Raw genomic sequence first — 72,089 nt, forward strand, 5'->3', positions numbered from 1 at the left:
TCTAATAGGTTCGAGTAGAAATATTAGTCCAAAGAAGCATGTATTATGGACTCTGGTGCATGTATCATTCCCCCACTCCTCAAAAGGATTCGTCCTCGAATCTGAAAATCCAAAACAAAGAGAATTAGATATGTTGAAAGGAAAACTTGTGAAACATTTACCAGGATCAATGTGATGTCTCTTTATGCGTTTTAGTCGAGGTTTCTTCTTTGTAGGAACTGATTTCTTGTAGTCTTGAAATCCTCTTTTGCATACAAGTCTTGTAATCTGATGTTTTGGTTGAAACTCAACATGGCGCTGACCACTGTTGGCTTTCTGTATGATTGCTTCAGATAATTTCTCCATGGTTTTATTCGTGTGTGGCGAGAATGAGTGTTTAAAAACCATGTCAACTGGTTTGTTAAAGTAATCCCTTAAGTCTCCTAAGTGTGGTTCATGAATTAAAAATTATCGGGAGGAGATTTGTGGACTGTAGAACCTGTTTAGTTGACAAGGAAACTCATATACAAGATAAAGCTCATTAAAAGCACTTTTAAAAGTATGGGTAGAAATATCAGAAATATCCGAGTTATTGTGATATACATCTTTGATATGTTCAATTCTCAGAATAGTAGTATGCGTTTTATAGGTAAGAGTATACCTTTGTGGTAGTGCATCGTCTATTGTGTTTTGCTTACATCGGTCTGTTATGCACTTAAAGGAGTTGTGTTTAGTTTGGATGACAACTTCACGAGCCTTACCTTGTAAAAAGGAGAAGAAGTACTTTACAATATCATTAAAATGAGTAATAAAATACTTACCTATGGACTCTAGTAAATGGTGGCACTTCATTGATATGGCATAGTGATTAGGGCTTTCAGGTGGTAACCCGTCAGGAGGGTCACCTAGCACTATTCGACAACTCTTACTGATGGAAGATGGTGTGGGCCAGTCTCGTGTTGTTTTTACTTTCTCATCATTTACATGGATTCCTAATGCACGAACTATAAAGCCTGTGGAGTTGCTCTAATCCTGTTTCGTCATTAAGATGACATCACGACTAAGGCTTTCCTGGATGTAGCCTTTTCGTAACAAATCTAACTCTTTGGTTTCTTCGATATTGTATGTTTGACGGGGTATGATGGAACCTTGAATTAGATTGGTTTGGTGTTGTTTTCCTCTTTCCGGTGATAATTTGTTAGGTGGATCACCTAACTCTTCTCGAAAATCCTGTAACAAAGTTGAAAACACACTAGGCAAATCCTTGTTAATGTTAGAAATCGAAACAATTGATTCCCTAAAGTGAACAAGAATGGAAGGCTGTTTGTAAAGAAGGTTCTCTCTCAATTCTTTTGTGCTCACACATAGATTTTGAGTCATTCTTTTCTTCTCACAATTAGGTTCACTCACCACCCATGGGTCATTATTCTTTTGGCTTTTGTAACTAGTGACCTCTTTTGATTTTGCCTCTTTATCAACTTTTTCTTTTTTTCTTTCCCTACCTCCTCATAAATTATCATTTGATCTTTAGGGACTGGAAGTGTGTCATTCTTTGCTGGTCGTTCTTTCTCCTTGTCAGGTTTGTCATCTCTTGGCTTTTTCAGAGAATATGGAGTAGAAGATGAGGAAGGATTTGAAGGATTACCTTGGTAAGAGGATGAAGTACCTTGGTAATGTTCATTGAATCGAGATCTCCTTTGGATTTGTGCTTCGATTGTCATTGCTTTCTTTAGTGCGTCTTCAAGGTTTTCATACCCTTGTAGATCAAGAAGATCAATGATGTTTGAGTTTAAGACGACGATGAATCTTGACACGGTGACCTCTTCTTTTTCGGTTATGTTAGCCCTATTGAGTAAGGACTGTATCTCCTTATAGTAATCTTCAACTGAACTTCTACCTTGTCGAAGTCAGTCTAGTCGTAGTTTAACTTCTCGTGTATAATGTGTCGGTAGGAATTGCTTTCTCATGGTTTGTTTAAGGTCGGTCCAAGAAGTGATTGCTGGAATTTGGAAGTTCTGGATCTTTTTCCTTGTTTGCATCCACCAAGTTCGAGCATATCCTTCGAATTGTGTGGTGATGAGGTGAACTTGTTTAGCTTGGGGGCAGTCATGGTATGCGAACATGAGATCAACTTTTCCTTCCCATTCGATGTACCTGTCTGGATCATTGTCTCCTTTGAAAGACGGGATCGTGAACTTTGGTTTTGCAAAGAGTTTGGGTGCTTGAAAACGTGGTTGTTCTCGCCAGGGTACCAAAAGTTCAGCATTGTTTGGTATGAGATTCTGGTTTGGTAGATCCAATTGTGGTTTTTGTCTTTCTCTCACGATTTCATCAAATCTTTCAACTTGAGTCGTGAGTCGGGTAAGTGTAGCTAAGATAGCCGTAAGTGTCTTGTTGTTATTTTCGCCCATCCTGAAATCATAACACTCAAAAGAAAATTTTAAAGTAAAATAAAAATAAAAGAAAATAAATTTAACAAAGCAAGAAACCTCAGAAGTCACTCCAAGAAAGTAACACAACGAGAGGCAAGTAAGCCGATCTTGTACTCTTTAAAAGTCACTTTACCAAGTAGTCTTTCACAGTTCGTATCGGAGTTTGATTACTAGCAAAGGCGATAAGAAAAACCTAAAAGTTCTAAGAGGCCAAACAAAGGTTAGACTCCAAGAGAAAGAGCATGCAAAGAAGGAAGAAGTATGCAAACTCTTTAGTCCTACTAACACAAGGAAGATAATGTGTTAGATAATGCAAAAGAACAATAACAGGGAAAAAACAAAAGAACATAAAGTACTAAGAGTCAAAGAAAAAAAGGACCAAACCAGAAAACCTAGAAAACGCTGGATCAATTTGAGAAACGTTTTTGAGGGTGTTACCGGTATCCAAAAATTCTGGAAAAATTCTTGAATGTATTTTGATGCGTCAAGAAACCACCTGTAAAATTTCAGAACCAAATACCTTCAGTAGTATCCAGTAGACTCTGTTGAACGGTGAGTCATCAAACAATCTGTTTTTCTTGATCGCTTTGTTCGAAGTTGTTCTTGATCTCCAAAAATTCTGATTTTTTGTGTGAATGATCTCCAATATATGGAGTTTCAATCTGGAAATTTTTACCACAAAATTCTTCCTGTAGAATTTTCAAGAAATTCGACAATATTCTAGACTGAATCTGCCGATAAAACTTGAATGATGTATTTGAAGGATCTAATGAACTCTGATCGAAGTGAATTTTGGACTGGAGATTAAACTTAAGACGAATATGATATCTAGATAAAATCAGCCCTAAATACCTTTGTTTGCATTTTTTTTTTGAAATTTTGGCTTTTTTTTTTTGAAAAAAAATAGCAAAGTAACAAGAAGGATTTGAATCTAAATTAAAATTAAATAAAAAAGAACCTGAAACGATGAATCTTTTCTGGACTAGCTTCGTTGGAGTACCTTGACGGTTTTGTGTGCAAGAACAAGCAAGATTGCTTGCTTCTTTCCAAGAATCGGCCCAAATCTGATACTAATTGATAGGGAAGCGTGGCGGATTGATGAACGTTGCTCTTGTTGAAGAATCAAACCTAGAAAATATCTAGACTCGATGAATGGCAATAAGAGATGAATGGGGAAGGTGGCGGTAATAGATAGGGTTCTTTAGGGTTTTTTTTTGGTGCTGGAAACAAGATAAGAAACAAGATAAAGAAAAGATAAATGAATTGGAAATAAAATAAGATAACCAAGAAATCAAAAGATCTCCCTTATGAAGGTGAACGGTAAAGATGATTGATGACGTGGATGGATATGTGGACAATCGATGGATAATGTCCTATCGAGCCCTCCTAGTCGCAATGAAAAGGCAAACACGATAATATGGCTCTAATCAACCCTCCTAGTCGCGATGAAAAGGTAAATTGGAGTGTGAAGATTAATCTCCCTCACAAGAACTTGAAAGAACTCAAGAAGAAGAAGCTTCGAAGGCACAAGGCAATCAACACTTGCAAAAACAAACTCTCGTTGTATTATTAATCAAAGAAATCTTCAATTACAAAGTTGAATGAAGCCTCCTTTATATAGGGGTTGAGTTCTAAATGTCCTAAATAACTAATGAATAAAATAATAATAAACTAAACATGTCTTAACTCTAATTCCTAATAAAATAATAATAACTAAAGATAATATTTTAACCCAACCTTAATTCCTAATAAAATAATAAATCTAATCCTAAAAGATAATTCATCATCCTATATTAAATTATATCACAGATAATCAATATAAATATTGAAAATTCGTAATATTTACAAAATCCCGTATTAATCCCGTTTAGGATTTCCTGCATGCACTGTATTCAGTAAAATGGTCATATCTTGAGTTCCCGATATCGGATTGATGCGATTCAAGAACCGTTGGAAAGATAAGAGACAAACGGTCGTTTATTCAGAGAAATATTGACCAAAAACGATCAGGATCCCATTCAAAAAGTCATCTTAAGCCTGCTTTGGTTCTGATTTTCTTTTCCAAAGCTTGGACGAGTGGATCATTAGGAAGAGTTATTACTTTTTCCTTTGATGTGAGCCTTGTGATGCATGTATCATTCTGTAAGAATATTTTTTAACTTTTCAAAACTCTCTTGACATTCTTGAGTCCAAGCAAATTTTACTTCCTTTTTCAACAGTTTAGTTAGGGGTAATGCTATGATCGAAAAGTTTTTAACGAACCTTCAATAATAACCAGCTAACCCCAAAAAACTTCTAACTTCTGATACATTCTTTGGAACTTCCCACTCCAAAATAGCTTTAATATTTTGGGGATCCACTCGAACTCCTTCTGCAGAAATTATATGTCCAAGGAATGTCACTTCATTCAACCAAAATTCACACTTAGAAAATTTAGCATAAAGCTTCTTGTCTCGTAAAATCTGTAAAACAATCTGTAAGTGTGAACTATGCTCTTCTTCTGACTTTGAATATATTAAAATATCATCAATAAACACCACAGAAAACTGATCCAAATAAGGTTGGAATATCCTGTTCATTAGATCCATAAAAGCAGCTGGTGCATTCGTAACTCCAAACGGCATCATGATAAACTCATAATGACCATATCTTGTTCTAAACTCCGTTTTTGAAATGTCTTTCTCTTGAATCTTTAATTGATGATAACCCGAACGTAGATCAACTTTTGAGAACACTAAAGCTTCCTTTAATTGATCAAATAAATCGTCAATTCGGGGAAGTGAATACTTGTTCTTGATGGTCACTTTATTGAGCTGTCTGTAATCGATACAAAGACGCATTGATCCATCTTTCTTTTTAACAAATATAACAGGAGCTCCCCAAGGTGATACACTTGGTCTAATAAACCCTTTGTCTAGTAACTCCTGTAATTGAATCTTTAATTCTTGCAACTCTTTTGGAGCCATCATGTATGGTGCCATTGCAATGGGCGTTGTTCCCGGTATTATCTCAATATGGAATTCTACCTCTCTGTCCGGAGGTAAACCTGGCAACTCTGCAGGAAATACATCGGGAAATTCTCTGACTATAGGAATTCCTTTAATCCCTTTCTCCTTGGTTCTAACATCCAGTACATTAGCAATGAACCCTTGACATCCTTGTAGCAATAACTTCTTCGCCGACATTACTGAAATTACATTTGCCAATGGATTCCATCCTTCACTAAATACCACCACATCTACCCCTTATGGACTTCTCAGTGTTACTCTTTTCAATCTACAATCGACATTAGTGTAATAACGATATAACCAATCCATTCCAGTATCACTTCAAATTCGTCGAAAGGTAATTTCATCAGATTAGCAGGAAATTCAATTCCCTGAATCCGTATGGGACACCCTCGGCTCACCAAATTTATCCGAGCACTGTACCCTAATGGGTTTGTCACTATCACCTCATTTCTAGTAGTTTCTAACGGAATGTTCAATTCTTTCACTAACTTACTAGTAATGTATGAATATGCAGACCCCGTATCAATCAATACAATTACACATTTATCAAACAATAGAAAGGTACCTGTTATAATATCTGGGTCATCACAATCCTCATTGGTCTTGAGGTTGTACACTCGAGCAGTGGAGTGTATCTCCTGTTGAGCAGAGGATTTTGATTGGCTTCTTCCTCTGCCTCTACCTCTTCCTCTCTGGCCTGCAGAAATAGATCTCTCTGGCTGTGTAGCTTCACTGGTTAACATTGGACAATCCCGAACAAAATGCCCAGCGTCCCCACATCTAAAGCAAACTCTAGAAATCATCCGACATATCCCTGAATGATTCTTTCCACAATATGAGCATTGTCTGGCTTGACTCTGATTAGATCTCCCAGCTCCAGATCCAACTGACTGAGTTTGTCTACCTCTTATCTGATTTGATCCTCTAGCGGAGGATGCCACTGACTCTGATCTAACTTGGGGTCGAAAACCAGCATCTCTGCCCATTTTTGATGGTGTGGAACTCGAAGAAGCACCCATTCTTTTGACTGTCTAAGCTCTCAAATTTTCAAACCTCTCGTTCTGAGCTCTTTCCAGAGCCTTGGAACGGTTGACTACCTCTTGAAACGAGGATAAATTCAAGACAATTAACATTTCCTTCAACCGAGGACGTAACCCCTCTACAAACCACTCACAAGTATCCTTCTCCGTAGGAACTAGCTCGGCAGCAAAGCGACTCAACTTATTGAATTCACACTCATACTCATATACAGTGTGATTCCATTGCTTCAGATTCCATTGCTTCAGATTCATGAACACTTGCTTCATTTTACGAACAAATTGATCTACGATGTACTTATGTTTGAATTCTTCTAAAAATAATGACCAAGTTACTTGGGCGTTAGACATCCTCAATGTAACATTAGTCCACCAGATCCTTGTTTGTCCTCTCAACAAGGAAATTACTCCATCCAGCTTCTCAGCATCGGAAAAATGAAGTCCCGTAAGCATGACCTTCACGTCATTAAGCCAAAGGTCCGCAGTAACAGGACCTTCATCGGCTTCCCCTCTAAACTCTGGAGCTCCTATTCCCTTCAACTCTTTCGCAATATTCATTTTTTGAGTTGAAGTAATAGGAGGTTGGAAACGCGTCAATACCATGTCTAACGTTCTAAAGAATATATCTTGATCATTTACAGGCATTCCAGATGATGTCTGTTCTTCACTTTGCCTGGCCAGGGCAGGTGAATTACTACTTTCAGCGGGTCTATCATCTCCCGCTTCATTCCTAGAACTACCTCGTCCAGACATCTATAAAAATACAACCATATAGTTCTCTTAGCAAAACAACATACTTACTATTCCATCATATCAGAAGTTTCCACTATTTTGTTGGTATGTATACATTATCAGACACTCTAGACTCCGGTTTATGCCGAGAATCGACTAAACTGTAGCTCTAATACCATTAAATGTAACACCCCTAACTCATATTCGACCCGAATACAAGTCCGAGATGTCACATTGACTTTTCAAACTTTGATTCTTAAAGAAAAATCCTGGGAATTTAAAACTTTCATTAAAACAAAATACTTTAATTTACATAAAAGAGACCACTTAATACAAAATCGATCAGAGCATTCGTAATTAACCACTTATTACATACCAACACTTTATACACAACAAAATACCTACTTTTTCAATTACTTCTGATCTGATTTCTTAGTAATGTTGATGTCCGTGCCACTGCTATTCTGAATCTTCTTATTTCTTGGTACCTACGTGTAAATCACTTACACGCTAAGTCATAGACTTAGTGAGGCAATAAATGAATATGCACAATATCTTCATGAATATGCATTCTTATCATTTTCTTCATGACATTTCAACATGCATGTATCTACTATACAATAACATATATAATCATATCATACATGTACAAAACTTACCTTCTTGTACCACTTTCACTTTACTTTGTATTTCAATTGCCCATGTATATTATTGAGAATAGAGGTATGTGAGTGTATTGAGGTTGTGCACTAATGATGTCACCACAGCTTGTATCAATTCCCTCATGGGGCACCAAACCTTAGTTCAGTATTCATCCCGAAGAACTGTCATATATGTCCCGTAGGACCACTACATCCCGAAGGACTACGTCCCGAAGGACTATTATACCCTCGACTCTTGGCATGTCAATTACACCTATAGCTCTCATATTGTATACTATGGGCATTATTCTTATATTTTATATGTTCATGTACTCATGTCATTTCTCTTGTGATCATGTAGCTCATGTCATCTCTCTTGTGATCATGTAGCTCATGTCATCTTCTCATATCACATATCACATATCACATATCATATCACATGTGTATTTGAATCTATTCATATATATACATCATTTATCCAATCACATGAACATATATATGCCTTATGCATGTATTACAATAATTATCATGTATGCATGTTCACAACTATTGTACTATGAAAATCAATATAGGAATTAAACTTATCACAAGTCTTATTCCATTATAATATACATATAGTATGCACTCACCTTAGTTTTGCTTTGATTCGATTCTAATCCTTTGACCGTTCCGGAATAAACTTTCTTTTAGTATCTACATAATCACACATGGATATATATCAGTATTATAGCTAATATACTCTAATGGTTCACTCTTTAGATTATAATAATGTCAATTTCCTCTTTTAATGAAGGTATGCATCGATGCACTACTTGTGCATCGGTGCATAAAATGCATTCGATGTTTTATTATTAATGGGATGCATCGATGCATGCCTTATGCATCGATGCACTAATTGCATTCAATCTTTTTATTTTAAAAGAGTGCACCAATTTATACTCATTTATTTCATCTTAAACCTTTAAATCCTATCATTCATATGTAATTCAAGAATTACATTAATAAATCAACATGTTTGAATTCCACTTCTAACACTTCGTATATCTTAACTAGATTGATGACAAGTCAAATTTAACTTTCAATTCTAGTTATGAACTCTATTCCAAGATTTCATTTAAGAACTTCAAATCTTAAATCTCTCCTAACTCAATCATCCTTTGATGTTAAGATAACTTAAGCTTTCCTTAAGCTTAGTTATCATCTAATAATCAAAACCCAATATTAAATTTAACAAGAAACTCAATAATCAGAAATCTTACCTTTGCTTTGGTTCACACGCACAAGGAAGAAAGAAGAAGAAGACAACTCTGGAAGTCTTCGGTGTTTTCTCCCCTTCCACCCACGTGTATTCTTATATACATACTTATCCCTTCTTTAATTATTTTTCCTTGCAATTACTCTATTGTCCTTTCATTCATTCTTCCTTTCAATTTCATCCTACACAATAATTTACATATAAATCTTTACTTCATTCATTTTATTTTAACCATAAAATTCTAAAACTTTACAATTTAGTCACTAACCCGGTATTGAGGATATTACATCATTAGTGCACAACCTCAATAGACTCATATATCTATAGTTCTCACAGTGTACATGGGCTAATCAAGAGATAATAACAAATACACTATATGTGATATGTATGTTTGTTAATGTTAAGTGTGTTACAGAAATCTCATGATGATACGTTTGCTAATTGGTATAGTTATAGATGTGGTATATGATGTGTATGCATGGTGGGTAAAGGTTCATGTGATCAAAGAAATTAATGATAATGATAAGATTTATAATAAAGATAAAGAATTAATATGCATATGTTTGTAGTTATGTTTGATACATAATGCATTCCATAGTTTATGAAGTTTACATGAAGTATGCATAATAGCAATTAGAAATGATATGTTATAGTAAATTTAATTATGCCTCACTAAGTCATAGACTTAGCGTGTTATTGTTTCACACGTAGGTTACAGAAGCGATAAGAGAATCTAAGAGGAGCAAGACAGGTCAGCATCTTCCTTACAACGTTTTAGATCAGAAAGGAAATGTTTGATATGTATTTGATTCTTTTAGATATAGTTGGCATGTAATATAAATGATTTGAATAGTATATGCTCTGATAAGTTTGTAAACTTTTATGATGAAATATTATGAAGTTTCCTTTAACGGGAAATTTTCATTATTTTGAACAAGTAAAGGTTTTAAAAGTTGATGTGACACCTCAAACTCGGATCTGGGTCAGATACGGGTTGGGGTGTTACATTTAATTGTATCAGAGCTAAGATTTAGCAGATTATAGGCTTAAACAGAAGTCAAATGAGTTTTAAAAATGTGTACATGCTAACATATAGTGAAATATTCCGATCTGATAGTGTAAGGAGTGTGTTGTCTTGCTAATAGAATTGGATTTCTAAGTTATAATAGAAGTATGATTATGATAATTTCGAAATAAAGTGAAAGGTGATATTCCTGATTGTTATAGCTATTCACCTGCCCTAACCAGGCAGGATGAAGAGCGGACACCTCAGGAAGTGCCTCATAAATCAAAGGTTGATTTCAGAAGTTGAAATCATATTAGAATAATGATAGAAGGTTTTCCCAGTTTTGAATCAGAAAAGTGATATGAAATATTCTTATTATTCCTTGGATAAGATAGAATATGGTGAACAAGTGTCACTATAAGAAAGTTAAAAGATCTAATGATATGGTTAGAGTTTGTAGAAGAGTTCAAAAATAAATGTATCAATGACAAGCGTATAAGATATATATAAAGCCAAAGCTTTTTAGTTTGAAATGAAGGGATATTATTGTGTATAAGCAAAAGTGTGGATATGATAAGGATTACAATTAAGATGGAAAGAGTTAGCGTTGGCTAACCAGAGCATATGATAAAAATGTACCAGAATTATAAGATTATAAGATATTGTCAAGTTAAGATAAATAAATATAAAGTGGATCTGGATACAAACTAAGGATTGATATGAATAGTTTAAGAATGGGTATATTGATGATCAGTTTATAAGACAAAGGAAGTCAGAATGTTGAGTTTGAACAACAAAAATTACAGGATGTATGAGAATAGAGGTGAATTTGATAAGTTAAGTAAATTAATTTAGAAATAATTTCGATTGGAAAGGATGTATATGTTTGGTTGACTAGGGCTTGTGCCCTAGATTGAACATATGTTATTGACTAGCTATCAGAGTAAATGTGATAGATTTATAAGATTGGAAGAAGAGATAAAGTTGAGTTAATCAATTATGATGTGGATCTGAATATAGTTGTGTATTCTAATCAGATAGCCATGATGTAGATAAAGAGATAAGTATTGTTTGGAGCTTTAAGAAAGGAAAATACAAGTATAAGAGATGGTAAAGAATGAAGTTTTGTATAAGTAAACAGGGCTATCAAAGTTACGAGGATGCAATGAAGATTGATACACAGAGATGAGTATAGGTGATAGGACAAGAGTATGTGAACATGAAAGGAAAAATATGATTTGTGTATAAGGAGATTTCAATTTTGAATGAATAAAGAAATAATAGAATAAAGGAATAAAAAGAATTGAGTTTAAAGGATTAGATATGACAAAGGTTATATGGAAGTGTAGATAATAAATTCGATATAGAAGTAAGAAAAGTGTGTAAGGTGAGGTGAAAAGATTGTTTGATTTTGTAAAGTATATGTATTATATTTGAAGAAGGTTTCAAGTTGTGTTCTTGGTCAATTGAAGATGGAATAAAAGTTTGGTGTTGTTATGGGGAAATTAGATATTAAGAAGAAAATAGATTGATTAATGATGTGGAGTGATGAGAATGGATGTTACTGTCTACATAAGGAGTGACATTATATTGATTTTAGAAATGTCAAAGGAAATACATAATTAAATAAGAGAAAAGACATGAATGGATTGAGGTTACTGGTTACTGTGTATTTGATAAGTGACAGTAGATAAATGTATAAAGGAAAAAAGAAGTTGAAAAACTAAAGGAAGAAAATGTTAAGTAAAGGAGGCAACATGAGAACATTAGAAGGTATGTTCTTATTGGTATGTGCAATGAAAATTTGAGGATGAATTTTCTTTAAATGAGGGGAGATTTGTAACATCCTCAACACTGGGTTAGATACTAGATTAAAAATTTTCAGAAATTGGTGATTAAAGTAGGATAATTAAATAGTTCAATGACTTATTGGAAATATTTTATGAAGGTTGTTTAGTAATTATTGAATGAATTAAAGGGTAAAATGGTCATTTGACAAGTAAGATTTTTATTTTTCATTATAAGATAAGATAACCACGTGGAAGAGGAGATATTTCTCCAGAGTTCTCTTCTTCTCCTTTCTTCTTCTTCTTCACGTGAAGCCATAAACAAAGGTAAGATCTCTTGTTGGCTGATATTTAGCTGAATTTAAGATTGGGTTTTGATCATTAAATGATAACTAAGCTTAAGGAAAACTTAAGTTATCTTAAAATCAATGGATGATGAAGTTAGGGGAGATTAAAGGTTAGGAACCATGAAATGAAATCTTGGAATAAAGTTCATAATAAGAATTAGAAGTTGGATTTAACTTGTCATCAAGTTAATTAAGAAGTATGAGGTGTTAGAATTAAATTTAGAACATGTTGGAAATTTAGTGTGATTCTTAAATGCCATGTAAATGATAGAATTTTGAATTTAAAGAAGTGATTATGGAGTAAAAACGAGTTTAAGTTTGTGTATGAAAGTTAGGCATATTAAAGGAAGTGAAGTATGAAGTATGGAACTGAAAATGAAGTGATTTTCGATCCCAAAACACGATTTCTGGGCTAGGGGTATCGGTACCTATTGAATAGGTACCGATACCCTCTCAAACAAGAAATTCCATAATGTCATGGGGGTACCAATTCCCCCCAGAGGGGTACCGATACCCCTCATTGAACGAAAAATTTCAAAATATCATAGGGGTACGGATTCCCCCCAGTAGGGTATCGATACCCTCTAAAGGAAAAATGTGAATATTGGTTTATTAAGTTCGTTTAAGCTGTTAGTATTGAATTACAAGGTGTAGGTATCTAATAATTGCCTTAAAATGTATAATTGTGTAGATACAGGGCCTAAACGAGTTCTGAAACCATTGACAAGTAAGATCGATCGGGGGGATAGATAAGAGATCAGTATTGACTAGTAAGGCCAAGTGAGTGCATACTTTCGGTATCTTGTGTTAATGGAAATATGACTCGCGATGATTCTATTTCCTATAGTAGAATGTATGAAGCCATGAACATGAGCATGATTTGACATGATTATATGTGCTATATGTTGATATGCTTGGTGTGTGATACATGATTTATGAAAATATTATTATATAGTAATGGGAAAGCATAAAATAATTTATGTAATTATATGCTTATAAAAGAAAAGCCATGTAAGTATATGCTATTTACAGAATAATTAAGCCAAGGTTTATTGTGATATATATAAGAATGAAATGTAAGCTACAAATAAGTGATAAGTCATGAAGATATGTGATTATGAGAAGATTCAAGAGAACCAAATATAAATCGGGAGATAATAAATTAGATGACTCTAGGAAATAATATATATATATATATATATAATTAGGGGACATGAACATAATACGAACCTGAAGTGTGATATACTTAAAGGAAATTATGATATAGGAATTATCGAAGGAAGAACTATAAAATCCCTATGAGAAAGATTATAGGTGTTATATGAAACTGAATTAAATAAATAAAGTAAACTAGTATTTAAATATTATGAGATAAGTGATATAAGTTATATGTTATTGAAAAGGTTAGTGTAATAAATCATGTAAACTGATAAAAGGGAAATGAGATAAGATAAGTAGCAATTACCTATAAGATTCAAATAAGATCCTATGAATATGTAGCGTAAACTATATAAAGGAGACTTATATATTATGCGATGTAATAATGAAATGAACATAAGATATAGTCAGGTGAAATTATTATGTGATATGCGTATATGAATATGTTAGATAAGTAATATGGGAAGGTCGATATGTTAAATGAAACTATGATCTAAAACTGTTAGATTTTTATATGATATGAAGTATAGCACCAAAGTACTTGAAATCATATGAGGATGTTATAGGAATTAGATATATAAATTATATGGCATTAATGTATCAATTATAGAAAAAAGAGTACATGATGTTGTAATAAATTATAGAAAGTGGTGTAATGAAGTTATATGAATAAGTGAAAGAGTAAAATAAGTTAATCAACATTGACCTAAATTATATTATGAATTAGTGGTATAAGAATATAATATAAAATATGCAATAAGAATCTATGTGATATGTGAATCATATGAAAATGTTCTGTGTAAGTGAACCATGTGTCTATACGTATATGTGATTTATATGACAGTGAGCTATGTGAAAGAACTATGAGACTACGTGTATATGTGAATGTGTGATAACATAAATATTAATGCCCATGTTATGTGACATGAGAGCTAGAGGTATAGTTGGCATGTCAAGATTCGAGGGTCTACGCGGTCCTTCGGGACATATATGTATTCTTTGGAACATGTGTGAGGTCTTTTGAGACACATACTTGATCCTTGGCATATGTATATGATTCTTAAGGAATTTTCTACGTGGTCCTTAGGGACAATCTTATATGGCACTTCGGTGCATTTCTACGTGGCACTATGGTGCAATTCTACGTGCACTTCGGTGCATTTATACGAGTTGTGGTGACAGCATTAGTGTACAACCTCAATAGACTCACATATCTATAGTTCTCACAGTGTACATGGGCTAATCAAGAGATAATAACAAATACACTATATGTGATATGTATGTTTGGTAATGTTAAGTGTGTTATAGAAATCTCATGATAATATGTTTGTTAATTGGTATAGTTATAGATGTGCTATATGATGTGTATGCATGGTGGGTAAAGGGTCATATGATCAAAGAAATTAATGATAATGATAAGATTTATAATAAAGATAAAGAATTTATATGCATATGTCTATAATTATGTTTGATGCATAATGCATTCCATAATTTATGAAGTTTACATGAAATATGCATAATAGCAATTAGAAATGATATGTTATAGTAAATTTAATTATGCCTCACTAAGTCATAGACTTAGCGTGTGATTGTTTCACACGTAGGTTACAAAAGCGAGAAGAGAATCTAAAAGGAGCAAGACAGGTCAGCATCTTCCTTACAACGTTTCATATCAGAAAGGAAATGTTTGATATGTATTTGATTTTTTTAGATATAGTTGGCATGTAATAGAAACAATTTGAATAGTATATGCTCTGATAAGTTTGTAAACTTTTATGATGAAATAATATGAAGTTTTCTTTAACGGGAAATTTTCATTATTTTGAATAAGTAAAGGTTTTAAAAGTTGATGTGACACCTTGGACTCGGATCTGGGTCGGATACGAGTTGAGGGTGTTACATTGGGAGTGAGATATAACATTTTTGTGCTTGTATTTAAGTCTTCTGTAGGACAAGTATCGATACTATTGGGCTAATATTGATACTTGTTCTTCATTTCTGGGTAGAAACGTGTTTTCTGGGCAGAAGTATCGATACTCTTTCAAGAGTATCAAAACTTTGAGTCATAGTTTTGAAACTCTCAGAAAGTATCGAAACTAGGCATAACAAAATGTTTAAAAGTATCGATACTTATATAAAGTATAATTTTTTTTACAAAAGTATTGATACTCATCGACTAGTATTGATGTTTTCAGTATGTTTTTGGCCAAATTGATCATATTTAAGGGAATTATACCCAAGGTACCCCAATACTTCAGTATATCATCAAATAAGACTACAAGTGAAAATATTACGATGTTTAATTCAAACATAGAAACCAAATAATTAGGGTGACATAAAACTAGCCTTGGTTGATGCTCGAGAAATAATTTGGACACCTGAGTTTCTTTAGTTTAGGGTTTCGAAAGTATAGATGTAGTCCAGATATCCATAGGTAGGGCGTAAGGCTTATAAAACTGACTAGCTAGGGCACAAGGTCTGATACTCGTAAGGGGTGGGCTAGTTGGGGGGTTTGGTGTACAATGCAGTGATCCGGGGGCCACATCCTCAGTACACTAGAGGGATGCACGAACTCCGAGATGCAGAAATCCCTTAGCCACACCATGATGTCTATCATAGCGTAGATAGTGAGTATCACAATGATACTCACTAATATTGTATTGATGCATGGTATTGTTTTTAATTATTAAAGCTTGTTGTAAATGTACCCTTGTTAGTATATTTTAGTTGTTAGTGTGATATTGGGCTAGTTAGCTCAGCTTTTGAAATTTGTTTCCTTACGCAAATTAGGTGAAGATCAGTAGAGGAGCCTTTTGACTAAAAGAAGTCCAGACCAAACAACAGAGCAGAGTACATCTCAAATTTCTAGAGGACATGTATATTCAAAGCTCTATTTTGTAAATTTGAGTCGTAAATTGTTTTAAATACATGGTCTATATATTTTGATTTATTTGTGACTATGGGAGCTCCCGATTGTAAATTATTTTTACATGGACTTTTTTTCTATTTAGTGCAAGTATTTACATATAAAGCTTTAATTGCAAGTGAGTATTATAGGGAAATTTGTTGGTTAGCCACTCTGATGGTTTCGTGTGGCACTCATTGATCGACTATGTGTCGTACTAGTGTAGGGTGTCACAAATCTCCTTCTCATTGGATCTTAAACTTGATCATCCCACATCGCATCATTCAACATATATTTAATTTCAAAGTATCTTTTATACAGAAAATAATAACTTTTACATTCATAGATCTTAAACTTGTGTAAAACCTTTTTAAATTTATATTATATAATTACATACTAACCCTAATGAAACAATTAATAAGTTTGGAGGTGTACTTACAATGATACAAACACACTTTTATGCAAACTCTTTTATCTCACTTGATAAAGAAACAATTCACAAATTATTTACGAATAACTCATTACATACTTTATTCGTTTATATATATCTGGATATAAGAATAAAGAAGTAAGAAAAATGATATAGGAATAAAGAGAAAATTCTCTAAAAACTTTATGAATATATATAATAACTTTGGAAAATCCCATACTTGTGTAGGATACATTTGAATCCATATTAAGATATTCAAATTAAAATAACAATGATATTTAGTATAGGGATTTTCATTAATTATATCTTCAAATAACTCAAAATTTAAAACAATTAACAATATCAATCGATCTAACTCAAAACCTACTTGAGATTCATCCCTTCGTCAGGGTGTTTGGAGTATTCCATTATTTACGCGTTTAATGATTCAACGAAACCCAAAAATTTGATCCAACTCAGGATTGGGCTTTGAGTACAAGTTTAAAGCCCATTTCTTTACCAAAAATGCTAATCCACGATGCCATTTAACCTATATGAATGGGGACTACATTACACCAAATGACTTCATTCTCCCGCATATAAGTTTTTTTTTGTACTTCTGGTTCCAAGGTTTTGTCTTGACTGATTCGGATCGACTTGCATCGTACAATTGGTTTTGGTGGGTGAGTCTCTTAACAAAGATTTTCAAAAAAGGTTAAAACAATGGAAAAATACATCTCTTCCTTCTGTTCCAAGAAAGAAGAGACGTAAAACCTGAGGAGGACCTCCAAAAGGGAACCTTTTGGTTTTCTTTTGGGTCTTTCGAGAGATAACTAAGAAATCAATTGAAGTTGGTGAAGACGACAACTCCAAAAGAGGTTTAAATGGTGAGCTTAAACAAACATTCACCGGACATGGTTTTTGACTGATCTAAAGATAGGATTAAAATCTGGGGAAGCAACCAAAATTAGTATTCTGTTCTATCAGGTGAATAACAAAAGTTAAGTCCAGGGTAATTTCTAGCAGTAAAAATGCTAGAAATAGAAAATGAATTCCAAGGCCAGCCATGAAAAGGGTTTATTGAAAATGTGAAGAATAGATTGTTGTGAATCTAAGCATCAACAGAATACCACATATAATCTATACATTTAAAGATAAATACCACTTACATTATCACATCCAAAAAGAATCCACTGTTATTAATGCGACTTAAACAATTACTACTTTAACTAATCAACAAATGGCAAAATGCTATGGAAGCAGAAGATGAACAAGAGAAAATCCAAAGCTGTAACTAAAAAATCCCACCACAAATTCAACAATTTTAGAAGCAAATTTGGAAATGCATTCATCAAACCCAATATTTCATTCAAGCATTCGTTCCACAATGAGCAAAATCACCTAAACAGTAGAAAATGATTTAGTAAGCAGATATGAGTTTTGATTAAGTAGCTAGCCGAAATGCATGTTAGTTGACAATCTAAGCATGAATAAAATATCAAATTGAAACTATTGACTCAAAGCATCAACACCCCAGGGCAAAGTCAAACTCAGTAATTGCTTGAACTAATCATCAACAAATGGCCAAGCGCTATCCAAACATAATATGATCAGGAGGAAATCCAATGCTTTAACTTAAGAACCACATCATACATTCAGTAATTTCATCAAAAACAGAAGAAAATTAAGTGCATCTGAAAATGGCTTCAATCTAAATCGAGATTTCATCCCAGTATTGAACTTCCACAACAAGCAAAATCAGCTAAAGATAAACTTAAACCATTGATATCTTTATTCGGAATATATTAAATCCGCTACCTACACAAAATTCTCGAGCATATGAAACCCCCTGGGGAACTCGATCATTATCGTATTTTAAACAACTACAAAAAAAAACACGAACTTTATCTTTGTTCACTCCAAGGGAACATCGATATCCCCATCAGAAATCTCCTGCTGCAGATCTTTAGGGTCTTTCCCATCAACCGTGCACCCGACAGAGACACAAGTTCCCAATATCTCCTTCACGGTTCCTCTCAGATCCTTAGCCATGGATCTAGGCCTCATGACTCTGGCAATCTCGATCACATCATCAAGGCTAATATTCCCATTATGCTTGATATTCTTCGTCTTCTTACGATCCCTTTCAGGCTCTTTCAAAGCCTTGATGACCAGAGCGGCGGCGGAGGGGACTACGGTGACTTTGGCTTGACGGTTCTGGACGGTAAGCTTGACGGCAACACGTAATCCCTTCCAATCCTTGGCGGTTTCTTTGGCAATGTCTTCACCAATTTTCTTGGGGGAGAGACCCAAAGGACCGATCTTGGGCGCGAGGGAACTTGCAGCTCCGACTTCACCTCCGGTAACTCGAACGAAGACGTCAACGACTTGGGTCGGGTCGAACTTCGGCGGCATGTTTAGGGTTTGGAATCTGAGAGGTTAATTAGCGAGCAAAGAGTGTGAATTTGTGCGGTGGCCAAGTGGAAATGTGCAGTGTTGAAGGGTTTAAAAAGGTGGAATATTAGGGGTTTGGGGTTTGAGATATTTTGGGCTTTAGAAATAACGATATGTCCATAGATTTTGGCGAAATCTCCGAGCTCTTAGGTTTCGTTTAGTTCACGGAATGTAAGATTACCAGTGAAATATAAGATTATCAGGGAATAAGATTATTGGAAATGTTATATTTTGTGTTTGATTGGTTTAGCAGGAATGTAAGATTACCGTGTTTGGTTAAAGGAGTAAAAGATTATTGGAATAGTAAGAATGTAACCGTGTTTGGTTAAATGAATAAAAGATTATTGAAATGTATATTTAATCAATTTGTCTTTATTAAATATTTATTTTTACCAAGTTAGAAAATATTTATATATTTTCTTTAAAAAATTAAATTCATAAAATTGATATATTGTTTTATAAAATTGAAAATATAAAAAGGTTTAATGAAAAGGTAAAATATTATTTTAACCCCTAAACTTCATATAAAATTTTAATTATAATTTTTTTTTGTAAATCTAAAATAGTTTAAGGATAAATTTGTAATTTAATCTTCGTATAATTTTTATTATTCAATGACAGAAAAATGATATTTTTGAAAGAAAAAAATTAAAGGCATTTTAGTCCAAAACGTCGGTAATCCAACAATACCTAAGGAAATGGAGGTAATGACATTCCAGGTAATATACCTCAAAAAATCTACTATCGGTAATAAAACATTATCGGTAATGAGATTCTCAGCCAACCAAACATGGGAATGTGGATTCAATTCCCATAGGAATCTCACATTCCTTAATCCAAACACCCCCTTAGTGTTTTTCAAGAAATATTTAAGAAAACGTTTTTTTAATAAAATTAAAAAATAATTTTTGAAAAATTAAATAAAAAATAATTGAAAATATAAAAACATAAAAAATGTTTAAAATATTCTCATTAAAATTATTTTGAAAATTTTAAAATAAAAAAATAGGATTTTAAATTTAAATTAATTTATATGGATTTAAATTATTTTAATAATAAATTTTGACATAATGATATCTAAAATTCTCAAACTTTTACAATAGAAATATGGTCCCTTAATTTTTTTACACACAATTTGGTCATTACATTAATTTTTTAATAATTTAATTTTAATACTTTTATATTTAATATATTAAATATCTTAATAATTATTTATATTTTATATTTTATATTTTAAATTTAAATATTTTTTATTTTTTATAAAAATTAATTGTCCTTTAAACTTTAAAAAAGAATAAATTAAGTCCTTGAACTTAGTCAAAAAATCAATTAATCTATCTACCACATCATCATTCATCATGTACTACAACAACATTATCGCGAACTATCACATTAATATTGAATATTGTCATGTATGCTATGTAAATTGTCATATAAGGGTCGTGACGGTCAGCGTTTGATTTCGTTAATCAAAGGATTACGATTTTTTCTCAGTTTAACAATCATATTGAGTGCAAAAAACAAAGTTCAAGGGCTACACTAATTGTTTTCCAAAAGTTTGAGGGCTTTATATACTATTAAACATATATTTTTTATTTTAATGACACTTTTTTGTTTTGTTGTTTGCAACAATATTTTGTGTGTTTTTTTTTTTAATTTAATTGATGTCCAATATGCATTAATATTATATTATTATTATAAAATAAAATAATTTTTGTGTTATAATTTTTTTATCAACTTTATTGTTTTATATTTGTATAACTGACATATTAAATTTACGTAAGAATTTTTTTAATAATTATATTATTTAATGACCCTTGTTTATCTTTATTTTAAAAAATAAATATCAAATATATTTTAATTATTTAATTTTTTAATTTTTTAATTTAATTTATATTAATTAAATATGTTTTCTAATTTTAAAAAAAATGAAAATAAAAATTATTTTCTAAAATTAAAAGACAAAAAAAAATTTAGAACCAAAAGAGTCTTTAGGGTCTGATTAGTTTTAGAAAATATAGACTATTTTTATTTTCATCGTTTAGAAAAAAGAAAACGTTAAAGAAAACATGTTTTGTTGTAAAATTGGAAAATGATTTGTAAAAAATAAAAATAAAATTAGGTAAAAATATGAAAACAAAGAAAATATGTTTTCAGTATTTTCATTAAAATTATTTAAAAAATTTGAAAAACAAGAAAAACCTGGGATTTAGATTTTTAACTTAACATGCATGAATTCAAATTTGTCTAACAATAATTTTTTTATTTAATGGTATATGCAACCCTTAATATTTTGCCCAAAAATCAATATGGCCCCTTAACTTTATTTTTACAATCAATATATGCCTTAAAATGAGTTTTATAATAAATTAATATTTTAGTATTTTTATATTTAATGTATTGAATATCTTAATAATTGTTTATATTTTATATTTTTAATTAAATAATTAAAAAAATAAGTCCTCAAATTTTCTAAAAAAAAATCAATCATGCCATCAAAATTAGCCAAAAAATCAATTATATCCATCTACCACATCATCGTCTATTATGTACTACCACAACAATAACATAAACTGTTATATCAATATTGTAGATTGTCATGTAGATTTATGAATTGTCATATAAGCGTTGTAAAAGTCAACGTTTGATTTTGTTTGTCAAATTGTTAGATTAATTTTTTAGTGTAAAAAAGTGTTCGGGCTACAAAAATTATTTTTCCCAAAAATTTTAAGGTCTCAATTACTATTAAATTAGGGATGGGCACGGGGCAGGGTGAGTTGGTTTTTTGGCGTCTTGACCTCAATCCGAAAGTATATATCTAAAACCTAATATTGTCTCACCCCAATTAATTTTAAGTTTTTCCCTCCTGAACCTGTCTCGTATTTTAGACTAAAATCCCGACCCTAACTTGACCCGATTCAAATATATTAATATTTTAATATAATTAAAATAATATATTTATATTTATTTATTTATATATATATATATTTTATAACAAGTTTTAATTTTAATAATTGAACAATATATTTGAATAATGTAAAATAAAAAATTCTTAAAATTCTATATATATATATATAAGTAAAATTTAACCGGGTCAGATTAGGCAGGTGATTTTTCACTTTAAAGCCGGGCCCGTCTCGCCCCAAAGTTATATACTATATAACCCGTCCGTCCTACCCCGTGCCCTAAAATTAAAAAAAATGTCCTTATAGGGTCAGATCAGGTCGAAACCCGTCGGGTTCGTGTATTTCATTGAACATATTTTTATTTTAATAACACTTTTATGTGCTATTGCTTTTTAATATTTTTGTGTGTTTTTAAAAATTTAATTGATGTCTAATATAATATACAATATTAGTATATTTTTATTATAAACTGAAATAAATTGTGTTATGAAATTTCTTATCAATTTTATTATTTTATATTTACATAACTCACATGTTAAATTAATCTAATGATTTTTTAATAATTATAGTTCAATTTATTTTTAATATCTATTTATTTATTTCTATTTTTAAAAATTAGATACCAAATTCATTTTTACTATTTTATTTTTGGATTCAAATTTTCCTTTATATTAACCAAACATGTTTTTTAATTTTCAAAAAACTGAAAATGATAACTATTTTCTGAAAAACAAAAACAGAACTAAACAAAATTCTCATATAATTTAAATAGTATTTTATAATTTTTATTAAAAATTAATTTTAATCATTAAAATTTTATAATTTAAATAGTATTTTATAATTTTTATTAAAAATTAATTTTAATCATTAAAATTTTATAATTTAAATAGTATTTTATAATTTTTATTAAAAATTAATTTTAATCATTAAAATTTTATAAATTCATCCCTCCTAAAATTTTACAAGTTTACCTAGCATAAAATAGTAAACAAATTGGATAGGCTCGAGTCTCATAAAAACATCCAATGCTTAAACAGTAATCGTATTATAAGAGCCTATAAGACACTACTAGGTTGAGAGAAATGGGGGAAAAGCAAGTAATTTATAATTTAATGGTTGCTTTCCCTCAAGGATATATTGCACTTTCCAAGTCGGAAAACAAAATAATAGCAAAACTCTTTTATATACACTGCCTGCTGCAATTGACAATACAACAGATTTGGAAAAGGCTGCACAAGGCTGTAACCGAAGAGTACAAACTCCATAAATTCATCACTGGGATGCCAATGACCAGAAATTCATTAGAAACGATGGCGAAATCGCGAACCAGCTGATGAAAGCCATTGCTGTAGCAGTCTCAAACCTGGTGCAGTGGTTAAAAGCACACCTGTCGAGATCGTTTCCGATCAGCACTGTAATCCCAGCAGATGAACAAGCTGCAGCAAATGTAAGGGTCGACGTGATCTGCATCAAAACATCACTAGGTTTGTTCAATTAGCAAATGAAGTTAACTAAACATTCCCACCCCAAAGCTAACCCACCAAAGATAGTGATATGGACACTAGCATGCACACAGAGAGTCATATAACTTCGGATATGGACACTTTAAGGAAAATGAAGGGTCAGGGTCGGAGTAACATGTTAACATGGGCATTGATAACAATAAATGTGACGAGCAATGTCAAATTATCGGCTCTATATATAGCTAAGTTGGCAAGGCAGAGGAGAAAATGAATCAGAATTAGATGGAAATTTCATTTGCAAAACCATAATATTGCTTATGAAATATACATCAACAAGGCTTAAATCAGTATACGTGTCTCTTTCTTTGACAATTAATTTTTTTAGATCCTTTGTTCTCTTTTAAAAGATCTCAGTATGAACATGAAGTGCAAAATGCAAGAACGAACATCATGCCGATTATGGTAACTTTAACCCTAAAGAACTAAAAGAGCTTTTAAAGGATGAAACAAGAACAAGCCAACAAGTTTCCTAGAGTTAATCCAGTGCTTGAATAAGCCTTGTTGTAGAGTCTGCATGCTGGATCAAGAGTCTCTTACCCCATCACCAATGGTGAACAAACAGGTTGCTTTGTAGTTCCGCAGGCTTCGTTTCACCAAAAGAGCGTAAATATCAACAAATGCAAGAGACAAGCTCCACAAACTTTGCAAGCCAACAGCAAGAACGAGGTAGCTGATGCATGAAAACCATGAAATATTCATGTTACAACTAAGATTAAATTCATGAAACTATCATCTCACATGTAACAGACAACAGTTTCGTCAAAACAGTTTCGAAATCTCAGCATATAAACCAAAAACCCGCATAGCTTTGTCACACACTTGGGGATAATAATCATCTTTTAGGTTTTAACTAACCTAACATGCACTGGTCGATAAATACAAGGATTAAATCTCAAACTTTACCAAAGTGGAGGGACAACCAGTATATTTTGACCCAGACATTAATCTAATGGAAGATGATGAAGAACATAACAATTTCCCTATACGTCTGCTTGAAAGATCAGAATTCTATACAAAAACTTGAAACTAAGAGAGTTGTAGTTGATTATAAAGCTAAAATGATAATCATAATAGTTTGGTGATGATCAAGGTTAACAAATTGAATCTCACTTTCATTAGCTCAAGTTTACACCTTATTGGTTGAAACTGAAATTTGCATTTAGAAAAATCAGAACAAAAAATCAAACTGAAAAATCCTCACTAACAAATTCAATACAACATAGAAGAAAAACCCAAGAAATCAAACAATTAGCTCAAAAGATAATTATAATAGTTTGCTGGTGATCAAGGCCGATAAATCGAATGTCTCTTTCATTAGCTCAAGTTTGCAGTCGATCAGAACAAAAAATCAGACTAAAAAAACCCTCACATTCAATACAACATAAAGTAAATCCCAGGAAAGGGAAAAGATCCTCACTAACAAAATTCTTAAACAAAAGGGGTTAATTACCTAAAAGCAGTGGCGGAGCGGAAATCACTGGCTGTGGCCATTACAGAGACGGAAATGACGGCGAAGCTGAACTGAGAAAGACGAAGGAAAAGGCCACCTTTAGTTCCAGGCATGCCTTGGACGTCCTTCATCCTCACTCTAGGACCACGCACTGCAGCCTCCGCCAGCGGTGGAGCCTCCACCGGGTGCACCGCCGGACGGCTGGCGTTCATTGCTTCACTTTTTTAACAAAAGGAAAAAAGTTGCGATTTTTAACGAATTGGAAGAGACAAAGCTCTATTTTTCCATTGTTTTTGTGGATAAAAAATGTATGAAATTAGAATTTGGAAAAGGGAAAATCTGGGTTTAGTTCCCGTGTCTTAGAACGAACTGTTGACTTTAGTTAAAAGTCAATGACTGTCCGTTGTTGGATCTGAGCCGTTTGTATCATGAACAGTGGAATCTAGTGTGTATTATACGGACCTGATGAAATCATGGAACCAGCATTGATTCTCTTTTACATTTTGGCCAATAACTTTGGAACGGTGATGCAATATTATTTATACACAGTTAATAAATTAAATAATGATATAAATCTAATATATTAACCATTTAATTTATTAATGATTGATAAATTTATATATGCCAGTACATCACATATCAAATTATTAATAATCTTACGAGAACCAGAGATGAAACTGTGTTAAAATTGTAAGGAAGATTAATTGATTTTATTTTAAATATAAGATATAGTAAAATTAAATTCGTAAATTAAAAATGTGATGATATAACAAAATGAAAGACAAGGATTAATAAAAATGTGATTAAATAAATGCAGAAAAAAGAGGAGATGAAAGTCGAGTGCTAACTCACGAGGAAGCCAAATGGAAACAACGCCCTTATATTTCTTCACGAGTTTCCTTTAGACTCGCTAACTTACTATTTTCTATTTTTTGTTAATAATTTTTCCTTTCAAGTTGACAACCACTCTTCATTCATTTCTTCGTCTTGATTTTTTTCTTCATGATTTCAAGGTTTTGTCTATTTTGAAAACTACATCAAAAACGTAAAATATATAATAATAATGGCGCTCTTGAGGTTGGGTTCCAAGCCTGAAGCATTTCATCGTGAAGGTCACTCTTGGTGAACTTTCGTTTCCTTCTCTTTTACATTGCCATTTTTTTTTTGTAAAAGAAAAATTTTATGTTCCTTTTTCGAATATGTTATAACAAGAATGTTTATACGATTCTTAGGCTTATATCTCTAGTTTCATGAGCTTCTAAGCTTCAAAAACGGCGGATTGGATTATCAAAACGTGTGATTTCTTGTTGTTCTTTATATGAAGGTTCTTCCCTTCTTCTTTTTTTCAGGATATGTACATCTGGACTTTCTAGTGATGTTGACATTTACATCGGAGAAACGTCTTTCCATCTCCACAAGGTGTGTTACTGCATCTATATTTCGTCTTGGAAATGGTTGTTTTTCGAATTGAGTTGATTCGATTCGATTCGTTTTGAATATCGATTACAGTTTCCGTTGCTCTCGAGAAGTGGGATGCTAAGGAAGCTTATTGAAGAATGTTGTACAGGTGATGGAGCGAGTTTTAGTTTGAGGCTTGATGATTTACCCGGTGGAGCCAAAGCTTTCGAGCTTATATCAAAGTTTTGCTATGGCGTTAAGATCGAACTCACTGCACACAACATCGTTAGCGTTCGATGTGCAGCAGAGTACCTCGAGATGACTGATGATAACGGAGATGAGAATCTCGTTCTGCAAACGGAGTCTTTCCTCGAGGTAGTGCTTGGTACTTGGGTGGATTCGATTCGAGCTCTTGAAGCATGTGAAGAAGTTATGCCATATGCTGAAGACCTTCACATTGTGTTGAGGTGCATCGATTCGTTGGCAATGAAGGCTTGTGAGGATCCGAGTCTATACGGCTGGCCTTTGGCGGGACGCGAGAGCAAGCAAAGTCCGGAAAATAATGGCTTATGGAACGGAATATCGACCCCGACCAAGACGAAAACTACGGGCGATAATTGGTGGTTCGAAGACGTAACGTTCCTTAGTCTACCGATATACAAGAGACTGATTTTAGCTATTGAATCAAGGGGCATGGGTCCTGAGAGCATTGCTGCATCAGTGGCACACTATGCTAGGAGGTATCTTCCCTTGGTGAATCGACAATCGAGCTTTGATGATGCAAATCAGGGGACAAATATTTCGAAACCTTCCGAAGCCGATCAAAGGGTTCTCCTGGAAGAGATTGTAGGGTTAATTCCTAACAAGAAGGGAGTCACGTCATCCAAGTTTCTCATTAGACTGCTTCGTACGGCTATGGTACTGCATGCAAGTCCTTCATGCCGAGAAAATTTGGAGAAGAGGGTCGGAGCACAGTTGGATCAAGCTTCACTTGTCGACTTGCTCATACCGAATATGAGTTATTCCGAGACTCTTTACGATATAAACTGCGTTCAGAGAATTCTTGATCATTTCCTGTTGGTAGAGCAGGCTTCAGCTATCGCCACTCCGGCTAACATAGTCGAGGAGGAGCAATTAATGAACGGATCCGATTCATTAGGGCCAATGACAATGGTGGCCCGTCTGATAGACGAATTTTTAGCAGAAGTAGCGCAGGATGTTAATTTCAAGCTTCCCAAGTTCGAGGCACTTGCTGCTAGCATCCCGGATTATGCAAGACCACTTGATGATGGCCTCTATCATGCAATTGATATATACTTGAAGGTAGTGTTGTCTCCCACGGCTGATTTCAATGTTGTAAATTCTTAAGGGTACGAGACCCTGATTTGTTTTAGGTAATCCGCAATTTGCAGGCACATCCATGGATTACAGATGGTGAAAGGGAGCAACTATGTAGATTGATGAACTGTGAAAAGCTCTCAATCGAAGCCAGCACACATGCAGCTCAGAATGAGAGGCTACCACTTCGAGTAATCGTCCAAGTACTCTTCTTCGAACAACTACGACTACGAACATCTATTTCTGGATGGTTCTTTGTCTCTGATAATCTTGAAAACTCAGCAAAACCTAATGGAAACTTAGGACTCAAGGAAGATGAGTCTCGTCCTACCATAGGCTCTGTAGAACATCATGCGTCTAATGGTGAGGATGATGTGAAGTATCGTGTTTCTGAGCTCGAAAAGGATTGTTCGAGTATGAAAGAGGAGATCCGGAAGCTGGTGAAGGCCAAGAGAAGTTGGAAGAACTTCACTAGAAGGTTAGGATTTAATAAGTCACAATTTTGTTGTTCGAAAAGATCGAAGCCTTCCGATCTTAGAGCAACCCCATCATCGGTAAACAGACAACAAAACTATGAAAATATTGAGGTGGTACCTGGAACTTTGAAGGTCAATTAATAGAAAAATATGTTTTATTTTCTGGCATTTGTATCATGATACCTTTTGATTTTATATAAATACAACAAAATCTTGATTCTTTTCAGAATTTTACATAAGTACTTCTATGTAATATCGACCATCAGAATAATTGAATCGAGAAAATGAAGGGACTGTTATCAAGCAAGTATAGGAAGAAATTCATTGATGAAAACTTGGTATGTCATAAATGGGGAAAACAATCTCAAATAAAGCATTTTGATGTCAGGATGTTCCGATCTCGAAAGAATAGCCAGGAACTGCAGAAGGGGAGCAGTTTACAAGAGAACAAAGATGAAATAAATACATAAGCTGCAGGAACAATTCTTTGTTCCTTTATCATGAAAGAATCGGTAATCATTTTTCGAAATGTTCTAGCAAGGTGGAAGGTCCTTTGGTGGTGGTATGATAGACTCTTCGGGTGATTTCCCATTCTCAACAACAAAGGCCATCTTTAGACCCCACATTGTATGCAGCTCTAGGTGACAATGCATAAACCAAACACCTGCAGATATAATCCAAAAAACCATAGTTAAATAAGCTGGTATCGATTTTCGATAGGGTCATTTCTGTGGAAATTTACCTGGATTATCAGCTCGGAATCTAATAGCTGTCCATCCTCCAGTTGGCACTCCAACTGTATTTCTCTCAGGAGGATCTACGAGGTTGAACTTCGCAGGGTCTTTGGAAGAATCGAAGTTCCCCACGCCACTTCCGACAACGAAAAAATTGAAACCATGAAGATGGAATGGATGTGACTCTACTGTGAGGAGGTTTGTGTCCTGTAATACCACCTCAATTGTGGAATTGAAAACCACCTTACTGAGCCTTGTTCCTAATGAAGTGCCGAGATTCGCTGTAAGTGGTGCACCAGTGTAGTTAAAAGGAACCGTAGGTCGGTCAGGGAAGTCAGTTTTGAATAATCCTTTGATGTTGAAATAATGAGCCTTCAGAAGACCAACATTTGGCATCACAAAGGTAATGTTGTTCAATGAAGCTGTGAGTTGTGTACCATTTTGACAAGTTGAACATGGGTTTGCCCCCAGACCAATTGTGTAAAATAGATGGCGGTCGACTTTAAGTGGGACGTTTGCAGGAAATTGTGGGGTGTTTAGGCTTTTAAGTCTATTGTTATAGCTCGAGGCGACATTGGTGTTGTTTGGCGCAGGTAATTTGGGCATGGATGGGAGGACTGTGTTTGGGATGCCTTTGTAATGTAGGATGCCTGTAACAGTTTTGTTATCAACAGGAACCGGTGCATCCATGAAAGGCCTGGCTGCCATGAAGTATCGACTTGGAGGCTGATCGGCTTTGATTAGAACATTGGTCGTTTGACCCGGAGCGATCAAGATAACTCTGGTTGTGAAGGGCTTGGTGTAGACTGCATCAATCTCTACAACAGTCATGTTATGACCGGCGATTGAGAAAAACAGTTCATCATTGAGTGCAGCATTGATAATCCGCAGCAGATAAGTTTTTCCTGCGTCAACCTCCATTGAAAACGTATCTAGAATTGAAACAAATCACATTGCTTAACATTAGTATATTTCTTGAAGATGAACATTTCTTAAAAACTGTTTTCTTTCTCTGGTCTAAAGCATGAAGCTGCAACTTACGTTTCGAAGAACATGGGAAGAGCGGCCCTGCTTTCCCATTAATCGTATGAGCGTCAGATGTTGGTGGTGGCAACCCCAACTTATTGGCTCCATTAACGAGTGTTTCAACGTCCGAATTCCACCATTCCCCTGCATATAAGACTTGTTAGATACCCCATTTCTCCAAATCAAAAAACTTGGAAATATTAGTGACTTTAACCAATTACAAACCTAGGATTATCTTAGTTTCTCTATTTGGTTGAGGGAATGGAAACATTGTTCCTTCTTTCGGCATAATGACAATGGCGCCGTAAACCGTAGCTCGTAGCCACAAAATATGCGCATGCCACCACAATGTTCCTCGTTGTCCCGTGACAGTAAAGTCATAGATGTAGCTATGTCCTGTCTTGATAGGGCATTGTGTTATGTATGCAGGTCCGTCGGCCCAACCATTGCGAAACTGCTTTAAGCCATGCCTGCACATGCACAAAAATAATAAGTTGATTCAACCATTTCCACATATATACACGTATTGTGCATAAAGATATGTATGTAAATGACATACCAATGAATGGAAATGTTATATTGTGCATAGTTTTTAACATTGACGAGAACTCGGTCGCCTTCTCGAGCATAAATGGTCGGTCCCGGGAACCTTTCGTTCACCGTGACAATCGGTTTCGCATGGCAAAGCCGGCTCACATTCTTGACTCGAATCTGAACCCAGAAGAACAAAGAAAGCAGTATAAAGAGTTATATAAAGCCCTTAACCATTCATTAAAAAATAAAATCATTCCAAATTAAAAAAAAAAGTAAACACCGACATCAAACTGATACTTCCTCACAGCAGCTTCGGCTGGAAAACTCAGAAAGCAAACAAAGAAGAAAATGCAGAGAAAAAATGACCCAAAGCAACTATCAAGCTGCATTGCCATTTTTCAAATGCTTGTGTGTTGGACTTGGAAGAAAAAAACATTGATAATTATAGTGTTGGAAATTGTTGGTAGTTCAGTGTTTTTATTTGATTGTGTAAACAAAGGAAATACAAGAGCTACACAAGCCTTGGAAGCAAGTGCTGAAGAAGTTGAGATATCCATGTATTGTCTGTTAACTATATGTATAAAAAGAATTACGTGGTTAACAGATAGGCCTACTCGTAGCTCACCAAAAGATTTTGCTTTGCCTTAACATATTGATTGCTTGGCTGCTGGTTTTGCCTACCGGAGGTTAAGACGGTGGAGATGGTGGGTGATGGATAGCGACCCGCCGTTGTGAGATCAAATTAGCTTTAAGATGGTTATCCCTGATAGATTAAAATGGCTGGCTGTTAATTCATTTAGACGATTGATTTGGTTTTCAAATTTTCATTGGGCTTTTAATTCTGGGACTTTAATTGGATGAAAAAATAACTTTAATTTACATTATTTCATAAAATTTCAAAGTTTTTAATTTTTTTTTTAAATTTCATTATTTTTAAAAGTACTTACTTTAATACAAAATTAAAAATAATTATAAATTAAATAATAAATCGTGATTAATTTAAATAACCTTAACTTTTTTATTTTTGAATTATAAATCTTCCTTAATATAGTGCAAACGGATTTTCATTTTTTTTTCTCAACAACAACAACAACAAAACCCAATTCTCATATGTATGGAGTAAGGGGGAGGTAGGGTAGTAGGCTGCCCCCAACGCCAGGTTGAGAGTAGCTTCCGTGGAAGACCTCCGGCAGTCAGAAAATTTAAAATATAGATAAAATTCAATGCATATTTAAATAAATACATAAATACATAGCTAAACAGTATTCATATGCAGTCATTAAAATCATATGTGCGTCTTTAACGGGAATTAATCTCTGCATAATAATCCCTGCGAAAGAATCTCTGCATATAGACAGAAACATAAGACCCGGCTAAATTTAAAAGAGGAAACATGAGGAGAATGATACACAGAAGTTAACGATAGCAAGCCCAGTTCTAATCCTTCATAAATACCAATAACAGAAACGTATAAAAAGTAGAAGTCATGGAAAATACTACAAAGACATTAAAAGAAGACAAAGATGATACACCCTATAAATGTGACCTACACTACTCGACTACCCTAGTCTTTAGCCTCCATATTTTCCTATCAGAGGTCATGTCTTCGGTAAGGGCTAAATCCCTCAAATCAGATCTCAAGTAGTCTTCCCACTTCTGCCTTGGTCGTCATTTCCTTCTGGCACCGTCGACTGTAATCGACTCTACCCTCCTGACCGCATCCGACGGTAGTCGCCTAAGGACATGCCCAAACCACCGTAGTCTTCCCTACCTCAATTTTTCGGAAACAGACACCACCCCCAAGGACATCCTAATCGCAGAGTTTGTCGTCATATCCCACAGAGTCCTACCACATGTCCATCGAAGCATTCTCATTTCTGCGGCCCCAATCCTCCTTACGTGATCCTTCTTGGTTGCCCAACATTCTGATCCATACAACAGCGCTGGTCTTATTGCCATTCTATAAAACTTTTCCTTAAGTTTTAGAGGCACCTTATTGTCACACAGAACTCCAGTAGCGGCCCTCCACTTTAGCCATCCCGCCTTTATACGGTGTGTAACGTCATCATCTACACCCCCATCTTTATGTATCATAGACCCTAGGTACTTGAAACAATCCTTTGAGGGGAGAACGTATCCTTCTATGCATACTTCTACATCTTCATCGTTTTGGTTCCCATTGAAGTTTGAATATAAATACTCTGTCTTTTCAATATTGATCCTTAAACCTTTTTCTTCCAAAGCAGTCTTCCAGGTAGCCAGTCTACTATTCAACTCAGCTTTTGTTTCAGCAACTAGGACAATGTCGACAGCGAAAAGCATACACCATGGTACACCGTCTGGTGTCGCACAGTAGATGTCGTCCATAATCAAGGCGAAGATGTAAGGGCTAAGAGCCGACCCCTGGTGGAGTCCGATTTCCACCGGAAATGCCTCGGTGTCGCCAACTGTAGTCCTGACGTAAGTAGTAGATCTACAGTACATATCACGAATCGCCCGGATATAAGCAGTTGGGATCCGTCTCGTTTCCAAAGTCTTCCAGATCGTATCGCGGGGAACACTATCATAAGCCTTCTCAAGGTCAATGAACGCCATGTGAAGATCTCTAGACTTTTCTCTATATTTCTCCATAAGCCGTCGAAGTAGAGGATATATTTCCCTATATTTCTCAACCATAATGTATAATTAGGGATGATAATTTTGCCTGTCCTGATTCGATCGAGGTCATTTTTTTAAATAGAGGATTTAGATGAGTTTATTATAAATTTTTGGATAAGTTACATGTTTAGTACTTAAACTATCAGTTTTGATCTGTTTTAGCATCTAAACTTTTAATTTTTTAAAGTCATACCTAATGTTTAGTCTTTATTTTGTTTTAGTACCTCGCCGTTAAAAATTTAATGGGTGATTTGCAAGTGACACCTTTTTTTATGGCTAAATTACATCATTCATTGCTAAACTATCTTCTCACTCCTATTTTGGTCCAAGTTTAATTTTTTTTAATTTAATTACTTAAAAATTACTCCTAATTTAATCACTCTAACTTTCAAATTTATTTTTTATTTTTAATTATATCTTAATAAAATAATAATAAAAAATATCATGTCACAAAAATTATTAATAAAATAAATTAGAATGATTAAAATAAGAGTAATTTGAAAGTTGAGTCATTAAATTGAAATTTTTTAAACTTTAGTACCAAAATAGGAGCGAGAAGATAACTGAGAGATGAATGATGTAATTTACCCATAAAAAGGCGTTGTCGAAACAAAAGCCAAACCTTAAGTATGGTTTTGAAAAAATTGAAAGTTTAGGTAGTAAAACGAATCAAAACTAATAATTTAGTACTAAACCTATAATTTATCCTAAATTTTTTAGTCTTCTTCCGTCCCATCATTGTATATTTACTAAAATATTTTTAATTTTATAATTATTGTTTGGCTTAATACAAAAATAAGTGTTTAATCTATATCTCAAAATATAATTTGGTTCCTAAAGAATTTTTTACTAAAAATATGTGTCTAACGTTTCCAACGTTACACTTTTAAGTACCTAGACCGTAACAAACATTAAATTTAACTGTTATTTGACACGTGTCACGAATATAAAATTTCAAAAATCGTTTTATTTAAAAAATTAATATTATAAGAAAAAATCAAAAAAAATCCCCAAATTTTACATTTTCATCGTCAGTTGGTCACCATCGATCCGTGGTCATCACCGTTAACACCTTTAAAACATCTCGCCGCCACTACCACTACCAAAAACTAGTCCCCACCCACCTTGAAACTACGTCGATCGTCGTGAAAAACATCGCGAAGGATCGTCGGATTTTTAGGTTTTTCGTTTATGTTTTTCGACGATTTTGACGACTACAGTTGTTTGTATGTTACACGACCTCCACCTTTGTGTTCCTCATCATGCTCCGAACAAAACCCGACCGACGATAACCGTTTGTAGTTGGAGAGGGAGGACAATGGGGAAGAGATTTGATTTTTTTTTTATAAAAATAATAATTTTATAATTTAAAAAATTAAAAAATATAACTAGTAAGCATTTAAAAGTGTAACGAATAAAACATTAAACATATATTTTTAACAAAAAAAAATCTCTAAACACAAAATAGGTATAATTTAGATACTTATTAATAATATTTTTATATATGAAATATTTTATTAAGAAAAAATATATTAATAATACTTTTTAACACGTGAACATAAAATTATTATAAAATAATAATAATTTAAATATTTGTTTTGATAAAAAAAATAGAGAAAATAACTTCAGTGACCCCAAATGCCTTATAATATACGATTTTAACCAACTTTTTTTTGGATTTGCAAAAATAACCAACAAATTCGCAACGCGAACTCCTATTTCGCAACACAGTTTCCAAATTCTCAACTCTAACATGGAAATTTTCGCAACGTGAATTTTATTTTCGCAATGCTAATTACCGATATAGGTAAACAAAACTATTTGCAACGCGAATTTCGTTTTCGCAAATCGAATTTACCAATTTCGCAACTCAATTACCCATATTAGTAAACACGCTAGAAAAAATCCGGTCAAAAATCCGAATTCGCCAATTTGAAAACTGAGTTGCGAATTTGGCAAATTCGTGTTGCGAAATGTAAAATCTCGCCTCTTAAAGAAAAAATCATTTCAACAGTTTGTTTGTTTGGTTAAAGTTAAACGAACGAACGAACATGAACATAGCCTCATTCGTGTTTGTTCAATTCATTTACAGGCGTAGGTTTAGCTGAGTGATTCACAACGCGAATTTCGTTTTCGCAACGCTAATTACCGATATAGGTAAACACAACTATTCGCAACGCGAATCTCGTTTTCGTAATGCGAATTTCGCAAATCAAATTCGCTAATTTCGCAACTCAATTACCGATATAGGTAAACACGGTAGAAAAAATCCAGTCAAAAATCCGAATTCGCCAATTTGAAAACTGAGTTTCGAATTTGACAAATTCACATTGCGAATAATTGTGTTTACCTATATCGGTAATTAACGTTTCGAAATTCGCATTGCGAATTTGAAAACTGTGTTACGAAATAGGAATTTACGTTTTGAGATGTTAAATCGCGTTGCGAATTTGTTAGTTATTTTTGCAAATCCAAAAAAAAATTGATTAAATAGTATATTATAAAACATTTTCGGTCATTGAAGTTATTTTCTCAAAAGAATATTACAAAGAAAATTAGTAATTAAAATCAATTATTAAGTAATAAATTATTTTTTAAAGATGTTAGTATTAAAATTTGTTTCCAAACACAAAGTTAAAAATGAAAAAACTAGAAATCCTAATTTTTTTGATTGGTTTGAAACAACCATTTCTACCATAATTTTATTTTTCAATTTTTACCTATTTAGCATTGATTTTACTGTCGAAACGAACTTTTTATATGAAAGTGCTTTTCAAAAAGTCACGTCAAACATGGCCTAAGTAATGTATAATTAGGGAAGATAATTTTTCCCGACTTGATTCCTCAAAGAGGGGATTGTCAAAAAAAATTCCGACTTGATTCACAGTTAAACCCTTGTTCAAGCCTGTATGAGTAAGTAAATTCCAAGCATTCAAAAGAGTAGTTAGGGTTAACAATTCCTCAAAAAAGGGTGAATAAAGATTTTGCAATATGGAGTTGCATTACCCAAGTATACCTATGTTTTATCTACTGTCCTCTGAATAATAAAACCAGCAGTTTCAACATCAAAAGCAGCTCTAGGGACTCAAGGAGAAGCTGTAGTTACTTAGTGTCGGGTAGAAGTAGAACTGAATGTATGGTGACGTCTAACTGTTTTGCAGGTCAAAACGAGCATGATTGTTAATAACCGCACATTGGTGTGGTAGAACATAACTATTAACCAAACCTGGCAAGTCTGCAGCTGCTGAAGGATGAATATAGCATGGTTCTGAAGGAAACCCGGCTGCCACTGGAATCATCCGTCGATTACTTGCTGATCGTTGATTGAGCATCCTTCCGTGTGAATTGACATATGATGTGGGGTCAACATGGACGGCAGATTTAAGGCTCCAAGGTGTGGGGCTGCTGCTTAATGCCAACCCAGTTGCTTTGCGCACCATGGATAGCGGAACTGGAATCCAGTGCAACAGCAGGTGGTTGATGGTTAGACATTTTCACAGGTGGTGCTGCACCTAGGCTTGTCAAGGATGGCTCAATCGGTGGATCGAGCATTGGAGTAGGTTGGTCGATCAATAGACCCATGAAATTGTCTACCACTGCAAAAACAAAATGTCGTCAAACACAAGATGAAGGAAATAGCATTCCAAGAGTAACATTGTTGTGCCGAATCAAAACCCACCCTTGAAATGTAAAGAGAATATTAATAATCATTGATTTCCATCAAGCTATGAAAAAATGTCTGTAAATTATCATCAACAAGTTTCTAACAAATTATACACATACATTAACAATTCTGGTGAACTTTAAGACAACAAATCAACCAAAATGGAAGTAGTCAAACTAACAAAATGAAGTATATGGATTTAATTTAAGCAATTTAAAGTAAGATGAACAATAAATGCTTTTAAGAAAAGTGAAGGATATATGATGGCCGCTTGTTAAACACAGTTCCCCTTTTATTAGCAACGAAAATATGAAGACAGACAGATAGAGCTTGAAGATACGGCCCTTGTAGAATGCTTGCAAGAGTTGCATCTATCCTAAAATTTGCAGTATTAGAATACCTTTCCCATCACTAACAATGGAACAAAAAATGATGGTTTTGCATCCTCTGATGATGTAAGCAACAAGTACCAAACAAGTTGCATATTTCAAAAATAGAAAGTAAATAACAAGACTACCTCCGCCTTTTAGAGCATGAAAGATTACTCTCGACGACTGTCACCTTGACTTTCTTGCAAACCTCAGAATTATTGCCACTCTGTTTTCTATGGGACCCTGAACAAGATTACCAAGTTAAAGAACAGATAAAATGGTAGGCAAATTAGCATATCTAAGAAAAATAAAGATTCCTTCTCACTTGTAATGTCTATATGTAGAGGACTGAGATCATCACTACACACCAATGGAATTCAATGAGCTAACAACTACAAATATCGTATTTTCTTTTGAAAAAGGAAAATGTTACCTGACACCATATCTTTTCTAGCTCTTGATCCCAGCCATTCTCTATATCTACGAGCATCATATTTCATCCTATTAGAAGTATCAGTTTCAGGGTATTCTACCTGCTTCTTTCTAGAGTTTCCATCACGTGGTTTAACTACTTCCTGAGGACTCACCAACTCAACTTTCTCATAGCGAAATGAAATTGAAAGTTTTTCACCCATCTTTGAAACAGATAAACATGAAAAGTGACCATCCTTTCTGACCGACATAGGCTTCTCAAATCTTTTAGTGGTTCCACTACTCAAAGGGCTTGGCGAAGTCAGTTTGTTTAAAGAAATTTCAATGGTCAAACTCCTTGAGCAATTTGAATCCTTCATGGCCGAGGCCAAGGAAGTCATAGCATTGTCGTTAATAGAAGCAATTTTTGAATTGTCTGTGCCATTACCTTTGACATCGGTACCAGATAAATCACCACTACTTTCCATGACCACGACTGCAAAAATAAAATTGAACAAAATGAGATCAAAAATCAAGTTTAAAAGAACAGGGGAAAAAACAAGAAAATACAAACGGCAAGTAAAAGAGAAAGTTCTTCTTCAAGCAACCTCGTCATTGTTTGCTATCTGATTTCTCTTTTCAAGTTCTTTTATAAACTCCTCCACAACACTCAACTATCAAATTAATACCACTCTTAACCAAATCAACCTTAAATGCTATATTTCAACTTAGAAAGCTGTATTTTTTAAATACGGAATACATGCATTGCTGTTCTTTTAAATGTTCACTGAAAAACTAAAACCGAGACGTTCTAGTTCTCACTTAAACCCGATCCTAGATGGTTTAACAGCTAAATAAATGCTAATACCACAACAGAAAACGCAGATTTAAAATAAAAACGAAGTTGGAAAATTTCAGAAAGGAACTTACGGCGATTGGTATGGCTTTTCGAGCATTAACACAGGCAAATCTCACACTAAAAAGAAGTGAGAAATGATTCCCAACAGAAAATATAGAAAATTTCTTAGGTTTAATTTGGTGCCTTGCGTGAAAATGATTGAGGGTTTAAGTAAATTGTAGAGGTCTTGACAATGGCAGACGCACACACACTGTATTTTTTTTAATTTAAAATCGCACGGATACTGTACGAAAAAGGCCGGGGTGTTGTCTTTTTCGTAGAAGGAAAAAAAAAGTTATTTTGTGGTAGTCTTAAATGCTGCCACGTGTGAAAATACACGATATAATTAGACATGAAAATAAGTGTATAAATTAGATTGAAAATTGTTTTTTAGTGCATAATTTTTTTTTCATTAAGAATAGGTGTATGATGTTTGTTTCATTACACTTTTATATGCTTATAATTAAGTGATATATTATGTTTATATTTTTATTAATATTTAATTTTTTTAAAAAAATTAAAAACCCCTCGTCGCGACCTCTATTCCGCTATTGTCATCCTTTCCCTGTCCCTCCTGCTTTCTCTCCATTCATCTCACCTTCTTGTCCTCCTTATCGACAACAGACAAACGAACTCTGACGATACATAGACAAAGAATCTTCAGAATCATCAACTACGAGAGGAATCGTGGTGTTGTAATCGTCGCTTGAATCATGGGGTTCATTTGTTGGGTGTTCGGATGATCGGACGTCATCGGAATTTCGACCAATTGGCGGCAGATGTGGTGGCCAGTGGTGGTGAGGGATTGAAATTAGTATTTTTTGAGATTTTTGGGGTTTTTTATAATTTAATTTTTTTGAGGTTTTTTTTATAAAAATAATATATTTAAGTATTTTTTTAAATTTTTTTAAAATTTTATATAGTTGACATGTGTTAGATAACGACTAAATTTAACGACGGTTACGGTCTAAGCACCTAAAAATATAAGTGAGAAAAGTTAGACACTTATTTTTAACGAAAAATTATTTAAATATCAAAAATTAATTTTGAGTATAATTTAAGTGATTATTTTTATATTAATCCATATAGTTATTTGGCGGTAATTAAGCATGGCTTATGTTCAATTGTTTCTTAATCAATTATTTTCGTATATACTGCTTATGGCCATGTGACACCGTGTCCGTAAGTACAAAATAAAGGTACACTTCAGATACATATTTTGGTTTTAAGGTAGGTAGTTTTTTTAAGACAAAAGGGTAATATTATAATTGATTTTTAATCAAAATAAAACTTTTAAAAAATATTTTTTAATATAATACATTTTTATTTTTTTCAAAAGGCACTTATTTATTAAATGGATATATCACATAGAGTAAAAAAATACACTCAATTAATTGTACTTTTGGGTATTATTTTACAAGTTTAATTTCTTTATATTTTATGATTTATAATTTAATTAATTTAGAGTTTATAATTAGGACCTTTATGAAAGTATAAATTTTAATTTTTAATTTCACGAAACTGAATCACCAAAATTCAAACACAAACTGCCATTGTCGAAAATGGTTAGACAACATCTTGAAAGTAAATCAATAATTTAATCAACCCGTTTTTCATTACTATCGCATAAAATAATTATTTTATGCGATGTTTCACGAAAATAAAGGGGAAAATATGGGTAAAAAATATTTTTTAAAATTATACATATTTTATTCAATAAAAATTATAGGTGTGTAAGTAAGACGACAAGGGGTCTATATTTAAATACTTGAAAAAAATGCATATTTAACCTGTAACACTTCTTTCTCGTATATATTCTCGTATACGAGTTAGAGATGTCATATCAATCTTATAAAATTTTTGCTGTTTGAAAATTAGTAAAAATTTGTTTCTTTAAAATTTCAAACTTCATTTCTTTATTTTAAAAATGATAATTACATAAAATCATAATTTAATATTTAAATGTCAAAAATAAAATCCAATTCAAATAACATTTAGGCAATTATATACGATAACTTATCATAAATCAAAACTGTTAGAAAATTGCTTTATTTGAAAATCATTTCGATCATAAATAATTATGATTTAATAAACTATTATTTATAATTAATAGTGTCATTTTTAAAACTAAACCTCCATAACTTAAACAAAAACCATCTTAAACAGATTCGAATCAGAGCAGCTATAAAACTTTTTTTATATACATGCCACTAACAAATAAATTAACATACATGACGTCCTTACTGATTCTGGTGGTGGAACTGATTCCTTGAAAATGATGCTGACGCTCTCCCTACTTTGTTTGCTCACTTGTGCCTACGTGTGAAACACTCACACGCTAAGTTTTCACTTAGTGAGGTAAACAAGTAATATAAATAAAAATATTTAATGTATAAAACATATAGTATCATATGAAACCATTATTAAATTTAAATGTAACCCCCTCAGACCGATGCGGGTAACTCGATCCGATCTGGGTTGTTACATTAGGGCCACCGGAGCGACCCACTGTAAAACTAGCAGAAAATTTAAAACTTTTCTTAAAACTTGTAAACTCATTAAATCATTTATGAGTACAAAATAAAAGTTATCAATAGTCGAAATAAAACATATTTTCAGACTCGTATATAAAACAAATACAATTACATGCCCCCTAATCACATGTACCGTACTCTGCAAACAGCACCGGAAGAACACCCTTACTGAAGTTGATAGTTGCACTGGTACAATTCTTTTAGCCTGAAAAGATGAGTAACAGAGTGAGCTTTGGAAAGCTCAGTAATACAGAACAACCAGATGATGCTGATGAACGTGCAGATACAAATAAATATATATTTCCTTATTGTTTCCAAACATTTACAGATTTTTATGCTGAGCAGAGATCATACTTATATTTCAGGTGGTAACGGACAATGAGCTTTCAGTTCAGAGAAATATTTCGGATGACTGAGTTCAGTAGATCATCATAGGTTATCTAGTGTGTTCCCAAAAACCATGTAACTTTTCAAATCTTTTTAAAACATATATATATACCCACATCCCAACACAACATAATGTGTAGGTTTCCTAGAACCATATACCCAACCCACACAACTTGTAAGGCCCTAAGCACAAAGCCGAGGAACCTACGGAAATACTTCCTTCAACAATACCCCTCAATTAAAACATTTTTCCATCATTAAACGGAGATATCAGAAATCAAAACAGAATTCAGAACAGAATTCAGAACAGAATCCATATAAGAAATCAAAACAGAATTCAGGTCATGTATTAGAACAGAATTCAAGTCGAAAATCAGATAAAATATTTATATGATTAGGGAACACACCAGAGTTTACAGATATTATTCAGAGGTACTGGATAATCTTATCAAGCCGAGAAACACATATATTCAGTATGTCGATATAATATCGGAATTCAGAATCACTATTGGAAGAGTTCAATAACTGACGGATTCATCAGTTATTCAGAATATGACTTGAGCTGATAAAGAAGAAATGAAGGTTCATGATATTTACAGTCTATGTCGATTGATTTCATTATCAAACAGCTTCAAATGAGTATCTCCCAGAATTAATGCTTGTCGACTGGTCAATTCATTGTCCTTACAGGGTATTTACACTTTAATACCATAAATTCTAGTCCATATATCATCTTCGGAATCATCGCTGAATAAATCTTCCAATGTCTTTATTTCATGTTCACGCTTTCACTATATCATGAAATACTGACGTGTTTGATTTGTAGTTCATGATCCATAAGAACATTACATCATGTATGTTCATTAACGTTTTCAGACTCATCCAAATCACTTATTTAATCCTTAGTCATCGAGGTTACTTATTTCACTTAACAGTCAAGTCTATTCTAGTTACTTCGGGGTTTTTTAGGGTAATCCAGACGTTTCTGAATTTCGGATACATAATGTACTTCCGTTCAATTCAATTTGGTCTCCGTGGTTGATTTGTCTAATGAATATCCATTTCTTAGTACCGAATGGAATTTAGAGTTGAGGTGAGCTGAATACTTCCAAAATTAGCATCGAACCAAACTTGAGAAGACGAACACACATTCGAGTGGAATCTATGCTATTCAGGTACTGACATAGCATTAGCGTTGGTCAGCTCACTTAAGTTGAGTTCCATAACTTTTAAGGGTAGTACAACACCCATGTTTATTTGGATTCCTTAATTAATCCAAAACATTTACTTAGTGTAGGCTATAAGGGCATTTTTGTCATTTTGGTGTTCAATGTTTTTCCATTCATTTCAAAGCTTGAAGATATCTATTCATTCCTGAGTTTGGTGATATTCTTGAGTCATTTTCATTCTAAGGGTATTTTGGTCATTTTACAAATCCATTATAGACCAATAATTCATTCCATCCGATCTTATTATTAAATTCAAACTTATCATTTATGTCAATCCCATCGAACTATTCTGACAGATCTGATGTATTTCAATCATTTACATCCATCTGATCTTATTATTTAATTTAAATGTATCATATTTTCTATATCTTTCAAACAATTTTGACAAAAGAGCACCCTCGATAATTTATTCTTAACTCGGAGATTTTCAGGTCAATTGTCTTCTCAAAAGTTATCAACATGTTATAAGGAATTATCTATAAAAAGACATGATCTTAACAATTAAATATATACTTTATTGAGTTAAGTACGAACCCTTAAAGTACTTTCTCATTCAGGGTCAACTCGGACTATTTTTACCTTTCAAGGGCATTTTCGTAATTTCTTAACCAAATAGTTTTGGTATTAACTCTTAACGAAAATAACTATAATTTATAGATCATATAGTTAATTGATTTCCTGAATATTCTCTTATCTTGAAATGATTCCTTAACAGACTTCTAGTATCTTGCACAAACCCTCATGGGGTTAAAAACCGGTTATCCAAATTTTTCAAGCAAAACTAGCATTTCTTATACACATATGTAGTTTTATCAGATCAATAAGTATTTTCAGAGTTATTAATAAATTTCCAGGGACATTTTTTATCATTTTATAACATAAGGGTATTTTCGTAATTTTACCCAACCAGAGTATTCTCATAATTTCTCATCCGAGTACCGTTAGTATTTAACCTTTGTTGATATAAAATATAAGTTACAAATCCAAGGCTGATTCATTTATCACTAATCACAAAAGTTATAAAATATAAGTTACAATTCCTTTTTACCGTATTCAGATTAAGTGTAGAAATTAATCAACTCCACAAAAGTGACCAACATTATCTTATTCATGCATTTACCAATATCAACATGTTCCATAAAACATAAAGAGGTAGTAATGTATTACCTCAATTTTCGTGTCATACTGATCGACCATAAAAATTCCATTCAAACGCCCTCGATCTTTAATTCAACTTCCAATAATTCCTCAGATACATATTAACAGAAATTTTATCAAAAACATAGCTTAATTCTGAAAAATGGATCGAATCGGGTGATTAATCAGTGAAAAATAACTTAATGGGTTTGAATTTGGCGAAACATACCTCAAAATCGGAACATCAACAAACCCCAAAATTTTAGTCTTAAATTCTAGCTCACCAACTTGATTTCTAACTTCCAATATTTTTCTAACGAACACGGATAATTTATCATACAAATACGACTTCTAATAATTTTCCTTGCCATAAAAAAATAACTTATTAGAATCTAATTAATAATTTGGAAACCCAATTTGCATAACTAAAAACTTGAAGAGCTAGTAATATTTAATTACTAACATCATGGACTAAATTGATCTTGTAAAAACTATTATGTCATAACTATAACTACTTGAAACTAAGAGACAAGGTAAATATCTCACCAAACTTGGATGACATACCTTGTGGTTTACCCCTTTTTGCATGTTATCTACAATTCCCTACAACCACGTGAATTCTTTAATTGCTCTTTTTTTTCATTTTCCAAATCCATGTGCACTATGCCATTCCTTCATTTTCACACAACTTTCACAAATTCTCATTTCCTTTTTTTTATTCTTCTGTGCTCTTCATATTTCAAGCAAGGGGATTGATCAAAAGCTGATATGGTTCAACGATATGGCTGAATACGTTTAGCTTGATATTCTTTTGGTTTCGTCGATCTCCGGAGTTGAAGATCCGCAGGGGAGTCTTGCTAAGCATGTTGAGTTGGGCGGAGCTTCAATCCTCCACGTGAAATCCAAAGCTTCTTGCATGGCTTGGTTAGTTCCTCTCGATATTTCACCACATGTCACAATTAGCTTCCATAAATTAATTTAGCTTCGGGTCTTTCGAAGTGTCTCTTGATATCACTGAAGATCATTGACTCGCTTCAAACTTCTGTCTAGCAGCAATTAGTCAAGGCACTACTTCAGGCGAAGCTCTACACTTTTGAAAATCCATGTAAGCTTCAAAGAGGATAGAGTACTGAGGATGAGCAATGATTCTATCTTTGGTAGCTTCTGTCTTATTCGAAGTTTCGCTCCCTTCTTATCGGTGATGAACCGCTTGGTGCCCTCTAAACAAAAGGGTAGTGAAATTGTCTTGACCACTTTGAGAGGTTATTATTAGAGAAAAAGAGTTGTCTTTGGCTGTTGATGAACAGATATAGATATGTTTGTCACAAATTTTCACTCTGAGTTCGTACGCTCAGATAATGCTTTTATTATAATGGATTTTATACCCTCTCCATCTCTATCATAATTGAGGAGTGGTTAGCTTGGTGCCTACGTATAATAATGGCATTAACAGGTGGCCATAATAATTGCTATGGGCCAATATACATGTGATCTTAATAATTACAATAATTGGAGTATTACATTAAAACCTATACGGATTCAGATGCAAGAAATAAAATTATTTTCATATACTGACAAAATATACTTAAATTGTGTATTCAATATCAAAACCATAATTTTTCAGAATAAAAATTAATCAATCAAAACTGGCTGTGTCATTTCAAATATGTTCATTTATTTTCAAAACAGATCATTTTAAATATGTACTTTACCATTTTAGATCAAATCATCGTTAATTGTCATTTACCCTTTTCTGATTAGTTCATTGTCCACTGTATTATCCTGATAATATATGGTACGTGTCATATGAGTGAGGGCCCAATATGCAGTCAAAACTGCTACTTGTATTACTCGTAGAATGCACTAAGTTACTCCACTCCTTGTGTCACTAAGATACCCGAGTATCGTAGGAGCAACTGATGTCATATCAAATAACACATGTAATATCTCGTAGATTACACCAGATCACTCCACATCAGCACCACTAAAGCACACGAGTCTTATATGAGTAATCTATACTGGTGCAACTCATAGTCTTGACTTATTCACTCCACCTCTTGGCATGTCAATTGTACTACTAACTCTCACTTTCATACAATGGGCCTCATTTTAATCTTATACTTTTTACATATAAGCATTCATATAATTCAATTTATTAAACATTTTCATAAATATCATATCGAGTAACTTATATAAAAAATCATCATATACCATTTATTAAAAAAAATTATCATCATACGCATCAAAAATCACATAATACTAAATCCACACTCAAAACCATATAAAACCATTAAGCAAATTAAGATTAAAACTTTTTATAAAATAACGTAAAAATTGTTTCCATTAGGAAATCTCGAGATTGGCTCATTGTAAGCTGTCCTCGTAGCTTATATATATATATATAAACCGAGTAAGTTGCACTCATCTGTTACCTCACTAACTTTATTTGCTACTATCGTTTAACTGTCGAATTTTATCCTTTTCTTTTAACTCGCTTTGAGCTTAAGAACGATCATGATCTACATGGACGTCGATTATTCTGACACCAACAAATTTCAAATATAAATTAGTACTCTAACTAATATAATAACTCGGATTCGAATAAAATTCTAAAAATTACTATCAATGCATAATCGATACTAATTTTCCTTCATCAATTGAAACTAATTTTAACTCCCATCTAAAAGCACTTTCAAATCCCTTAAATTATCATTTACCAAACTAAATCACCAAACTTTTTTAACAATTTACACTTAGCCACCATTCAACCTTTCTTTAAAATTATCCCAACATTTTTTAAATTGTTCAGCTTAGTCCTTTGACATTCCACTCAATTTCAATGTTAATCATCATTTTCCACCATTCACATGATATTCCAAACTAGGACATTAACATTACACTTTTGCAAATTTCACCACTAACTTTACCAAATCTTTAAACTTAATCCTCAACCTTATCCAACCTTCTACATTGATCCAAAATCAATATTCTAAGTAAAATTTCCAGCATAGTACACATTTTTCCAGCAATTACCTATTAATCTTTCAAACTCTCAAGTCTTGCACCAAGGTCCCTAACAACGCAACAAAGATTCAATTTAATCCAAAACACAAATCCAAGCATCCAATACCATTCTAATACTCAATCTAACCCATAGAACATTCTTATAAAATATTTCCAGTAATATTCCCTTATGGACGAAAATTTCAAATAAGTCCCCCAAATTGCTTCCAATCAATTTTCATCTTAATTATAACTCACTAACACTCCTAACATCATAAACCAACATTAAATCATTGAAATTTGACTTCTATTTCAATTCTCATAAATACCCACTTAACATTTTTAGCACGAATCAATGAAATTTCTATATCAACTTGTAGAGAATTTCATGTAGATTATTTTTCTATTTCATGTCTTAGTCCATAAACCTACTAAAATGACTTGAAAATGAAAAAGAAAAATTTGATAGAATATATGTTAATTTCGATTTGGTAAAATAAATTAGTACCGAATATATGTTAATAATACTTTCAAAATATTTATATGAACATAAGTTATTAAGTTAATTAAAGTATTAATATATGTTAAAATAATATATGAAGTTGATAATTATTCTATAAATGTTTTATATTAAAAAGGATATAAGATATTATATACGTTATATGATACGACAAAAATCACTCATATGACTCATGCACCTTTGTGGTGCATGAGGTGGATTGACTATATGATATTTGTTTATATGGCACCTATGGTGCAATTCTACGAGGCACCTTCGTGTGCAAACATATCTACGATGCACTTTTAAGTGCATACAAGTGTTCACTCAATGAGACTCAGGTATCATATATTCTCATGATTTTGTATTGGGCTATAAAATAAAATTAATGAAATAATACAATAAATGGTATAATATATGAAACAGTATAGTAAAAGAATTAATAAAAAAAAGAATAATATAGGAAAAAGAATAGTATAATGAGAGGATTAGTATAAGAAAAGAAACGGTACAAGTTTAATTATTATAGTTTACAGTAAAATTTTATAAACATAGTGTAAATTGCACTGAATGGTTTATAGATAAGGAGTTATATTGGGTTGATTAGCCATATGAATGATAAGTATATCTGTGCGAGTAAATATGAAAGTTATGACAAGTATATGAAAGAAAAGAATATGATAATGAAATGAACGTTCTAGAACACGTATGAATAAACAGAATATGAAATGTTTGTTAAAATCTGAAATTTATATGATTCTTGATAAAATTATGAGATGATGATTGTCAGGTTTCCAAAGAGGAAATTGGCTTGAATAGTTTGATTTGAAAATGAGATATATATATATATATATATATATATATATATATATATATATATATATATCTGTGTGTGTAATTTATAATAATAGTAGTTGTTGTCAGCGGGTTATCGTGTGGCGGTAGACAACAACCAAAAGAACTTGTTTCTAATAAATCGACTATAGACATTAAAAGATATGATGAAATAAAATATATTATGAGAATTATAAAATGTGCAATAATATAGTATGAGAGGGCGTAATAAAGAAAAGTGAAAATATGATAAGATGCTAAATAATTGTGTATGAATGCGATAATAAATTATGTTATAAAGACTAATTAGATGAGTTTTAAAATTAAACAGTTTTAATTGTGACTTGAAACAATATTAAACTATCCAATGACTGCCTAAAAACTGATGTCAATTGGAAATTAAAATATATCATTATGAACTTATGTTACGAAATAATATGATAATAAATGTTAAATTAGGAGATTTTAAAAGAAACAAAATTTTATCGGCATTTGAACAGTAAATACTATACAAAAACATGTGACATCCTTAACTTGTATTCCAATATGAATACAGGTCAAGGGTGTTACATCAACATTGTTGAGCCAAGCTATTCAGATCAAGTTCTACGAAACTATCATAGGTGGTTCTTTTGCAACGTGAGTTTTGACTTTTATAGGAGGATAAGTTTTTACTACTGTCGTTCAGACGACTTTAGAGGTGTATTTAATGATTGCTTGGTTGGTATTCTATTTTGTGGCGAGGTGTAGGGAAACTAATGCAGAGGGTAGGAGGTATGGTATGTAACACCCTATTTTTACCCTAAATTAAAAACCCTAGAATGTGAGAAATTTTGACCTAAATTCCTAAATTAAAATTAGTGACCAAATTGTAAAATTGGAAGGTTTGAATCCGTTTTGCGAAACCTTAGAATATTCAATGGCTCTCTTTGTAATTAACCCATTTTTCTTTTAAACAAAACTCTTCCTCCTCGATTATATGATTATATCTTCTCTGCATTTCTAAAAAAACAAAACTCTTGTGTTGAAACCTTGCAACAGCGCCGCTCCTCCCCCTCGCCGTTGATTCATCGTCCGGTCTCATAGGAAATTCTGAACCGGGAACTGAGTTACCGCCTCCTCCACCGTTACCCTCAAACTTCAAACCGACTCGAGTTGTTCGTGTTGACTGCACTGATTCTGAACCGGGAACTGAGTTACCGCCTCCTCCACCGTTACCCTCAAACTTCAAACCGACTCGAGTTATTCGTGTTGACTGCACTGATTCAGATCGATCCACGATTAAGGCTGATCGTGAGAAGCGCTATTATTGTTAGTTATCTGTCGAGGTGTGTCTCTATCCGGTGCTATATTATGTTGTGTTGATTAATTGTTTGTCTGAATGAAAAATTGATTGAAACATGATTGTATTGTGGTATTGTTGAGTTAATTAGAATTCAAATAAGCATATTGATTGGAAGTTGATTTCGAGTTTGATGGTTATGTGACATTGATGCATCTGGTGAAATTCAGAAAAGTATGATATGTGATATTTGTTAATTTATCGGACTCATATTATTTGTGTATGTAATTATTACATTCGGATCATATCAAAATTCGAATTATGATATTCGATTATGCGTTATTTAGATATATGTTATTCGGATCGAATATGTGTGCCATTTGCAAGTCATTATTGGGACAATTTTTGATAGGGGAAGTTCAATGCATTCACTCGACGGGGAGAATGTCACTTTTTTGGATTCAATGATCACTGTTTTTGTGGCGGACCCCTCTCTTCGGATATAAAATGATTGTAGTTTGCGTGGTTCTAGGGAACCCACTCACTGATGGAGTGTTTGGAGTATGGGTGGGTGCATAAGCATTTGCATAACATCCGAATTATGTATATTACTGTTTGACTCGGATTATGATTTATTATTGGTTGATTTCGGATCATGAATATATCTGATTGAATCGAACTGTGTATTTGTTTGTGTTTTGACTTGTGTTTGTTGCAGTTTAGAGACACACTAAGCCTTGTAGCTTACTCCCCTTAGTTTCTCTCTTTCAGATAATTGTACTTAAGAAAATCGATACTTGGAGAATCACAGTCATCACTCATAATAAAACTTTATTTCAGTATGAATTTTATTTGACTTTTCTTTATCAGACTTTACTTATAATATTTTATAAATTATTTTTATTACTTGTAATTAGGACTTCAGACATTAAAATAAATTTTGAGATTATTTATGCATGTTTTATATATTTATTTTTCAAATCGGATTTCCTCATACTATTATTTTATTAATAAATCTTGAAGTTGAATTTGAGAAATGTTTTCGTAATATTAATATTAAATTTTGAGTTTTGAATCAGAAATGGTTTTGTGAGGGACAAGTTTCAACATGATTCTCTAGATTCGACCTTATTTCTTCTAGGTCGGGTTTAGGGGTTACATGATAGGAGGGAGTCGGAGGTTTTGATCAATGGACTTAGATGATTCTCAAATGGAAAAAAATGGTTTGAAGTTACTTTTGCTGCTAGATTTTTTTTGATCAAGTGGGAAAAAAATGGTTGAAAGTTACTTTTGCTGCTAGATTTTTTGATTGTGACTTAGAAGATATCGGGCAAGCATCTTTGACATGTTGAGTCTTCCTGTTTTTGCAATGGTAGTGATGCAATACTGCCATTGTTTGGTGTAACAACCTGCCAATTCGTTGCATGTACTTGTTATATTGTCATGAGGCAATACATTCTGTATATTTTCTCAAAAATTGCTTTTGTGTATATCCTGTTGCAATCAATTGTTTTTTACGGCCTTGCAGTACTTGTTCCTTCCTGGTATCAATGAGAATGATAATGGGTTTTTTTCTCATCCTCCAAATTGTGCTGTATTATCTTTGCGGTGTGGCCTTTTCCCTTGTCTTCTTGCTTACACGTGAATGTGTATTTCTCCAGTTGTACTGCACGAGTTTTTTTTTTCTTGAGTTTACCCTACTTTTAATGGATGTACTTCTGTAAGATGCTGACTGACATATCTTATCCTCTTTAGAATGAGGAAAATATAATAGCTTTAGATTTTGGAATGTTGGATAACCTTACTGAGTAACCATGCTACTGTTTTATAGGGTTATTTTTTAACTTTGTAAACGAAACAATCAGGAGACTGACAAAGGTTGTTTATGAAAGGTCTGATGAATGTTAAGTCAGTTGGTGACGAGAGGAAAGTAAGGGTTTATTTATGAAAGGAACACTTCCGGCCTTGTCTAAATATCATATATTCTTGATTTGGCTATGAGTTCTTTTATTTGTCCTAGAAAGAGTGGCAGGCATGCTGTTACACCTTGCATTTTATGCTGTAATGGGTAGATTATTGTGGCGGGACATGCAATTTTAGCAAATATTAGATGGTGTTTTTAGGCTAAGGGCTGTGATGACAAGTGATAAAATCATCCAACATTGGCTAGATTAAGATGGGCTTTGCAATTTTAACCTGTTTCCTATTTGTGTTGTTGATTTTTTTAGAAGGTTTCAGAAAGTTGCTTGTAATTGACTAATTGTCGCTAAGTTATGCAGTCGGGTGGAGTTCAATAAGTTGGCTTTGTGAATGGATTTTTAAGGGATCTACATTAGAGAAATAAATCTAACAGACTTCAGGTGTTGAGCAATTGTCTAGTGGGGTGGTGTAAGGATTTTGTCAAAATTGGTCATCTCGCTAGACAAATGCAAGCGAAGGGCCTCACTAGCTTCACCTTAATGAGAGCTGCTGGAAATGCGTTTTTAATGATTTTCGAAGATAATGCTTCTTTGAGAAGTGTGAAAAACGACAAATCAAAGATTCTCGCAGAGTGGTTCTCCATTGTCAAAGTTTGGTCAGAGAGTTTGGTAATGGAGTGTCGTCGAGTATGCTTAGTTTGCTAGGGTGTTCCTTTTCACGCATGGAATTGGGATACTTTCAAGAACATTACGGATAAGTGGGGTCTTTTACTAGCTATCGACGAAAGTTGTCAGTCTCCATCATCCTTTGATCGGGCAAAAATTCAAGTTCTCACAAAGGCTGATGCGAGAATTGATGCGATGGTTGAATTGAAAGTTGGTGACAACTTCTTCAAGGTCATGGTGCATGAGATAGAGCCTTCATTCAAACCATATTCTTGGGCTCCTAAAGAAGACAAGTCTCTTTAGATCTTGTCTCTTCATTCGTGGTTTTGTTTTAGTCTATATGATTGTAGGTGTTGCTTTTATTTGTATTATGTTTTGTGGCGTTGTTTTAGTCCTACTGTTGGTGGTGTAATTAGAAGTATGGTGATTTGATTGTGGCTTTAGATGAGGGTATTTGAGGTTTAGGTGTTTGTTGTAATGGGGTATATCACCATGAGAGGATATTCCGTGGTGTCTTTTGTATCGGGTATTATTATTAATAAAATATGAGGTACTCTTTTCTTCTTTCCAATGTTCGTTAACATACTTTTAATATGGGAACGAATATGAAGAGAGTTTTTAATGAGACCTCCAACTGCTATAAAAAAAAAGTGCCTGTTTTGCCAATGTAGCTGGACAGGTTCAAAGGTACTAGTCTTGGATTTTATAGGGCCTTGCCCCTTTAAAATACATTTACCTACATTTTACTGGCAACTGGTAATCTAAAACTTTTGGCTTTTGAAATCTTGTTTCTCATATGGAGGATGATCTTATATAAGCCTTATCCATGCGTGTGCTCGTACCAAGTTTTCTGACAGTGTTCACTGTCATTTTCTTATGATTAACAGATGCAAATGCATATTAGTGAGTTGCGTTTTGTCATTCTGTTGAGTCCACTGGTAGTCTTTGTATTTTTTTGGACAAGTTCCCTTTTGTTCTTGAGGAAAACAATAAATTTCGTCGATGTATCTTGGTCACTTGAGCAAGTGCGGATGTAGATTTGTTGATATACGAAGAATGGGTTTAAGTACATATTCACCTCATTGTTATAGACAGTTTAGACATCTGATGCTAATGGCAAAGAACACGGTACAAGAATCAACGATAGTCCCATTGGTGTAAAATTCTTGGCTAATATTTGGGAGATTCTATAATTTCAAGTATAGTTCTTGTACGATTATGATGTCAACACCATCACTTTCCCTAGCAGAATTATGGTTCAATACTTGATTACTTTCTTTTTTTCCCCTTTTAGTTGTTTATTTTTGTTTTCCGGTGTCTTATTGGACATTGAATTATTCGTTGTTGGTTGAATAAGAAGTTGGAACCTTGGAAAATGCAAGGGCTACTGCAGATTATGGCAGTTTGAATCATCGTGTGAAGCCTATGAAAATGTGCACATAAGTGGAAGACTACAAGTTTGTTGTTGAGAGGATGTGAGAAACTATAAATGGAGACAAATTGATAAACCCTACTTTCTCACTGTCAATCAGACCTACTTTTGAGGTCCAAAGCTAAAGAACTTTGACGTTGACCGAGCATTCAATGGTTCCCAGAGCTGAGTATTAAGGATCATAACTTCCTCATCTTTTGACTTGTCTATCATCTTTTAATATGGGCATATTGCACGCTGACAGCATGTAACTGGCTGTGATTTTAAGCATTCTGCTGGCCAATATGGTCTGAATTCTTGCATCATTATTTCCTGAAATTTGAGAACTTTTGACTGTCTGAACTATCTTGATTAATTGCGTGCCTTTCTGGCTTTTCCCATTAGTATTTAGCCTGCTTTAATATTTCAGGTGAATATCAGGGACACTGCCCTGAGATAGACTCTTAGGAGAACATTTAACTTGCATTTCCAGTGACGCGCATCTATTTTTAGTACTCTTAGCAAGTGTTCTCAGATAATATCTAAGCTTAATTCTTTTTTTTTTCTTTGAGCCACTGTAAGTCTGTAATGGCATACTCTCTTATATCCATATGCTGCATTCGATATTTCACTTTTGAACAAGATTCTTTATTCTGGTTGACACGAAAAGAGAGTTCCTTTACTTGATCTAGCTCTTTAACTCTTCAACATGGATTTGGTGCATTTAAAATTCTACATAGTACTAATATTTGTCTCAAAATTTGACCTCGGGACGATGGGAAAAGGGTGTTTACTTCTTTTTGATGCTGAACAAAACTGTCAATAATTCTGTAATTCTATTTATTTACTTTGTTTAGCTTAGAAATTATTGTCGAGTTTGAAATGAAGGTGGAGGCCAGGACTGGAAACCTTCAGATGCTGCCAACTTCGATTCCGTGTGTTTACTTGTAGGTAAAAACGGAGGTTAATATTTTTCAATTGAACTACGTTTATAGATTACAGTATTTATGTTACAAAATTGTACTCTTCACATTAGGACTGGTACATGGTGAATCAATCAAAGTTCCAGCATGAATTCCTAAAGACACCGGGAGAATCTGCAATCTTGTGGAGAGTTAACACAACGAACGACATTGAGGAAGGGGCTTTCATCACAAGGAATGCAGAGTCTGGAATCGGTGGCGAAACCATACTCGTCTCGAGCTCGATCCAGCAATGCCTTGAAAAGTGGGTGCTTGAGCAAGGTGGTTTTAATCACAAACCTTTTATAGTCTTTACCAACATACACTGCTAAGTGACCCTTTGGCACATTCCTTGGGATTGAGCTCCTTTCATGCATGGAGTTTGGCCAATTAGCCCACTTATAACTGAACTCGCAACCGTCACAACGTGGACCTCTACTACTCATCTTCCTCCATTTGGTAAGGTATGCCTTGAGAAAATTCTCTTTCATGTTCTTCCTACGGAATTATTAGTAGTATACTGTAGGTTATGTAAAGTTGTAGGAATTATAGAAATGAGCTGTTCAATTCCTTAAATTAAGAGATTCTGTAATTATGCTTTGTTTTTCAATCCCTTGTTTCAAGGGATTGCATCTCCTAGGATTAGTATATTTCCTAATTTAGAGTTTCTTAGTTTAGAGGCATTATTTGTATATAAATATGTAATATACTCTACTGAATGAAATAAGAAAACATAACAGACTATTTTGTTTTCTACAGTTTGTTTTTTACATGGTATCAGGTTAGAACGATCAATCCGATTTATGCTTCTCTTTAAATTAGTTCATGTTCAACTCTATTTTTTTTCATGGCTAATCCGGATCCTTCAGCATCTGAAATCACTTCCCAGATCAACCCCTATCAATCTGATTTTCAGATTTCAGATTCATCTCTTTCACCGATAACCTCATACAAACTAAATGGAAACAACTACCTACCATGGTCCCAGTCCGTATGACTATATATCACAGGAAGAAGAACAATCGCCTATCTTTCTGACTCAATGCCGATTCCAGAAGAGACAGACCCAAAGTACAACACATGGCAGAGTGAAAATACCATGATAATGTCATGGTTAATAAATTCCATGATTCCTGAAGTAGGGGAGAATTTCATGCTATACCAAACTGCTGCAGAAATTTGGAATGCAGCGCGAGATACTTATTCCAGTGCTAACAATACATCGGAGCTCTTTGGGATTGAGAATCACATTAAAGATCTCAGACAAGGAGACCTTAGTATCGCACAGTACTTCAGAATTCTCAACAAGTATTGGCATCAAATCGACTTATATGAAAAGAATGAATGGAAGTGTCAAGAAGACAGCAACTTCTACAATAGGCAGACAAATTAGAGGAGAGTTTTTCAGTTTCTATCTGGACTGAATGGAGAGTTTGATGGAGCAAGAGGAAGGATTCTTGCCACCAAACCCCTTCCTTTGGTCCAAGAAGTTTTTTCAGAGATTCGGAGGGAGGAAAGCCGACGATCTCTGATGGTGCCACCAGTTCAGCGAACAGATGCTTCTGCACTTGTCACTAGTTCCACCTCTAGGAACCAACAGAGGAAAAATTGCCCCTGGTGTGAACATTGTAAGAAACCAGGCCATATGATAGATCAATGTTGGAATTTGCACGGAAAACCAGCAGATCGACAGCTCACACGGTCCAGGTTTCAAAAAGAGGCCCATATTGCCTCTCAAGATGATTCCTCCAGCAGTTTTAACAAGAAACATATAGAGGAGCTGCAACAAATTTTGAGCAGTATGACAGCCAAACCTACCAATGTGGCTTATACTGCTACTGAAGGTAATCATTCATATACTTCCTCGGTACAATGGATAATAGACTCAGGTGCATCAGATCATGACAGGAAACGTTGATCTCTTGGAGGAATATAGTGAAGCAGCTTACCAGCCTCTATAAATAGCAGATGGCTCTCTCACTACAGTCAAAGGGAGTGGTCTGTGACATTAACAAAAATCTACTACTTCATAATGTCCTCTATGTTCCTAAACTTGCATGCAATCTGTTGTCAGTCAGCAATTAATTCAAGATTATGGTTGTAATGTTGTGTTTGGTACTGGTGGTTGTATTTTTCAGGCCCATGACTCGAAGAGGGTGATTGGCAGTGCTAGGTTGGGCAAAGGATTGTACACCATTGGAGGTCAAGCATCTCAAAATCATGCCTTATCCAATGCTCTTAGAAAACCAGTTTTATCTTCTGATCTCAATACCAATAAAATTATGTTATGGCACTCTAGATTAGGACATCCTAATTTTTTCTATCTTTCCAAAATGTTATCAAACTTATTTATAAATAAATATCCTTCTTTGTTTTCCTGTGAAATTTGTCAAATAGCCAAACACACCAGAAAACCATATATTGCATCCAAATTTGAACCAACAACACCTTTTTCCATCATCCATAGTGACATTTAGGGCCCTTCTCTTATCAAAAGTATTTCTGGGTATAAGTGGTTTGTATCTTTTATAGATGATTACTCTAGGACAACATGTGTATTCTTAATGAGAGAAAAGTCTGAGGTTGAGTCTCTCTTTAAAAGTTTTTATCAAAAAGTTGAAACCCAATTTGACACAAAAATCAAAATTCTAAGGAGTGACAATGTGAGTGAGTATTTGAATAAAACCCTTGGGTATTTCTTTAAGGAAAAAGGCATTGTTCACCTTACTTCTTTTGTCAACACACCTCAACAAAACGGGGTAGCAGAAAGGAAAAATAGACATCTTCTAGAGGTTACTCGGTCTCTTATGTTTGTTGCTAATGCTCCTAAGTATCTTTGGGGGGAAGCTCTTCTTACAGCCACTTACATCATCAATAGAATGCCAAGTAAGACCTTAGATTTCAAAATTCCTACTAAGGTTCTGTTTCAGCTTTATCCCCATTTTAAACATTTAAACTCAAGTCTTTCTCTACGGGTGTTTGGGTGTACAACCTTTGTTCATATCCACAACAGAGGGAAATTAGATCCTAGGTCCATAAAGTGTGTTTTCTTGGGCTATTCTTTGAGTCATAAGGGTTACAAGTGTTACTCACCTTCCACAAAAAAGACCTATATCTCCTTTGATGTTACATTTTTTTTAAAACCAACCTTATTTTTCAGGAACAAAAATTCAGGGGGAGAGTTATAAGGAATTTCAGCCTGTCCAAATCGATATTCCTTTACAACCTATCATTTCTTTACCTATTACTGTCTCTCCAAAGCCGGTTAGCACTGTCCCAATTCCTAGTGAGCAAGAGAAGGAAAGATGTTGCTGAAGAAATTAGTCAGCCTAGCATTGCCAAGAACCAGATTGGATCCTGTTGCAGCTGGAACAGAAGGTAATGATGGTTCCCAAGATGCTATACTGTGATCTTGATGATTTTCTATTGCTATTAGGAAGGGGGTAAGAAATGCACTGCTCGTCCCATAAATAAGTAGTTGCATATGAGAAATTACAGTCTAATTCAGGGCCTTCACTGCAGCAAACAGTGTGAAAATCCCAAGAAATATGACAGAATCATTTCAATCTCCTGATGGAAAAAATGCCATGGAAGAGGAGATAAAGCGTTGCAAAAGAATAAGACATGGAGTTGGCAGATTTGCCAGAAGGGAAGAGAGTTGTTGGATGCAGGTGGATATTCACAGTCAAATATCATTCGGATGGGAGTGTGGAAAGATACAAGGCAAGAGGTTGCTAAAGGTTTTTCTCAGTCCTGGCATCGACTACCAGGAGACTTTTGCACTGGTTGCAAAATTGAATACCATCAGAATATTGTCATCAGTAGCTGTTAACATGGATTGGAAATTACATCAGCTGGACATAAAGAATGCTTTTTCTGAATGGGAACCTTGAAGAAGAGGTATACATGTAGGTCCCCCTGATTAGACTCAATAAGTCCTTATATGGCTTAAAACAGTCTCCCAGGGCTTAGTTTGATCGATTTGCTAAGGCCATGACACATAATGGTTTCAAACAAAGCCAAGCGGATCACACATTATTCAGAAAAATTGCACCGAGTGGTAAGATAATCCTCCTAATTGTCTATGTAGATGATATGATTATAACTGGCAGTGATATAGAAGAAATAGAAAAGCTAAAGATGAACCTTGCAAAAGAGTTTGAAACCAAGGATTTAGGGAGTATGAGGTATTTCCTGGGTATGGAAGTTGCAAGGTCCGAGGAAGGGCTGGTCATAAACCAGCGCAAGTATGTTTTAGATCTTCTTGCAGAAACTGGGATGCTCGACTGCAAACCAGTTGAAACTCCAATGGAGTCAGGCTTGAAATTTTGCAATGAAAGGACTGGAAATCCAGGAAACAAGGAGACCTACCAAAGGTTAGTTGGGAAGTTGATCCACCTTTCACTGACTAGGCCTGATATAGCATACTCAGTGAGTATTGTCAGCCAACATATGAGTGATCCTCAAGAAGAACATTTGGAAGCTGTTAACAGAATCCTAAGGTTCTTGAAGTTTACCCCAGGAGCTGGACTTATATTTAGAAAAAATCAAGACAGAACAGTGAAGGTTTATACGGATGCAAGCTGGGGAGGTGAATTAACTGATAGAAGGTCAGTTAGTGGCTATTATACCTACGTTTGGGGTAACTTGGTGACTTGGAGAAGTAAGAAACAAGTTGTTGTCTCTCGATGTAGTATTGAGTCAGAGTTTAGAGCAATGACTCTCGGAATATATGAAGGAATGTGGATTAAAAGACTGCTCACAGAACTGGACTTAGATGACAAGAAGAATTTTGAGATTTTTTGTGACAGTCAATCAACTATGAATATAGCAAAAACCCAGCGCAGCATGATAGAACAAAACACATTGAGATAGACAGACATTTTATTTACGAGAAGGTCAACAATGGAGTTGCAAAACTACAATACATTCCGACGAAGAAACAGCTGGCATATATCTTCACCAAATCCCTTCCACGAGTGACTTTTGATGAGTTGTCATTCAAACTGGGTATATATAACATATATACACCAGTTTGAGGGGGAGTGTAGGTTATGTAAAGTTGTAGGAATTATAGAAATGAGCTGTTCAATTCCTTAAATTAAGAGATTCTGTAATTATGCTTTGTTTTTCAATCCCTTTTCAAGGGATCGCATCTCCTAGGATTAGTATATTTCCTAACTTAGAGTTTCCTAGTTTAGAGGTATTATTTGTATATAAATATGTAATATACTCTACTGAATGAAATAAGAAAACATAACAGACTATTCTGTTTTCTACAGTCTGTTTTCTACATATACCAATGTAGATGGAGGGAGAAAATGGCTTGTATCTTAATGGAGATCATATGTGGGTTAGAACTTAGATGGTGAAACTGAAGTTGAAAGAAAGAGTTTTATAGCTGTGAAATTTAAAAAGGGAGTTCCTTTTGAAAAGAGCATTAACAGTGGATTTAAAATCTGGACTGGGCCTATTGTTTCAATCGATTGAATCAAAATTGATTAATTTGACTGTTCAAATAAAAGTTAAATAAAAAATTTAAAAAGGGTAGAAAATAAAAAACAGGAACCAATAAGATGAATTAAAAATTAATTTAGAACCAAAATAAATATTAAATACAAATATTTTTTGAATAGTTTGAGATGATTATTAAGTAGTGGTGTTTATAATTTTTTCTTAGTTAATTGATAACACACACATACCTTACTGACGTATCTGCTTGGAAGTTGAACCTAAATTCTCTAGAGAGAATAATATTTATTTTAACATTAAAAAACACATAACGTGTTCGATACAAATATATTTAAAAAAAAGAATCTAAATAAGATAATTATCAAAATATTGGTAGGTATATTAACAATGATATTCCCTGTTAGGCGTAAATGTACAAGTACTAGTGGTGTACCCTTTTTACCTTTATAGCACTAACATGTGTCTTAATACGACGGTGTACGAACATTCATAGAGAGTGACACACAGAAAATCCATTTAATAGCCCACAAGTTGAAACTTGAAAGTGAAAAAGATAAGATATAGAAGAGGGATGGGATAAGCTTCTTGGGCAAAGAGGGATGGGATAAGCTTCTTGGGCAAAGTACGATCCCACTAATTAGATTGTTGTTGACATATATGTGTATAATGTGTAAGTGTAAGTGTAAATGTAAATATAAAGGTTTTTATTTATGGGTAAATTACACACTTACTCACTGAATTATATTTCTCTCCATTTTATTCATTGTACTTTTAATTTTTTTAATTTGTTCACTAAACTTTAGACAATAAACATTTTTGTCACTCAACCGTTAATTCTCTAACGGTGTTATGATGTGGATTACTTAAATATTTTTTAATCATTAAAAAACAAATTAAAAATAAAATAATTGAAAATTTTATTTTCATTCTTTCTTTTTCTTCCTCCTCCCTCCTCTCATTGTCTATCTAATTTCCTCCTCCCTCCTCTCATTGTCTCTTCTCCCCTCAACTTATACAAACTTAGATTCTGGTCACCATGTCGACTTCGTTTTGACTACCACCAGCCACCTTCGTCGGAGGTCAATGACTTTCAAAATTTCAATCTAAAAAGCACCTCAAATAACTCAAACCCTAATTCTCAAATTATAACCCCCACCTCTCCCTCACCATGGTAGCACCTTTATGGAAACATCTTTAGTTTTTCCTTTATTCACACCATGGGAGTTTATGAAGGCAACCAAAGCATGGGTACCCACTATGCTTGATCCATTGAGATTGATGCCCAAGCCGACCAATGTGTTAGGATTTATGAAGCTCAAAGGATAACCTTAAAAAAATATACAAAAGGGTGAATTGGCAAAAATTGTTTAGAGAGTAAGGAAAAAGAAAAGATAGACAATTTTGCACAGCGATTTATAGTGTGGTTTGACTTTTCAACTAAGTCTACATCCACTACCTAAGCTCTTCACTTAGGATTTTCCAACATATCCACTAATTTGTTCTTTCTTTTTCAAGGACAATGAGATAACATTTACAAACTCCCTAGCTTTTTAAAGGCTCAGCTAGAACCAAAAACCCATTTACAAGGCAAAAGATGTAAACAAAGAAAACCTCTAAAAAGGAAAGTGTTTACAAGTTAAAGCTCACTAAACACTAATATTTACAAGAGAATAGAAATAAAGAGTGAAAAGCTATTCTCTTTTGTTTGATTGCTTAGATAGGTGTTCTAACCCTTCTTCACGTGTCTTGAACTTGTATTTATATGTTGGAATGAGTTTGTGGTTGTTTCTAGCCATTGGGAGTGATTTGAAGCAGTTGGGGATGTTTTCTCTACAAAATAAAATTGCCCAGTACAGAGGGTATCGATACTCCTATATGGAGTATTAGTACTACATTTGTTATTTTTAAATAAAACTAGCCGTTGGGCTTGACGGTATCGATACTAAGCCTATGATATCGATACTACTATGTAAAGTAGTATCGGTACCCCTTTGGGTATCGGAAACCTATTTTACATTCTGGAATTTGAGCAATGCTGGTAGTATCGGTACTACCTAGAGAGTATCGATACTTCTCTTTGTAACATCCCAAACTACGGGTTAATGACTAAATTGTAAAAAATTCAGAATATAGTGATTAAAGTAGAATAGTTGAATAGTTTAATGATTTATGTGGAGATATTTCCTGAAAGTTATTAGTAAATATTAAAGGAGTTAAAGGGCAAATAAGTAATTGAACAAGGAAAATAATTAAATAATAATTAATGGGTATTATAATACCCATGTGGAGAATGATTGAAGAGATAAGCTTCAAAGCAATTCTCTTCTTTATCTTCTTCTCTTCTCCACGTGAAAACTCAAAGCAAAGGTGAGTTCTCTAATTTCTTGAATGTTTGTTGATTTTAAGCATGCGTTTTGATCCTTAGAGGATAACTAAGCTTAAGGAAAGCTTAAGTTATCTTAAAATCAAAAGATGAAGAAGTTATAAGAGATTTAAGAAAACGAGTTTTTATATGAAATCATGGAATAGAGTTGATAAGTTGAATTTTAAGTTGAATTTGACTTGTCATCTATGAAAATAAGAAGATAGAAGTGTTAGAATTGTATTTATAACATATTGATATTTGAGTATGATTCTTGAATTACATATGAATGATAGGATTTTGAAGTTATAGATGATTTTCATGGATATAAATTGGTTTAAGTAATGGTAGTTGAGTTTAATGACATGATAGGGATTTAAAATAGAAGAATTAAGTAAAGAATTGATGATTTTCGGGGTTAAAATATAATTTCTGGGTAGAGGGAACCGATACCCTATGAAGGGAATCGATTCCCCCTCTTGGACGAAAATTCCAGTATGTGCAGGGGGAACAGATTCCCCCCTATGGGGGTATCGATTCCCCGGGAACAGATTCCACCTGGGGGGTATCGATTCCCCCTAAATGAAAAAATAGAATTTGATTCATTAAACCGGTTTAAGTTATTAACATCAAGTTTAAAGTTTAGGCTTCTGATAGTTATTTTGAAATGATATATTTATGTAGATATTGAGCCTAAACAATTTTCGGAAGAATCAAAGGATTATAATCGAATCAAAGCAAGGCTAAGGTGAGTGCAGTTTTAATTGTACTTATGTTATTGAACGAACATTGGCTTGCGATGAGCCAGTATTGGAGTTATTATGGTAAGAAGTGACTCCTAAAATGTTATTTGATTTATGATTATGATATGTGTATGGATACATGAAATGGATATAGGTTATTATATATGTTACATGATTATATGCATGTGTGATATATACTATGAGACATGCCCAATGTGAAATGAAATAAACTAAGTGACTATATGAAATATGTGATTATAAGATCAATGATTACACGTACATGTGGTACGTGACAGAAAGGAAATGATATGAATAAGTGATGTGAACTGTTATAAATTACAATGCCCATGTTATGTGATATGAGAGCTAGGGTATAGTTGGCATGCCAAGGGTCGAGGGTTTACCTATGTTCTTCGGGACATATGGACTGCTTACCTATGTTCTTCGGGACATATGGACTGTTTACCTATGTTCTTCGGGACATATGGACTGTTTACCTATGTTCTTCGGGACATATGGACTGTTTACCTATGTTCTTCGGGACATATGGACTGATTACCTAGATTATTCGAAATCTATGGACTGGTCCTTCGGGACATTTATACGAGCTGTTGTGACAGTATAGTGGTGCACAACCTCAATGTACTCACATACCTTAAGTTCTCAAAAGTATACATGGGCTAATACATGGTCTTTACAGAGAGTAAATAAATAAATTGATTTGCTACTATGTATGTTTTGTTGTGAAGTAGTATATGTGTTCCATGGTATGTAGAGAAATGTTCGTTATATATACTTATACGATAAAAAGGTATTAAAAGTACTTGCATTATCATATGTTATCATGTATACTGAATTATATGCGACACGATTCAATTCATAGATTGAATGTTTATATTTATTATGTTTTTGCTTCACTAAGTTTATGACTTAGCGTGTAAGTGATTTACACGTAGGTACTGAGAAGCAGAAGGATCAAAGCTAAGTTCAAAGTAACAACATATCTCTGCTCAAAGATCATATCAGAAGTAAATTACACAGTATGTATTATTAAGTGATAAATAGGTTGGCATGTAAATAAAGTAGGTAAATTAAGTATTTATGCTCTGATCGAGTTTTGTAATATTTTAAACGTATTTATATAAGTATAAATGCAAAGAAATGAACGGTTAAATTTGTACGAGTGTTATGTACAATTTACGAAAATCACTGTAGCGTTGTAGCAGGTTACTGTAGTGCTGTTCATACCGTATTTCACTGTTCATAAACACGTTTTTATCTCAAAATTTTATACCAAACACAATTGAATAATATATGATTGTATTTTCTTAATATAAATTCAAATGTTCAGTTATTTTACAAGAATAAAGGTTTTGAAAATGTCAAAGTGACATCTCAGACTCGTATCCAGGTCGAGTACGGGTTGGGGTGTTACATTTAATGGTATCAGAGCTACGGTTTAGCCGATTCTCGGCATAAACAATAGTCTAGGGTGTCTTATAATGTATACATGCCAACAAAATAGTGAAAACTTCTGATCTGGTATAGTAATGAGTATGTTGTTTTGCTAATAGAACGATATATTTATTCTTAATAGATGTCTGGACATGATAGTTATAGAAGTCAAGCGGGAGATGATCGGCCCGCTGAGAGCAGTAATTCACCTGCCCTGGCCAGGCAAGGTGAAGAACAGACACCTTCTGGAGTGCCTGTAACTGATCAAGATGTGTTCTTTAGAACATTAGATGCGGTATTGACGCGTTTTCAACCTCCTGTTACTTCAACTCCAAGAATGAATGTTGCAAAGGAGTTGAAGGGTTTAGGAGCTACAGAGTTTAAAGGTGAAGCCGAAGAAGGTCCTGTTGCTGTGAACTTTTGGCTTAATGATGTAAAAATTATGTTAGATGGACTCCACTATTCTAATGTAGAGAAGTTAGATGGAGTGGTCTCCTTGCTTCGTGGGCAAGCGAGAATTTGGTGGACAAATGTCACTTTGAGAATGACCAATGATCAAGTGACATGGTCTTTGTTCTTAGAAGAGTTTAAGCATAAGTATATAGGAGACCAATTTATCAGGCAAATGAAGCAAGAATTTTTGAATCTGAAACAGATGAATCGCACAGTGTATGAGTACGAGTGCAAGTTTAATAAGTTAAGTCATTTTGCGGCTGAGTTGATCCCAACAGAGAATGATGTGTGAGTGGTTTGTAGAGGGCTTGCGCCAAGGTTGAAAGAAATGTTAATAGTATTGAACTTGTCCTCGTTTCAAGAAATAGTAAATCGTGCTAAAGCTCTAGAGAGAGCTCAGAATGAAAGGTTTGGGGATCAAAGAACCCAATCATCTAAAAGAACCGGGGCTTTCTCGAGTTCTGCACCACCCAAGAGGGGTAGAGATTCTGGTACTCAGTCTCAGGCAAGGTCTGGATTGGTAGTATCCTCCGTTAGAGAATCAAATCAGATGAAAGCTAGACAGACCCAATCAATAGGGTTTGGTGAGGACAGAACCCAACAGAGACATTGTCAGACTTGTGGAAAATATCATGGTGGAATATGTAGGGTAGAATCCAGAGCTTGTTTCCGATGTGGTGAAACGGGACATTTTGTGAGAGATTGCCCATTGGGGAAAGGAGAACCAGTACAGTCGGAACGATCTTCTTCGATACCTTGGAGAGGGAGAGGTAGAGGAAAAGGTAGGAGCCAACCTGAATCCTCTACTCAACAAGAAATACGATCCACTGCTCAAATGTATAATATTAATACCAATGAAGATTTTGATGATCCGGAGATAATAGCAGGTATCTTTCTAGTGTGAAATAAATACATTATGATAATGATTGATTTAGGCTTGCATGTTCATATATTAGTAGTCAATTGGTGAAAGAATTGAGAATTCAATTAGAAGTTATTTATAGTAATATGACAGTGACAAATTTATTAGGGTACAGTGTGTGGATAAGCAAGATATATTGAAAGTGTCCAATTATAATTCAGAGAATTTAATTTCTTACTAAATTGATGAATTATTATTCAATGAATTTGAAGTAAGATTGGAAATAACCCAGTTTTATAATTACCCTAAAAATGTCAATTATAATTGAAAAGAGTAGAGTTAAACAGTTTAGATGAATTGGAAATTATGTTAGAGGATTTATATCGTTCTGAAATAGAATAGTTTCTTTGCTGCATTGACAAGATAAGGTAGAGGGGATGATGTTATAAGGAGAATATTAAAAGATCAAATGAGCAGAATATTGTTATAGAAAAGTTTAAGAATATGTACATCAGTGATCAGTTTATAAGACAAAGGAAAATGGAATGGTTGAATCTGAACCATAAAAAAATTATATGGTAATTAGAGATTAAAAAAATAGATGGATTACTGGAGTGATGAAAATAGAGGTTATTGTCTATATAATGAGTTACATTATATGGATTTTAGAAAGGTTAAAGTAAAATGCATTGGAGACGTGTAGACAGTATCTTATCTCCTGGTGCAATGAAAATTCGAGGACGAATTTTCTTAAGGGGGGAGATTTATTACATCCCAAACTACGGGTTAATGACTAAAATGTAAAAATTTCAGAATATGGTGATTAAAGTAGAATAGTTGAATAGTTTAATGATTTATGTGGAGATATTTCCTGAAAGTTATTAGTAAATATTAAAGGAGTCAAAGGGCAAATAAGTAATTGAACAAGGAAAATAATTAAATAATAATTAATGGGTATTATAATACCCATGTGGAGAATGATTGAAGAGATAAGCTTCAAAGCAATTCTCTTCTTCATCTTCTTCTCTTCTCCACGTGAAAACTCAAAGCAAAGGTGAGTTCTCTAATTTCTTGATTGTTTGTTGATTTTAAGCATGGGTTTTGATCCTTAGAGGATAACTAAGCTTAAGGAAAGCTTAAGTTATCTTAAAATCAAAAGATGAAGAAGTTATAAGAGATTTAAGAAAACAAGTTTTTATATGAAATCATGGAATAGAGTTGATAAGTTGAATTTTAAGTTGAATTTGACTTGTCATCTATGAGAATAAGAAGATAGAAGTGTTAGAATTGTATTTAGAACATATTAAAATTTGAGTATGATTCTTGAATTACATATGAAGGATAGGATTTTGAAGTATAGATGATTTTCATGGATATAGTTGGTTTAAGTAATGGTAGTTGAGTTTAATGACATGATAGGGGTTTAAAATAGAAGAATTAAGTGAAGAATTGATAATTTTCGGGGTTAAAATACAATTTCTGGGTAGAGGGAATCGATACCCTATGAAGGGAATCGATTCCCCCTCTTGGACGAAAATTCCAGTATGTGCAGGGGGAACAGATTCCCCCCTGGGGGTGTCGATTCCCCGGGAACAGATTCCCCCTGGGGGGGTATCGATTCCCCCTAAATGAAAAAATAGAATTTGATTCATTAACGGTTTAAGTTATTAACATCAAGTTTAAAGTTTAGGCTTCCGATAGTTGTTTTGAAATTATATATTTATGTAGATATTGAGCCTAAACAATTTCTGGAATAATCAAAGGATTATAATCGAATCAAAGAAAGGCTAAGGTGAGTGCAATTTTAATTGTACTTATGTTATTGAACGAACATTGGCTTGCGATGAGCCAGTATTGGAGTTATTATGGTAAGAAGTGACTCCTAAAATGTTATTTGATTTATGATTCTGATATGTGCATGGATGCATGAAATGGATATAGGTTATTATATATGTTACATGATTATATGCATGTGTGATATATACTATGAGACATGCCCAATGTGAAATGAAATAAGCTAAGTGACTATATGAAATATGTGATTATAAGATCAATGATTACACGTACATGTGGTACGTGACAGAAAGGAAATGATATGAATAAGTGTGAACTGTTATAAATTACAATGCCCATGTTATGTGATATGAGAGCTAGGGTATAGTTGGCATGCCAAGGGTCGAGGGTTTACCTATGTTCTTCGGGACATATGGACTGCTTACCTATGTTCTTCGGGACATATGGACTGTTTACCTATGTTCTTCGGGACATATGGACTGTTTACCTATGTTCTTCGGGACATATGGACTGTTTACCTATGTTCTTCGGGACATATGGACTGATTACCTAGATTATTCGAAATCTATGGACTGGTCCTTCGGGACATTTATACGAGCTGTTGTGACAGTATAGTGGTGCACAACCTCAATGTACTCACATACCTTAAGTTCTCAAAAGTATACATGGGCTAATACATGGTCTTTACAGAGAGTAAATAAATAAATTGATTTGCTACTATGTATGTTTTGTTGTGAAGTAGTATATGTGTTCCATGGTATGTAGAGAAATGTTCGTTATATATACTTATACGATAAAAAGGTATTAAAAGTAATTGATATGTTATATGTATTATATGTTTTTGCTTCACTAAGTTTTGACTTAGCGTGTAAGTGATTTTACACGTAGGTACTGAGAAGCAGAAGGATCAAAGCTAAGTTCAAAGTAAAAACATATCTGCTCAAGATATATCAGAAGTAAATTACACAGTATGTATTATTAAGTGATAAATAGGTTGGCATGTAATAAAGTAGGTAAATTAAGTATTTATGCTCTGATCGAGTTTTGTAATATTTTTAAACGTATTATAAGTATAAATGCAAAGAAATGAACGGTTAAATTTGTACGAGTGTTTATGTACAATTTACGAAAATCACTGTAGCGCTGTAGCAGGTTACTGTAGTGCTGTTCAATAAGTATAAATGCAAAGAAATGAACGGTTAATTTGTACGAGTGTTATGTACAATTTACGAAAATCACTGTAGCGCTGTAGCAGGTTACTGTAGTGCTGTTCATACCGTATTTCACTGTTCATAAACACGTTTTTATCTCAAAATTTATACCAAACACAATTGAATAATATATGATTGTATTTTCTTAATATAAATTCAAATGTTCAGTTATTTTACAAGAATAAAGGTTTTGAAAATGTCAAAGTGACATCTCAGACTCGTATCCAGGTCGAGTACGGGTTGGGGTGTTACATTTAATGGTATCAGAGATACGGTTTAGCCGATTCTCGGCATAAACAATAGTCTAGGGTGTCTTATAATGTATACATGCCAACAAAATAGTGAAAACTTCTGATCTGGTATAGTAATGAGTTTGTTGTTTTGCTAATAGAACGATATATTTATTCTTAATAGATGTCTGGACATGATAGTTATAGAAGTCAAGCGGGAGATGATCGGCCCGCTGAGAGCAGTAATTCACCTGCCCTGGCCAGGCAAGGTGAAGAACAGACACCTTATGGAGTGCCTGTAACTAATCAAGATGTGTTCTTTAGAACATTAGATGCGGGTATTGACGCGTTTTCAACCTCCTGTTACTTCAACTCTAAGAATGAATGTTGCAAATGAGTTGAAGGGTTTAGGAGCTACAGAGTTTAAAGGTGAAGCCGAAGAAGGTCCTGTTGCTGCGGACCTTTGGCTTAATGATGTAAAAATTATGTTAGATGGACTCCACTGTTCTAATGTAGAGAAGTTAGATGGAGTGGTCTCCTTGCTTCGTGGGCAAGCGAGAATTTGGTGGAAAAATGTTACTTTGAGAATGACCAATGATCAAGTGGCATGGTCTTTGTTCTTAGAAGAGTTTAAGAATAAGTATATAGGAGACCAATTTATCAGGCAAATGAAGAAAGAATTTTTTAATCTGAAACAGATGAATCGCACAGTGTATGAGTACGAGTGCGAGTTTAATAAGTTAAGTCGTTTTGCGGCTGAGTTGATCCCAACAGAGAAGGATGTGTGTGAGTGGTTTGTAGAGGGCTTGCGCCCAAGGTTGAAAGAAATGTTAATAGTATTGAACTTGTCCTCGTTTTAAGAAATAGTAAATCGTGCTAAAGCTCTAGAGAGAGCTCAGAATGAAAGGTTCGGGGATCAAAGAACCCAATCATCTAAAAGAACCGGGGCTTTATCGAGTTTTGCACCACCCAAGAGGGGTATAGATTCTGGTACTCATTCTCAGGCAAGGTCTGGATTGGTAGTATCCTCCGTTAGAGAATCAAATCAGATGAAAGCTATACAGACCCAATCAGTAGGGTTTGGTGAGGACAGAACCCAACAGAGACATTGTCAGACTTGTGGAAAATATCATGGTGGAATATGTAGGGTAGAATCCGGAGCTTGTTTCCGATGTGCTGAAACGGGACATTTTGTGAGGAAATTGCCCATTGGGGAAAGGAGAACCAGTACAGTCGGAACGATCTTCTTCGATACCTTGGAGAGGGAGAGGTAGAGGAAAAGGTAGGAGCCAACCTGAATCCTCTACTCAACAAGAAATACGCTCCACTGCTCGAATGTATAATATTAATACCAATGAAGATTTTGATGATCCAGAGATAATAGCAGGTATCTTTCTAGTGTGAAATAAATACATTATGATAATGATTGATTTAGGCTTGCATGTTCATATATTAGTAGTAAATTGGTGAAAGAATTGAGAATTCAATTAGAAGTTATTTATAGTAATATGACAGTGACAAGTTTATTAGGTTACAGTGTGTGGATAAGCAAGATACATTGAAAGTGTCCCATTATAATTCAGAGAATTTAATTTCTTACTAAATTGATGAGTTATTATTCAATGAATTTGAAGTAAGATTGGAAATAAACCAGTTTTATAATTACCATAAAAATGTCAATTATAATTGAAAAGAGTAGAGTTAAACAGTTTAGATGAATTGGAAATTATAATGTTAGAGGATTTATATCGTTCTGAAATAGAATAGTTTCTTTGCTGCATTGATAAGATAAGGTAGAGGGGATGATTGTTATAAGGAGAATATTAAAAGATCAAATGATGCAGAATATTGTAGAAAAGTTTAAGAATATGTACATCAGTGATCAGTTTATAAGACAAAGGAAAATGGAATGGTTGAATCTGAACCATAAAAAAATTATATGGTAATTAGAGATTAAAAAAAATAGATGGATTACTGGTATGGAGTGATGAAAATAGAGGTTAATGTCTATATAATGAGTTACATTATATGGATTTTAGAAAGGTTAAAGTAAAATGCATTGGAGACGTGTAGACAGTATCTTATCTCCTGGTGCAATGAAAATTCGAGGACGAATTTTCTTAAGGGGAGAGATTTGTAACATCCCAAACTACGGGTTAATGACTAAATTGTAAAAAATTCAGAATATGGTGATTAAAGTAGAATAGTTGAATAGTTTAATGATTTATGTGGAGATATTTCCTGAAAGTTATTAGTAAATATTAAAGGAGTCAAAGGGCAAATAAGTAATTGAACAAGGAAAATAATTAAATAATAATTAATGGGTATTATAATACCCATGTGGAGAATGATTGAAGAGATAAGCTTCAAAGCAATTCTCTTCTTCATCTTCTTCTCTTCTCCACGTGAAAACTCAAAGCAAAGGTGAGTTCTTTAATTTCTTGATTGTTTGTTGATTTTAAGCATGAGTTTTGATCCTTAGATGATAACTAAGCTTAAGGAAAGCTTAAGTTATCTTAAAATCAAAAGATTAAGAAGTTATAAGAGATTTATGAAAATGAGTTTTTATATGAAATCATGGAATAGAGTTGATAAGTTGAATTTTAAGTTGAATTTGACTTGTCATCTATGAGAATAAGAAGATAGAAGTGTTAGAATTGTATTACAATATATTGAAATTTGAGTATGATTCTTGAATTACATATGAAGGATAGGATTTTGAAGTTATAGATGATTTTCATGGATATAAGTTGGTTTAAGTAATGGTAGTTGAGTTTAATGACATGATAGGGGTTTAAAACAGAAGAATTAAGTAAAGAATTGATGATTTTCGGGATTAAAATACAATTTCTGGGTAGAGGGAATCGATACCCTATGAAGGGAATCGATTCCCCCTCTTGGACAAAAATTCCAGTATGTGCAGGGGGAACAGATTCCCCCTAGGGGGTATCGATTCCCCCCTAAATGAAAAAATAGAATTTGATTCATTAAACCAGTTTAAGTTATTAACATCAAGTTTAAAGTTTAGGCTTCTGATAGTTATTTTGAAATGATATATTTATGTAGATATTGAGCCTAAACAATTTTCGGAAGAATCAAAGGAT

General features: G+C 33.7%; 5 protein-coding genes across 5 annotated transcripts; 1 reads left to right on the plus strand and 4 right to left on the minus strand.

Moving 5' to 3' along the window:
* Positions 1-18,612: 18,612 nt before the first annotated feature.
* Positions 18,613-19,177, minus strand: LOC120153876 (60S ribosomal protein L12-3-like). Its single transcript, XM_039165742.1, has one exon. It carries the CDS (start codon positions 19,112-19,114, stop codon positions 18,614-18,616), a length of 501 nt encoding a protein of 166 aa, XP_039021673.1. The 5' UTR covers positions 19,115-19,177; the 3' UTR covers position 18,613.
* Positions 19,178-23,065: 3,888 nt separating this feature from the next.
* LOC120153791 (CASP-like protein 5A1) lies at positions 23,066-25,404 on the minus strand. The gene is made up of 3 exons (XM_039165668.1): positions 25,033-25,404; positions 24,120-24,252; positions 23,066-23,523 (listed from the first exon to the last, which is right to left on the minus strand). Exons 1-3 carry the CDS (start codon positions 25,242-25,244, stop codon positions 23,332-23,334), a joined length of 537 nt encoding a protein of 178 aa, XP_039021599.1. The 5' UTR covers positions 25,245-25,404; the 3' UTR covers positions 23,066-23,331.
* A 691-nt stretch (positions 25,405-26,095) lies between these two features.
* Positions 26,096-28,385, plus strand: LOC120153945 (BTB/POZ domain-containing protein At5g03250-like). The gene is made up of 4 exons (XM_039165805.1): positions 26,096-26,154; positions 26,382-26,451; positions 26,542-27,753; positions 27,843-28,385. Exons 1-4 carry the CDS (start codon positions 26,096-26,098, stop codon positions 28,383-28,385), a joined length of 1,884 nt encoding a protein of 627 aa, XP_039021736.1.
* Positions 28,386-28,602: 217 nt separating this feature from the next.
* LOC120153792 (laccase-11-like) lies at positions 28,603-30,989 on the minus strand. The gene is made up of 6 exons (XM_039165669.1): positions 30,823-30,989; positions 30,564-30,715; positions 30,230-30,474; positions 30,020-30,148; positions 28,987-29,910; positions 28,603-28,908 (listed from the first exon to the last, which is right to left on the minus strand). The coding sequence occupies exons 1-6, from the start codon at positions 30,931-30,933 to the stop codon at positions 28,778-28,780; spliced, it is 1,692 nt and encodes a 563-aa protein (XP_039021600.1). The 5' UTR covers positions 30,934-30,989; the 3' UTR covers positions 28,603-28,777.
* Positions 30,990-54,382: 23,393 nt separating this feature from the next.
* On the minus strand, positions 54,383-54,917 carry LOC120153999 (indole-3-acetic acid-induced protein ARG7-like). The gene has a single exon (XM_039165857.1). The coding sequence runs from the start codon at positions 54,892-54,894 to the stop codon at positions 54,520-54,522; it is 375 nt and encodes a 124-aa protein (XP_039021788.1). The 5' UTR covers positions 54,895-54,917; the 3' UTR covers positions 54,383-54,519.
* Positions 54,918-72,089: the final 17,172 nt, after the last annotated feature.

This window comes from Hibiscus syriacus, unplaced genomic scaffold (assembly GCF_006381635.1).
Source record: "Hibiscus syriacus cultivar Baekdansim isolate YM2019G1 unplaced genomic scaffold, ASM638163v2 tig00111105_pilon, whole genome shotgun sequence".
Classification (NCBI taxonomy): Eukaryota; Viridiplantae; Streptophyta; class Magnoliopsida; order Malvales; family Malvaceae; genus Hibiscus; species Hibiscus syriacus.

Bases quoted from the DNA above. Each gene is read 5' to 3' on its own strand.
- LOC120153945 (XM_039165805.1), top strand. From the start codon at position 26,096: ATGGCGCTCTTGAGGTTGGGTTCCAAGCCTGAAGCATTTCATCGTGAA. The intron at 26,452-26,541 runs GTGTGTTACTGC...TATCGATTACAG, and splicing joins CGTCTTTCCATCTCCACAAG to TTTCCGTTGCTCTCGAGAAG. The intron at 27,754-27,842 runs GTAGTGTTGTCT...CGCAATTTGCAG, and splicing joins CAATTGATATATACTTGAAG to GCACATCCATGGATTACAGA.
- LOC120153999 (XM_039165857.1), bottom strand. From the start codon at position 54,894: ATGAAAGAGAATTTTCTCAAGGCATACCTTACCAAATGGAGGAAGATG.
- LOC120153791 (XM_039165668.1), bottom strand. From the start codon at position 25,244: ATGAACGCCAGCCGTCCGGCGGTGCACCCGGTGGAGGCTCCACCGCTG. The intron at 24,253-25,032 runs GTAATTAACCCC...TTCATGCATCAG, and splicing joins CGCTCCGCCACTGCTTTTAG to CTACCTCGTTCTTGCTGTTG. The intron at 23,524-24,119 runs GTAAGAGACTCT...GTTTTGATGCAG, and splicing joins TGTTCACCATTGGTGATGGG to ATCACGTCGACCCTTACATT.
- LOC120153876 (XM_039165742.1), bottom strand. From the start codon at position 19,114: ATGCCGCCGAAGTTCGACCCGACCCAAGTCGTTGACGTCTTCGTTCGA.
- LOC120153792 (XM_039165669.1), bottom strand. From the start codon at position 30,933: ATGGCAATGCAGCTTGATAGTTGCTTTGGGTCATTTTTTCTCTGCATT. The intron at 30,149-30,229 runs GTTTGTAATTGG...TCTTATATGCAG, and splicing joins AGAAACTAAGATAATCCTAG to GGGAATGGTGGAATTCGGAC. The intron at 29,911-30,019 runs GTAAGTTGCAGC...TTTCAATTCTAG, and splicing joins CTTCCCATGTTCTTCGAAAC to ATACGTTTTCAATGGAGGTT.